Genomic DNA, 67,505 nt, shown 5'->3' with positions numbered 1-67,505 from the left:
AGGCTTGATCTTACAAAATCTCTGGTCTGTTATGTCACTCTGCAGAGCATTTGGCAGCAGCTGAAGCTTACATGCCAGAGGATGCTTACATACCACTGATTGTTGCACTTTGGCCTCCGGATTACATGAGCATCCTTCATGCAGCTCGTCCGCTCTGCCCTCACATGCCATCAGTGAAAGTGGAGTGTAGTGGTTCGCTGTCTGCTCTGTGCTGAACTGGATAGAAACACCGGTTCTTAACGAGACATGAGGCCGTTTCATGATTGTTTGTGGATTTTTCTTGCACGGTGGCCTTTCCACACTTTATCAAGCAGAAACTTAACAGCAAAAATCTTTACATTTACTTTTTGTCGTGCCTGCTGGGTTGTATTGTCGGTCGCCTTATGTAACACAACAGAAACCCACAAACAGGAGCATCGTCTCCATGTTGATGCTCAGTGACCTTACAAAGGAAATGAGAACCTGCTGATGTCTTTTTGTAACTGACGCAAGAAAAGTCGAACATCGCTGAAATTCCATTCAGTGAGGACTGGGAGTGTTGCCAAAAATATTTTGTCAGAGAAAAACTCAAGATTAGATTTTCTTTCCAAAGAGGAGAGATTATCTGTCTGTCCTCCAGTTCTTCTTCTGCTCTGAGGTTCATCTCATTCTTTTTTTCATTCCTGACCCTCGCTTGGCAGCAGAGTGTCCTCGATAAATTCATCAACCAAAGATAACTGAACGACAGTTTATAGGTTGGAAAACATGCAGAACATTTCTTCCAGGCAGTGAGCGTCAGACGGAGCTTCTTCATAACGTGATGATTACAGGCTGTTTGTGTATCTTTTATTTTATTAAGACACACGAGGAAGAAAAATCAGTTTTCAGGTTTACTCCCAACTGTTTCTTCTTTAAATAGCAGAAAAATCTGAAATCTTGGCTTCCGTTTGTTCCCTCCTTACTGGTGATGGATTGATGGTGTTCGTATACTGTACATGAGTGTGTGAAAGACAATGGAGGCAGGGGGGTAAACACAGAGAGGGCAGGGGGGGATTTAATCATCTCCCAAACCTCTAATAACTCCCCTCGGTGGGCTGTGGTGCTGCCTCCACAGCAGAATGAATAATGGAAGGGTTTGTATGTGTGTGCATGTGTGTGCATGTGTGTGTGTCTGCAACCCACTGCATAATAATCATAATTGACCAATTAGATGGCGGAGAGAAGCGTAAACACCTGGGCTCAACCAGAAAGGTGAGACATTGCAGAATAATCAGACGGAAACGAGGCGAGGATCCAGTCGACAGTGTTTTCCTTTCTGTCAGGTCATCAGTAATGTCACAGCTTCCCCGACTATCACACAGTTTAAATGAGAAAAGTGACATTTTGCTGTTTGTGAAATAACAGGGTTCACTCTGTAATGCGAGGAAGCGAGCGAGGTTTTCGATTGGCTCAGTATAATTTAAAAACATGACATTTTTAACAGCTCTGTTTTTTTGGTGGATTAGTTTTACATTGAACCGGTTAAATTAACTTTAACCTCAACGACAGAGGAGGTCACACTTCAACATGTCAGAGGCAACTGCTCAGAGTTCTTATAGAGACAAGCTGTTGCTTTAACATTCACCGTGAGCTTTTTCTTGAATCCATCAGTCCGTCAGGACTAAGTATGGTGGGATTTTTTTTTATTCTAGTGCAGATATAATATAATATACAGTATGTTATTTGATAAATATAAACATGATTTTCAGACTTCTCCACTGATCAAAGGGAGCCAGAGTTCTCTCCTCTGTTGGCTGTAAAGTTGTCTCAACACAAGAAGGCATAAAAAAAACTTTCCCTGAATAATTTACTCTCCAAAAAAAATTTTTTTTTAAATCAGGATCTCGCTGATCAAAGAAAATATAAACAAATCTGACCAAACATTTGATGCCAGCTTTCAGTACTTGTCAGTGCCATGAATGTATTTTGGTCGTCACTGATAAAGTACTGAGATTAGATACAAGACCAGTTCCCATACGTGTGTTTGTGTGAAAGCTGGGGCCCCTGACTGATTCAGAACCAGCTCTCCTTTTGTTCTTATTACCATAGACTGATAAATGGGACCTATAAAACCTCAGAATGAAACATTTCAGCTTCCACAGACTCATCTGTGCCTCTGTTCGAGTCAGGTCACGTCTTTGAATTCACTTTAAATGCAATCTCACCTCCAGAGTTTGCTTTGCGTTTAGTCTGAACATATGTTAAGAAATGGAAGCTGGAATACTTTTAGCGTGGATGAATAAATGATGGCGGACTGCGGCAAAAAACCTCGCATCAAGCTGCAGCTCAGTTCAGGAGCTCAGTGCTTTGAAGAACGTGGAGCTGCACCTTTACCTGAGCCTCCAGCACCTCCTCACCTGAGACGTTCAAGCGTCACGGCCGCAGTTACGATGCATGTGTAATCACAGTTTATTTAGCAGTGATTAAAGCTGAATACCTCACGTTTGTTAATGTAAGAATTTGTTGCCATAATCAAATATTTTGTAGTAATAAGATCATTGACTCCACCCACACAAGCATTGATGCCGGAGATCAGATGAGGAAGTCTTGTAGTTGTACAGTATCTTTGCAGCACTAAAGAAAAGTTATTTTTAGCCAATTATTTTATGACTTTTACTATATACACCTCAGAAAAAGAAAAAAAAAACGAGGTCCGGACCTCAGTGGTGGGTACGGCCATGTTTACCGCTGAGCAGTTCCACTGGAGCAGTTAATGATGAAGTGTCTCGCCTCGGAGGCACCAGCGCAGGAATAGTCAGTGACAGAGAGGACACTGTTTGTGATTCAATTTCCCTCCCTGGTTTCAGCTGGTCAGGGATTTAAATTAGTGACCTTCCAGCCTCTCAGTCCTAACTGACAGCCTCTAAGCCCTGTGCTGACACCACCATTGTCAGAGTGCGCTTTGATCCCACCGGACCAAGAATACATTCATGAATAAAGCAAAACCTGCCTTCCAATACCAAAACGTCCGTGGCACTTCTGCCTGAGTGTTTTTATTAATAGACTGGAGCAGGTACGGCACGGTCGTTCTTTACCCTGGGTCCCTCCTGTGCAGACAGGAGCCTCAACTGTGTGGTGGGACATTTTATTCCTTAGTCCTATTTTCTCTGTCATATCCTGCAAAGAAATACGTGCAGCTTCTGAATTTTTTATGCTACTCCTTGTTCTTGGACATCTTAGTGTAGTGTTATCATGTCAGGTATTTGTGAGTGGTTAGCTCTGTCACTTCACAGAGTCCTTGTTCGAACCCACCAGCTATCTGGGGCTGCTCTGTCAAGTCTTTGCGTGTTCTCTTGTGTGGGTGTCCCCCCTTAGACCAAAGACATGAAGGACTCGACTCATGTCTTCTAAGTAAGTTGAAGTACATACTCAGGCACCCAGTCTGTACTGTTTAGATTTCTTCTTCTTCTTTCACTTTCTGGCAGACTCAAACTCCATTGCTGCTACAACACATTTGGTCTTTGCACAAGTCGCCTGACACTGACTGTATTATCCTCTCTGTTGGGATTTGGCTTCAGAGTCCTGCCCCTTTGTAATAATAATATGTAAAACAGGATGTAACAGTCAGCTATTCTGAGATTTTGTGTGTGTAAAGAGGTTTTGGTTTGGTATAAAGCCAAACAGTAACGTTGTACAGGTGCTTTTATATGTGAAATTGTGTTTGTAAAATTTTGGTACTGTGCTTTTCAATCCTCAAAGCAAAGTATGTAAAGTCTTAGCAGACTGAATGTTTTGTTTTTGGAACAGTGTCTAAAGGAATGAAATGTTTATACTACGGCCGAAGACAATGAGGAAAAAGTGTCATCAGTAGTCCAGACCAAGACAAGTCAAACAGACTCGAGACTGAAACTGTATTTAGGTACGTACAACACTGCGCTGCTGGACTCTTACACTGTGTACTGCTCAGTGCTGTGGAACTAAACAGTGAGGCTGATGTCTGGCTGACAACCATCCATCACACAGTGACCCACTCTGAAATGCAAACATGTCACGCAGATGTGAAGGCCCGCTTCATAACTGTGGCCTGGAAAAAGGGTTATGTAAACAGTTCTGGGTCACGCTGTGCGGGTTCAAGACACTGGTTATTTAATGGGCCTTTGACAGAAGCCATAGATGACCGAGAGCCTGAGGCGCTTCCTCCTGTGATTCCTCACATCTACAGATAGTGTTTGATGCAGGATGTAAAGACGTCAGAAGATCGTTTCTGACGGGGGAGCGCAGTCATGCAATGAGTAGAACTGCCACAGTAAAGTAAAGCTCCCTAATAATGACAAACAGATCTTAAAATGTGATCATGGCTTTGGAATTGTGCTCATCCACAGAGAGCTGCTTGAGCCTGTCTGCTTTTTCTGCACCATCTGTCCTCACATTAAACGTTCCTACTGCACTCACGGCTGGAAACTGCTGAGTACAATTACTAAAGCTGCAGCAGACCAGTCGAGGGTTTAGCACCTTGCTCAAGGGCAAATTAACATCAGCGCTGAAGGAGTAAAGAGCGTTTCATCATTTTCTATTCCCTGTTCGATTTCTCTGGCAGGACTCAGAGTGACGACCCTCCGGTCACCCAGCTTTTCCGCTGCCCCCATCCAGTTTTATTTCTCCCACACAGGAAGTGAAGCGCTTTTTCATTACAAACTCACAGCTACATATTCCTGCCGTACTGTGCAAGCTCAAAATGCCACAGTTCAGTGTGCCTGGCCTTCGATGGCCCGGGGCGACGGTAGCTGTGTTTGATCTGTAAAGGCCACATTTGAACCTCCTGCTGTCGGCTTTAAGCAGAGTCATTCCACGATGCTGCTTTTGAAGAGCTGACCACAGCTGCTGCCCTGCCAGAGGATCAGCCCGAGCTGTATGAGATGCTTGGTATGCATAAGATTCAGCCTGGTTCAGGGATGAGGATGGAAATATTGATCAGGGAAAGGTGTTTCCCGCTGGTCGTTTCGCTAAATTAACATTTTTAACTTCTAATGTAAAAGAAACTGACCGTACAAAGGGTAAATCTGTCAAAACCAAATGTGGTTTAATAAAATCTGAATTTCTTTAAATCTAAAATATGCAAATATGTGAATTAAGAGGCAGTGCAGCAACAGTCTGTGTTTTTAAATAATCTAACAGCAGTTTAATAATAATAATATGTGCCAGGACTTTATTTGTATATTTCCCTCACTCAGATGGTGAGAAAATACATGCAATATACAATAACTCCATTATAGTCTCCAAGTGAAGGTTTTCTTACATGTAGCTGAAATAGTGAGCAGTGTATGGAGATATAAACAGAGTAAGGGTAGACTGTTTAGTTTGAAACCGTTAAGACATTTTTGTATATTTTTGTGTAAGAAAATCAGCGTTCTTATTCTTATTCTCATAAACTTTGGACAAATCTTCATTTTCTTTGTTTCGCAGCCTGCGTCCACTGACCCCGAAAAACCTCATATTCTGCATCACCCTGCGCCGACTGTCGGTTTGGTTCTCAGCACAAAGTGAAACACACCGTTGTCTGTTTCATCCTCTATCTATCCGGGTGATGTTGACTGAGCATGTTTGCTCTTCTCTGCAACAGCCTGTTTCACATTCACAGCGGAGGTGTTCAGTCTTCTGTCAGCTCCACAGGACAAATGTGCCACTGAGGGAAAAATTCAGGTTTATGACAGAAAACATGAAGATGTGCATCAAGAAGCTAGAAAAAAAAAGTGTCACAAACAAGGATGTACTGGCTTCCAAACGAGAAACATCTGCAAAAGGCAAAGGTGATGTCTTCAAATGTCCTTTTTTTGTCCAATAGTTGCTTTGCACCATCTTGAGCCACTGTTTCCAGCCAGAAACAGACAGCCACGGCTTTCCGTTTGATCGAACACGTTTGTCCTTCGGTCTTTAATTCTGAAGAACTGACACCAAATGTTACATTTACATGTTTTAGATTGTCAGAACATTTTCTATCAATGTGCAGTTCAGCTGCAGGGACATGTTTTAACGTGATCCCATGTCATCTTCCTTTTTTTCCATCTGTGACAAAAATACCTTTCCAGAGTGAATCAAGCAATGCAAGATACACTGCAGTTGCTATTTTAGTACAATGTTGATTTTACAGTACGTTTCTAAATATGCAAACACTGAAAGAAAAGTAAACACACTGGATCTTCCCAACCAGTGTTTGAACTGCCACTTCCTGGTTACTTTCACAGTCTGATTACTTCTAAGAGCTGTTGGCTTTCTTTGAGGATGACATTGAGGAGGCTGGAAAACTGGGGCACGGCGGCGTGTGACTCCCTTACAGAACAAAAGCTGAACTCTTCGTTATGGAGGCGAAGCAGGGACGAGCTTTCTAGCAGAGGAACCCAGTCACAGTGAGGTACAAGGGAGCTAATTTACACACATTGCCACAGGCATGAGAGAGGGTATGAGGGAGATGGAGAACGGAGGAAGATGAGGCTAATTATTCTCCCCGCAGAGAAGCAGAAACTTCCCCTGGCTCTCTGCAGGGGAGCTTGTCAGGAAACGATTCCCCGGTGAGCGAAGAGGAGACGCTAAGACGATGAGGAGACAGGAGAAATATGACAAACACAGCAGAAACTAGAATACAGGTTCTCAATCAGCGGCTTGTCACCGCATCTTCCGAGACTATTCTCCAGTACAAGTGGCACATGCCACCATGTTGGAGAAAGGATCCAGTTCTTGTACATGTGGTGTGTAGACTGTCGACTAGTTGTCCTGTCTCTGTCTCATTGATCTTTTTCATTGTGCCGGGTCCAAACAGGTTTGTGCCCTCAGGTCTTAGTTCATGAAGCAACAGAAACATCCTCACCTTGTGGGTGAGGGTGTTTAATTGTGGGTCTGGAGGAAGTTCAGCCTTTGTTGGCAGCACTCGGACCAACCACAGGCCAGGGTCAGCATCTGGAATCACACCGGTGTGTTTGACCGTGTTCTGACACGATCTTCATCTAGGCTGTTTTGAGGCGAGCTGGATTTAGACGCCAGTCTTCTAAATGTCAGGTAACATTGAAGCATTGTCTTAGCATATCCACTATGGCACATTTAAATAATGTCTAACCATTAAACTCTGATTCCAAAACAAAAGAATCCACTCGTACGTGACAGAAGAAGATGGTGGAAGTTTATTTTCCAAATAAAGACGCTTCATATGGAGCTTTGATAATGAATGGGAAGCCCCGAGGTTCTCAGCGACGATGATGCATCATCATGTCTGAGCAGCGCTGCCGCCTGCAACACCGAGCAGATTAAAAGAGCCGGGAAGAACGGCAGCGTAATTGATGTGCACGTCAGTCCCTCTCAGACACTGAAGGAGCTTCTTTTTGTTCCCTTTCATGAGAAGTTTGTTCTCTTTGAGACAAGTTCGGACAAACTTTCCCCACAAGGACACGAGTATCGACTCGGTTGTCTTGGATGTGATGATCAGCCTGGAAGTTCACTGAGGCAAATGGGGTGAACCCCTCAGTTTCCTTTACTAACTACACTCTGCTTCTCTCATTTCTTTACATTAAAATCTTGTCCAACACACAGTTCTTTATGCGCAGAGACAGATTGTGGTCTCCGAGTGTGGACTAATCCACAAGGATCATCCTCTCTGTTTTTTCTTTAAAGTGCTCCAGCTGACGATTATATAACTTAAAAGGGATTAACCTACTGCAGAGAACATCTCCTCATATTCCCAGCGACCTTTTCTACGCTGTCTTACATCACAATCACACTTGATGTGTTGAACACATTGTTCTTTGGTGGAAGTTTGTTTAGTTTAGTTATTTAGAAATTAATTTAGAAATTAGGGTTTTGTAAGCGTGGAGTAGTCCCAGGAAGTGGGAGCTTACAGGAGGATATGGAATATGTAGCCGAAATATGAGAAGAGCAAGATTTTTCTCAGAGGGAAAAAGTAAATACTGTTACATGTATTTGTGGATGAAGAATTCCTTTACTTCATGGAATTACTCATTTAAATAATCTCTTCAGCTCTTATTCTTTCCTCAGTAAAACAAAATGCTTTTTGACATCTCAAAACATGTTTGTCTCCTCGAGCCTTGGGAAATTATGCAAATAGTTTTTAACTCGTCCTTTATGCTTTTCTGTTTGTGTTGTTTTTTTAAAGAGGTTGTCAGAGTCTTTTGTTGGTTGGAAGCAGCAGTGCGTCTGTGGTGAGTCTGTTTTAAAATGAAACCTATACAGCAGTGTTGGCAGGCTGAATGTGTGCCAGTGCGCAGAGCTGATGGGATGAAGCCAATAATCTCAAGCCATGTTTGATGAGGTGTGTGTTTTTGTTGTGAGCAAGAAAAACGCTAAACTGGCAAATTTCAGTTTCACTAGCGTGAAAAAAAAAATCTTCACTACAAAGCAGAAAAAAACAGAAGAACAAACAGAGTTTGTTTGTGCACAAAGCGCAAATTACTTGAGGTGGTAAATGCAGGCGTGTGTGTTGTGTGTGCTGACTTTTTGTGTTTTTTTTTTTCTCTGTGCAGGATTTAGTGTTTGTATGCATGTTTAGTCATCATGTGTCGTGTCACTACACTGAGTAGTAAATCATCTCAGTTCTACTTAAAGCAGCACATCTGTTCCTCGATCTGCCGCCTGTCAAATACTCGATGCTGACGCTCTCACTTCAGCCCGGCATCGATGAACCCATCCATCCTGATTTTTGACATGATGCCTTGACAGTCCACCTTTTCACCTGAAAGTCTGTCTCAAAAGAAGCGCAGAGAGCTGTCCCACCTGTACACGATGGTTTTATGTACAATGGAAAATATCTGTGGCAGAGAATCAGGCCTATGTTTAAATTTACTCTTTAAGTGTTTAAAATTAAGCCACTAGCACAAGTACAATTAGGAAGACAATTATTCTATTTCATCATCACACTGAGGCAGCAGTTTAAAATACTGAGTCAGGATTTTACAGCTCTGAAAAGTTAGCCGCAGCCACAGCAACAATCCTTTTATTCTCCCTCCGTGTTCAACTTTTTTTTTCGGAAGTCACTGAAACAAATTGTTCTTGTAATGGATGAACTTCTTCCAGCTCATTCTACACGTGTAAAACTTTGTGAGTATGGGACCTTGCTGTTGTCAGGGTGTTAGTTATGCAGGCCAGGCTTCCTCTTCACTCCACAAGAGACCAAAGAGGCAGAACATAACATCAGTGACCCACATGGAAGAACACCTAAAGTACAGACACACACACACACACACACACCTGAACAGGGCTGAAACAGGATGCAGAGGAAGAGGAGGCAGCACATTACAGTACATTATGCTACAGTACAGTTTGTACTGCTGAAGCAGGCTATACATTCCACCTTAAAACTCCCAGCAGCCCCCAGTCTCAGTGTTGGAATGTGCCCTAGTTCTGCCTCATCTGTGAGGAATAGTACATAAGCTTAATAATTCATGGCTTATTCCATGTGGTCTACTTTCTGAACATGTTCAGGCCTCTCCAGAAACCTGCACCAGAGAAGAGAGAGAGAGAAAGAGCGCGATGCCTTCCACATGTGCACATCTGGAGTCATTGTAGCTTTACTTTGTCGCCGTATCATCAGATCTGAACAAGAAAGCGGCAACTAAATCTCCCGAAGACTCGCCCCCTCTTTACTGAGCAGCTCCAGGTTTCACACGTGGTGCTGACAGGTTCAGCTCTGACTCTCACACACCTATGTTCACCACGCTTCGGCCACAGGGGGTTTGTGTATGATCCTCATGCTTTCAGATTTATTTTTTTCATGTTGCGCTTAAGAGTCTTTCTTGGTAAAGAAACACAAAGCAAACGGAGAGTCGCCTGTTGCTGCCCTCAGAATAGATTGTAATTATACAACAGAGATTACAATGGAGCGTCTGCACTGATGGATGCTAATTGCAAGGGAAAAGCTTAACTAAGAATAGAGTGAGCTGCTTCGTATTTTTCCTCACAGGGAACGTGAAGTAATTTGTGAATGGCCGTTATGGAGCAGTAGGTTTCCCTCCTTTAATGAATGGAGCAAAGTAACCTTTACACCATGGAGCTGTTTTATAAAAGTTGAGCAACTTCAAATGTCAGTAATTTCCAGCAGGAGAAAATATTTTCTTAGCACGCATCCCCTGGATGTTGCTTTGAAAGGCGATCTGTGAAATAACACTCACTCACCCACAACCTTCAGACAATTATATTTCATAGTAAGCGTGAGAAGGACTTGTTTCATTTTCTCAAAGGAGTAATTTTCCTTCCCTCCCTCCTCCCGTACTGAAGCTGAAGTTTGCTTTCTGACCTCTGTACACCTGTGGTTGTTTTTCACACGTACAGAGATGTTTACCTGTCTCTCTGCATAAAAACACATAGGTGCTAGCTACATTAGCTAACTTCTACGTTTTCTTTCAGTCGACCTCTAACTGGGATTTGCATGGTTTTACTGGAGTCGGATGATTTTCCATCAGGCATCACTTTGGAGATTCGGCTCTGAAGCTGGGAGGTTGGTGGCCTCTGAAAGATGCAGCTGGAGAATTTCTTTGAGAGTAAAACACAGAAAGTGGGCAGATGGACGTTAGCTGGATCGATTTGTTTATCTCGTTGCTTTTTCACACTCCCACTTTTCCTCCGCATCTTTTTTTTTCTCCACTTTTCACACATTGTAGACGAGCTTTTGTCTCTTTGCCCTACTGCCTCCTAGTTTTTTTCTGTTTATTTCTTTTCTGCTCTGTCTTTCTCAGTATTTATCCACCATCTATTCAAAGGCAAAAATAAAACTGAGAGCCTGAGTCCATCTGGACCTGTTGTGGCATGCCATTTGGTACCCTGAATGGCAGCCAGCCCTGGGCTGCCATCTGTGCCATTCTTTGTCACAGAGGTACTGCTCTGGGGCATCGCCAGTGGCACACAAACCATCCATCTATCCATCCGTCCGGTCATCCGTCTTCTCATAAAAGGAAATAGCGAGAGAGTCGGAGGGAGAGAGGAGCCCTAAAAAGGACTGTTCCAACTGACTGACTCGGCCTTGCTGTTACATAAAGCCTCCAAATTATGTAATCTTGGACATCTTGTCCAGTCTTCCATTTTCTTTGTGTGGGTGGTTCCATCTCTCCGGGCTGGATTGTGGGATGAAAGGAGGTGCAGAGAGTGTGTGTATCCGTCCAGCACGGACTCGGGCGGATTAGTGGGCGCTTGTTTTTCGGACAGTCGTGTTCCTCTGCAGCTGCAGCTCACAATGGCTGCCTCAAGTCTCAGTGCGGCTCTTTACTGAAGAGCCTCGGCCACGGGCTGTCCTCCAGATCACCAAACGAGTGCCAGCGTGTGATGGAGTGGCACACTCACTCACTCGTGTGTGTGTGTGTGTGTGTGTGTGTGTGTGTGTGTGTGTGTGTGAGTGAGACAATTCATGCATGCGAGTTTGTGTGTTTGTCAGAGGGTGTGTTGGAATTGCAACCTGCTGGGCCTGAGACTCATTAGCTGTGATGCCTATACTTGCACACACACACATGCACGTGCACACACACTTGCATACACACACTGGAGACGTGACCATGCTGAGAATCCCTGCTTCTGACTGTTTACCCATTGTTTCCGTCTGTGCGTCACCAGATTAGTGATTCAAAGACATGGGAAGCTCCACCAGGGAGGCCTCACATGGATCTGACATGATATTTATCAGTCGGGTGGATACAGTGATCTGGATGTAGAGCAGGTTTTTTAACAGAAGAGAGGTTTTGTCTTTATTACTTTTCCCCCCATTTCTGAAGTATATGTGCAAAGAATGTAAAACAGCTGATCCACATCTAGCCAACAATAAATACTCACTAAATGAGGTGTAGCACTTCCACCTCCTCATGTAGTGTTTTGGGCGCCAAGAAATATAAACTGATAAACCCCCGGAGAGCCGGCAGCTTTAAAAGGCAAAGCTTAACCACGGTTACTCCATTTTTCAGGGGGTACGATGATTCACTAAATGTTAGTAAAGTTGACATTTCCTGTCTCACACTTCAAGTCCCTGTTAACTTTTTGAATATTAAACCAAAACCCTGATCTTTAGCTAACCTTAACCAGGTGCTGTGAGCGAGGAAATATTGAACTGAAAACAAATTCAGCATCTTTTCAGCTTTTATTTCACATTTAGGTTCAGGATCAGCATTTTGTGACTCAGCAGATATGTAAAGCAACAATATTTCTTAATCACGTGGAACAAGAAAATAATCCAGGCAGCATAAAAGTCATGCTGGAATCTGGGAAACAAATTCGCTAAATGTTTTCTGACAAGTTCACCAATTAAATTTTTGACACACTTCACATGTTGCTGACGTGTGTTTCTCTTAAGTCCTGGCAGCTCTGCAACATCCTTCATTCAACCCTCCCTGACTGGTAAACACCGACATCTTTTGTAAATCAGGATTTCTATCATAAATGACCCTGAATCTAATGGCACCATCATCATCATCATCATCATCATCATCATCATCATCATAATAGCTCCTTCAGGGCCACAGGTGACATAATACAACTGTTTTCACAGGCTGAGTCGTGAGAGTAAATTGAATTTGATGTGTGTTTTGATTCATGGTCATATCAGGATTAAATATTTCAGCCTGAGTATTCACCAATGTCGTATAAATACTTTAGAAGATTGCGTGTGAAATGTTCGCGGTACATGCTGTTTGCAGTTCTGTGATGTTTCATTAACTGAAACTCAAACTTTAAAAATCTTCTGATGAATAGAAATGTTGTTAGATTTTATTGATCCACTGCAGAAAAACTCTCTCTGCACTCAGAGGTCAGAGCTCAGGGTCAGACTCGTGATGGAGACTTCATGCCGTTCGTTCCATCTCAGAGAAAAATGCAGCCTTCAGAAACTGTCTGTCTGATAAACTGGACGGCTTCAGATTCATTTAACACGAAAATTGGAAAAGACATTCTTCTAATACCTGGACTGACCTTCAGTCAGCTCCGACTGAAGGTTTGGAAAATGGAACAGAAGCACTCCCATCATCTGTCATTTACCCAAAAACACACTGTCACCGACTTTCAGCTGGATCACATTCTCTTAACACTTAACTGTGCGTACCTCCACTACTCATTCTATTTTCTCTTAGAGTCACAAGGCTGCTTTCAGTCCAGCACGGCTCTTAACGCCCGGCGAACCTGCTCAAACCTATAAGGTCCTATAAGTTGGTCCTATTCTGGGTGCCTGGGTGCCGATACTGGCCCAAATCTGGCTCAAGTGCGGCTACCGAATAGTTAATTATTGGCCCATATCAGCCCAAGTACTCACCCTAAAATCTGTCTAAATCTGGTGGCCATAAATGGCCTGACATTCTGGCCCTCCAGTGCCGAAACACAGCCAAGTGTGCCAACACTAAGCCGCAACTGGCCCAATTCTGCTAACAACATTTCATTTCTTGTAATACTGGCATTGTGAGGAAGGTAAGAGTTATATCATTCTGAATGTACCCAAAATACACAACAGCCTAAAATGAGCATATCTGGTTACCAGATTCATTTTAGACTTTAGGCTGTGAATGATTTAAACTGGGCACTGGGACACTGGTCCCATTCTGGGTGCCGATGCAAACAAATGCTAACAGTTGATTATCAACCTAAAGCAGTCCACTCCCAAAACCAAACCAGAATCTAAAACAACTCTGTATGTGGGCCAGCCTGAGCCGGCTCACATTTGTTCCTCCGGTGCACGGACCCAAGAAAGTTGCCAGCTGACATGAGCCAAATATTCAGCCACAGTTGCCCTGCCTGGCAACATTTAGTTGCATGTAATGCTGGTTACTTGTAAACTGAGCTTTTCCTGAGCCTTTTCTCTGCCTTCTGTTTTCTGAGCTGCTGAATGGTTAAATAGTTAAACACAAATTTCACTTTCTTTCTTTATTTACATCAAAACCAAGTGTTAAACTATAAACCAGTGATCTGTCACCTAATTAATCAGATGCCCGTGAACACAGATTTGACATTAATCAGATTACTGCAGTGCAGGTAAACATGGTCTTGGATCTCCCCATTCTGCATGTAAACACTCTGACTGTTTCTTATTGATCCAGGGTGGGGCGTCCTCCCACCCTGCTGTCCTTGTGGAGGGAGGAGGGCACATAAAGGGAAAAGGGGGAGGCTGGAGTGGAGTTGGGTGGGGTGGTTTGTTTTGGTGGTGCCTCATTGTTTCCCTGGTTTCCTCAAGTCACTTCCCCCACTACGCAAACATATGAAATAAATAGAGAGATGGGAATATCTGACTCTCCTGACTGCGAATGAAAACTACGTTTTAATTTTTGAATCCGCTTTGGAGAATGTTTCTGTTGTTGGTGGTGGGAATGTTCTTTAATCTAGTCAAAGGCAAATGCAACAAACCGTTGGATAATCACAAAAGTATTTTTACATTTGAATAGGCATCGAAACCAAAATTATATTTTAAATAACAAAAGATAAACAGTCTTGTGTTTTCCTTTATTTGTTGCCCTCTGCTCTGACACTGTATTGTGTCATTGTGTCAAACCAATAAAGCTCTCAGTGAATTAAATTGAGCTGAAATTAGTTAAAATGACAGAAACGGGAGACAACACACACTTATGTATGTACAAACAGACACACACACACACACACCTCAGCCTACCAGCTGCTCAGGCTAATTACCAGTGTTCCCAGACCGGTGACCCCTGATCCTCCGGCAGAGCTCGTCGCTTTATGCAGTTAATGATATTATTGTTTGGCGACGCTCCTGGGGTCTTCACCGCTCCTCTTAATGCTGCTGCACCTGCTTTCTCTAACACTGATGCTGGCAGGTGAAAAAAATGAGTCTGGCAATAATTTATTGTTGGCAGAGGAATCAGGAGCTGGGCTCAATGTTTTTTTAATTCCTGTCCAGACGAGGCGGGAGGCGTCTCACTACAGGAACCTTCAAATGCTTCTCCCCTTTACAAACAAGCCGCGTTTGAAATTCATGAAATGTTGAAATGTCCCAACATGTGCCGACACGTGGATTAATCACATGTGAAAATTCTTTTCATATATAACAAATTCACATGTAACAGACATGCTGAAAATAAAGCAACGTCTGGTTTTAAGGTTAAATTAATTACTTATCGAGAGTAATGACTGAAATGCTGATCTGTCACTTCAATCCCAAGATGCAGTTCTACTGAAGATCCCAAGGTCTTTAGTAGAAACTGAAAAAAACGTTCTGTTTTCGGAGGACGGTCTCACTGGCAGAGATGCAGCCTGTTCTCCTTTAAACTATTTTGGTCTTCAGTTATTCTGCAGGAGGCATTTACGTGAAATTACAGCGTTCAGCTCCTACAGCAAAGAGAAAAGTTAAAACAACATATCTGGACCGAGTCTTCAGTCAGAATGGTCTGTTTCATTCTTCTTCCTGGTTCTTTCTGTCTGGATTACACTGCAGCTCTGTGGCATGGTTTTCTCATCCTTCACTAACAACACTCTTGAACAGAGAATTCACACTAAGCAGGTTTGGAGCAGAACTCAGAGTGTTTACTCTTTAGTTAAACAGTGTTTAGTCTCAGTCTTTAGTCACTGGGTTCAGTTTGTTCAGTCAAGTGAGAACAATGTCGTTTAAATTCAAGTGGTGCCAAATACCTGCACCAAAACCCCTGAACCGCTGGTCTCTGAGCTCCTCCATCAACACTGTCTGAGGCTGATCTGTATAAATGAGTGTGTCTGAGTGGTATGGATGCTGTTTATGACAGTGTGCAGGGACGGTCTGCGTACGTTGTGAGTCCAGACAGGGGGGTGAGGACAGCTGGACAAACACAGAGAGGCAAGCTTGGAAACAGATCTGGTTCACAGGCTGCAGACTACAGTGAAAATGGTTTGGCTCCCACAGGTTTCATTAACCATAAAAACACAAAACAGTTGCATAAGGAGATATAACACAATATTTTGAGAACATTTTAAACGTAGATATAACAGAATGGGTCTCATTCTGAGGTTGTACGTTCATACGTACATTTAAGAGAGTCTGTGTGTTTGTGTTGGCTTCTCTACTGAGAGACTGTTAACTCAGCTATCCACTCACACACAGTCTGAAACAGCTGCTCTGAGACTGCGTGTGTTACCTGTTGAAAACAATTAAAAACCACGTTTGTTGTGGGCATTAACTAATTAAACACCCCGACGGTTTCAGATAAATTTGTCATCCCTGTGTTTCCCAGCATTGTTAGAGAGAATGGAGAAGCATGGGGAGAGTAATCGGTTTTAACCCAGGGATCCTGAGAGATAAAGACTCGTTTGAACAGCAGTTTACTCTGATTACCACCAAGACACCAGAATCCTGCAGCGTTTTGGAAGAGACTGCAAACTGAGATTTAAAGGTGGCTGAACAGTGAGCAGAGTGTCGGTCATTTTATTTTAGAGATACACGCTGTCTGATACAGCTGAGCCCCGTTATCAAACAGACGACTCACCACAAAAATCCAAACAAAAGGTCAGTTTTTGGGCATTGCTCAAATTCAGCACTGGAGTTGTATCACAGAAAGGTCAGTGGTTCTTAGTGCAGGGGTTGAGACCCCCCGGGAAGCCCCTGAGAATATTCAGGGGGGGGGGCGCTAAGATTATTTATGGTGTATGTAGAGATCTGTTATCTTCTTTTTAAGTTCTGGAAGAAATGCTTTACGCTGTTAAAAACAAAACGCTCAAAGAAATGATCCAGGAAAACTGCCGCGAAGCAGAAGATGAATGTTGTTGTTAGCACTGTTTATCACTTGGTTTGTTAATGGTGGCACAGATTTCAAAGGACTGATTGCAAAAGCTGAGAGCTGTTGCTCTGGTTTTACTTAATGCTTCATGTTGCTTCATGCTTTCAGTTAACTTTTGCCCCCTTTTCTTGGTCTTTGATCTGTACGTCTGTCTGCTTCTTAAACACTCAGAGACATAGGAGCACCACTCCCACAGCCATGGAAATGGCCCAGTTTAGTTTTTTTACTGTTATATAAGCACATTCTTGGTTCAATTGGAACCAGCAGTTCATCCACGTGGTTTCGATCAGCTGTGCTTGGAATATTAGGTGTTGATTGACAGTAGTTGGGAGTTGGACGTGGGGGAGGTGGCTGCGCAGGGTGGTGGGGAGGGGGACGGGGACGGGGGCTCCTCTTGTGTGGTCGGGATCGGTTTACCAGGAGAAATGTGGACGCTTGTCCGCGCTGTGAAAACACTCTGAGCAGTGAAACGCCAGACATTCCTCGGCCACCAAAAGGGGGTCGCCGCGGTGACTTAGGTAGGACGCATTCCTCGCAGTCCCAGGGATCCAAAAGCAGGGGGGGGGGGGGGGTGGACGGTGGTACGGTCTGATGCTGGAGTCTGGAGCATCGAATTCAGGAATTCAAGACAAATGATTTCTCAGTTAACACCAGTTTAATAATCACTTAATGGCCTTTTCTTACATCTAGCATTTAAATTGCATTTGTTTGTCAGACACTTTATTTATAGGGAGCTCCATTTACATAAGTATAAAAAGTAAAAGCAGTCATAATACAGAATGGCCCCTTTATATTATCTGAATGATTTTATCAGTGTTTTTTAACATGTTTGAAGATGTAGAAAACACCCTCCATGAAAGTCTGAGTCCATCCTCAGCGTGTGTGCACTGGAGTCTTCAGGTTCAAGTTACATACTGGACCTTGGTTGTCTCTCAGGCGAGTTGTGAGTACGTACAGGTATGTGTTAAACCTCAGATTTATGGAGAGCACAGAGGAACTTTCCCCCTTCAGCTCGGACTGTCTTCAAGTGTCAGTCTCTGCACACACACCGTCCCAACAGCAATAAGCACAACACATTTTTTAATGGAGGAGACGTTAAGTAAAGTCCAGGCACCACAGTGTCGCTCTGAAATCCCATACTTGAGTAAATGAACTCATTCTCTTTCTTTCTTTCTGTAATTGTTTGTTTCTTTAGTTCCTACTTTAGCCGAGTTACTTAATGTGTAAATGTCTTTTGACCTGTACATCATTAAATTAATTCTAACCCGGTCACAGAGGATATCCAAGATGTTCCAAGATGTTCCCGTCAACTCACGGACAATCACCAAGGGTTCGTTGTGAAATTCAGGCCACAGTGTTCTTGGTTCAGGACACTTCAAATATCATTAACCACAGTGGACGTGCTTTCTCAGCCGCAGACCACCATGACAGGTCGACAGTGTGGAAACACAACAAGGGAATCATTCATTCAGCTGTTTACTCGTTCGGTGCTTCGGTCGGCCTCGTCTACACGAGACACTGTCACGCTGAACGAGCCTGTGATGTAACCAGGGAGCGCTGACTCTCGGGCTAATGGACAGACAGTGGACAGTTTCTCAGCGCACTGACCGACATTTACTGTTTATGTAAACCGTCACTGCTTCACTGCTTCAGTGCTTTCCCTGACCTAAGAATTTAATACCTAATTTGGTAAAAAAAAAAAAAAAACCTGGAGGAATGCACCTTTTTGTGTATGAGCACAAATATGTGCAACAACAAAGTGTGATTATATTTAGGAGTCTTTTAACTCTTTGTTCCACTTTTAGCTCCTCAGTTCCTGTTTGAAGTTTCAGCCCATGGAAACAAAGGAGGAAGGAATTCAAGGTGGAAACGCCTGTAGAGTTACACAGATCTGCAGATGACGGTGACTCAAATAAGACGTACAGGAAGTGTGATGTGTGACTGAAGACAATTTTAGCTTTATGTTCTGACAAACACAAAGGTGCACTGATGTCCTGTGCGTGGTTGGACTGGATCTGTGGAAATCTGTGCTCGCATGGTGTTTCTGCCAACGCCAAACCTTTACCGCACATTTCCGCAGATGGTCTCTTGCACTTCATCTCAGACTGATCTGTGTTGTTGAATATATTACTGTGGATGTGATGTTTTTCTCATATAGGCATCTGGTGCTCGTAGGAAATGTTTTGAAGCGCAGATGCTCTGCCGTAAGTTCGCTGTTGGTCAAAGTGGCCTCTGCAAATTGGTGGCTACTATAAAAATGCAAGCAAATTAGAGGGCGTCCAGGCATGGGACCAAGAGTTCTGCAATTCATTTGAGAGAGCGGAGTAAGGCTTTGGAAACAGAAGGGCTCACAACTCCACATCACAACAGCTCTGAAGCCCACTTTTATGGCTGATAAATGACCTGCAGCGGTTCTTCCATGTGTGTTTTGAAATTCTGTGGTTCGGTATCCCACCCTGCTGCAGGGGCATGTGCTCTGCAGCTGCATATCACACATACAGGGGAACCTTTTTCTGCATGGGTTGCTGTTATATCAATAGACGATGATGAGTTTATGATTACCACCCAAAAACATGAGATTCATTTATGTCGCCTCTGTCTTCTTTTTTTCACACATGTTCACTGAACTGAACACTAAAGGTCTTTTTCTCTGGTTCGTGTCTGCTGGGTTGGAAATGAGCCTTCTAAGTGGCCACCAGAAATGCCATGGTAATGAGGGATGTGTGGGTTATCAGTTAATTAGAAAAATAAGAGCACAAGAGATATTGTAGAGGCCAGAAATTCCTGATATCGCCAACTTTAAATTACATCCAGCAGGCTGACGTAAACGGGTTTCCCTACAGGGCTGCGTCTGATTTCAGTCTGTGCAACATGACATGAACGTGACATAAAGCTTGCCCGATGTGAAAAACAGCATCGTTTGGCCTTCTGTCCGCTCTAAGCTTTATGTTTTTCTTTCAAAATATGGTACGTTTCAAAAAATATTATCTTTCAAAAAGCACCACTGCAACAAAACAGAAGAAAATACAGGACGTGGTTTTATTTTCCAATTCCAGCAGCAACAAAAGTCAAAGCGATCGAGCCTACAAGGTGAAGTGTGTGTTTTAATGGCTTAGAGATGGTTGACACTTTGACTTGTGGAATGTGGACATTAGAATTTTCCTACTAAATAAGTGAAAAAAAGGAAAAACAAAACATCGTTCACTGCAGAGTTTGTCAGTTTGCAGGAACTCTTGCAACGAGGGCTTCACTTGACATCACTCTGATTCTCAGGGGGCCATAAGCTGAAAAAAAAAAAAGCACGAATTCCAGGAATTGTTGCACAGCTCCCATGTTGAGTCTTTGTTTGCATCTGGTGTGAAAGTTTGCAAACCACTGATCTAAACAACACGGCTGCTGCTGCTGGTTGTCAGGAGACATGAAAGGGGGGTGAAGATGGAGCCACGCCAGAGAGCAGCATGCAGGCAGGGATCCTGAGCCTTCACAGCGGGAGAGCTCAGTTCTGCTGCAGCCTCAGCTGACGTAACTGTCTGTACCTCATCTTACCTCGCTGTGTGCTCACTGACCTGGTTTTGTGCACCACAAATTACTCTGGGAGGAGACCTACACCCCGTCTCTCCCCTTCCAGGACAGAAAGAAGATGAGACAGTGCAGGCTCTGTACTTATTTATTTATTGTGGTCATATATTGTGAGCCTGGCCCTCTGTTTTGGGTTGTACAGACTCTTTGGCTAATTGTCCATCCCCTACAGTCCAAGAGAACACAGACTAGTAATTAGAGCTTCTCCCATACCAGAAAGATCCCAGGTTTGAACCTTGTAGCTCCACATTTTTCCTGCAAAATTAATGTGTCCATCAGGAATCTTCCTTTTACCCTTTTCCTGCTCGCACTTTGTCGGTTGCTAAGAGGTCAGCTCAGGGTCTGAAGTTGAAAAATGTGCCAAACATGTAATTCCCAGTCACGCAGTGCTGCACGCTCACTGCCTCTAAAGGAGTATTCATGAATAATAACACACCACTTACTGATGTTAGTGTAATGTAATTGGGAAAGATGCATCAAGCTCTTGACCATGACTGTCCAGGTGTGTGTTGTGTGTGATTCAGAGATTATTTGCCAGCGTGTGTGTGCGTGCGTGTGCGCCTTGGCGTATCCGTGTGAGCGAGGAGTGTCTGATGTTCCTCTGCAGGCCGGCGGGGAACAGCCTGGAGGCGTGCGTGCGTGCGTAATGAGACGAATGTCCAGTCGACTGTCTCAGCTCCCCTCTTCCTCTGTAATTACCTGTGCTGTGGTGGGCTCATCATCTGTGCATTTTAGTGTTAGTGTGCTCATAAGAAGTCAGTGCTGAGCTCTGTGCTGTGAAGAGCGACCTTCGTTTAAGCCTGCGGCTCCAGGGCCTGTAGCTGGTCCCAGCACCGAGACTTTTTCAGGCCTGTTGTGGAAAATAGTGGCAGAGTTAGGAGAGTTGATGATCAGTCCTTGTCCACATCTTGAGTTTCAAAATCATAACTGCCAGACTGACATCTGTCCCACTTCTCGCCAAAAATAGTCTCAAGATCTGTCGCCTAAAGTTAAGAACTTAGACAGAAACAGGAAGTGCTTTTTGCGTATTCATTTTTGTGTTTCCACTACAACTGAAGCTGAGCTGAGCTGTGACCAATGACCCATTACAGTGCCTTTTTTTGAACTGTGATTTTAGTGTAAATGTTCTTTGTCATTTACTAGAAATGAGACATAGAGCGAGGGAGAGGTGGAAGTTTGTTGTTCAACCAACCAGAAAAAAACTAACAATATGGAGATGTTTCAGTCATCTTTTTCTACTTTGCTTTTTTCGAACAGAATTTGGGAAATGACAGTATCAGTGACAACATCCACGATTACTAGATCCACCGCAAAACTTCCTGAGCCATTAGAAAGTCCCGCACCGGCAGCACGGACTTTGTGGGAGGCAGAAAATAAGTCCCCAGAGCCAAAACTGAAACTTGGTTCATGTGGTTGAAGTTCCTGGTTTCCTCAAAGGTCCCTGACGTTGATGGTTGGTTGGTGTGATGACCTTTCCACTCAACAGTGGAGCAGGTCTTCCGTTTTAAAAACTGGACTTTTTCACGTGCTTTTGAATTTCCCTGTCACCTCCTCCACAACATGTGCACAATATCTTGAAGTTGAAAAAAAAAAATCCTGTTGCTTTCTCTTTTCAGGCCTTATTTCCTTATTGTGAGATCACTCAGGAATATTTTTACTGACACATACTGACGGAGCAGTGAAACTTCCATGTGGTTTGGCGAGACTTTCTGTTTTGTTCTCATTTTCTGCTGCTGAGTTTAGATCATCTGTTGTTTTTTGACTCCTGGAAGAAAGGAGACTCCGTTTGGAGATAATCTGTCAAAATATATATCACTACACAGAATCTGTGTCTTTATCTTGTCTTCCAGGGCAACTTTGTAGTTTGGGACAGTATTTAGACAAGATCTGACTCTGGCTGCAGAGGCATTTTATCATTTGAAAAAATTGCATTTTGTTTATTTGTACCCAGCTGAGATTTAGAAGAAAAATGACGTGGCCACCCTTTATCAAAAGTAAAAAAAAAATACACCTCTACCAACTCCCAAACTCTTATGTTTACATGTCATTGTATTGTTAGCTTGTAAGCTAGTCACAGCATTAGAGAGTGAGCTGGGTCTGCTTCAGAATTACAAACATGCAGGAAGCCTAACTATGATCACAGAATAACAGGGTAATTATTATTAATTATTATTAAGCCACATGTCTGACTTAAAATAAATGTGATAGAACATTGTATTAGCCGGACACATCTGAGAAAGCCAGGCTGTGAGTTTCCTCCTGCTTCCAATCTTTGTGCTCACCCATGCTAAACACTATATATGAATATCTATATCTTGATATGTACACGGTATAACTGTGTGTATTAAGCACACTGAGAAGAAACTGCCTCTTCTCATCTAATTCTCTGTGAAAATGAGTGTTCTCTTAAAGAAAGGATTACACGTCATGCACTGCAACACAATGAGGAGACGCACAGAGAAGAAAATGGGCTTTAACTGTAAATGACACGTTCTCTGTTAAGATTATTCTGAAACTCATTCCAAGTCATTGTACAGAACAAAGGCTGAAAGCTCAAAATGCAAATGTGCCTGCATGAGAACAGACTGAATCTGCATTAGCAGCACCTCAGGAACAACCCCCCCCCCCCCCACCCCCCCACCCCCAGCCTGTGTTTGTGGATGAAAGCCTGAAGAGGTAAACCAGTGAAAGAGAAGGAACACCAGAGGTCTTAATGGGTTGTCTTGGGCATTCTCTAAACGTCTGTTGAGAGCATTAACACCTCACTGCCTCCTCTTCAGGAGCTGGTTCCTCTAGATTCATCCTCTTGTTATTCAAAATAGAGGTGAATTTGTGGTCTCTGGGGCTGTGCTCACACTTGGCGGTGAAATGCATCTTGGGTTATCTGAGTGGACATGTCAAATACAGGTGTGACTATACCCAAAATGCACCAGGGGAAAAAAAAAAAACAGGCTACGATTGCTTAATCCACGTTCTTGCCGGGGTCTCGTGATCGTAGCTGTAGTGTAGTACTCTGTAGCACTGTCACTTTGTTCATTCTGCCTCTTTGTTCCTCACAAAATTTAATGTCGAGGGAAAATTACATTTTTGAAAGAAATTCAATATTAGGGGAAAATTATTCCAGGTACAGGTGAGATAAAGACATATGACATGTCAGAACACTTCACCGCAGACGATTGTAAGGTAAACTTAATGTTGTTCACATTACTAAGCACAGGAATCTGCATTTAGATGTATTTGACTGGAGATTGAGCCTGGTTGCCCGAGGGCTCTGTGCTGGGATCCCACTGTGCCAACTGCTGTCTCATGTAAATGAGTTTAGGTGGCTGCATTTTTTTCATGCAGTGCTATTGTCTGTGTGAAACCAGCTGAATGGTCTTTGACATACACCTTAAACCTCGCCCTCATAACCCAGCCCCAGTGTTTTTGTACTTTCATACAGAAACTGTTCATTTCACTGTAATACACAGTGAAGTGACTGAGGATACTGTCTGAATCATGCTCCTGTCACACAGAAGTACCACACTGCTGCAGCTTTGTCAAGGGTTGTGCACAACACTGACAATATGCAGTATACAACTACTCATATGACTCTGTGTACCATATGATTATATTCTGCATATTAAAACAGGAACTCATATGTGATGTTAAACTCACAGTGGGGCCTGTGCCCAGATACAATAACATACATAAAACTTTAATGATCCCAGAGGTGAGATAGAAAATATAGGATCTGTAAAGATGTATAGGATGAATGGGAACATTGCAAATTAGGCCAATAAATAACTGAAGAATCTTCAATATATTTTCAGTGCAAAGTGTGAATGAGAATTATGAAGAAATATGTTTTACAGCATTATTTGGGTGTTTTTAATAACAGAAACGGGGGGTATAGGAAATTAGTGCAGAGTGTGATGGGCACAAAATTTTGTTATTTGCAATAACTGTCATTATACAGCTTTAATTTTTCTGTATTCATTGATTAATTATTGAATGTACGTGTTGACACGTCACGGATTGAACCCTGTCACCCGGAAGAGAGGCGTGTCGGCGTGTCGGCGGATTGTTTACATTCGCCGCGGCTCGTCGAGATGAATCCTCCGATGATCAACTCGACCAACTCCGTGTCAACAACAAAAAGTAAGACACCTGCGAGCAACCGACGCTTTGCCGTTGTTGTGTATCCGCAGAGAGTCAGAGTCAGACGGACAGTCATGTAGCTAGTTCAGCTAGCTGTTAGCGGCTAACGTTAGCCGTAGTGTTGTTACAGAGGGAAGAAATGACTCCGTGGTTTGGTTTCACTCAGTTTTAAAACCGGTGGACAGGTTGTTGTAGATGGTTTTCTTACTCGCACAATAACACCCCGAGCCGTTTGAGCTGCAGGCAGTGTTGTCAGGCCAGTATTATACTGTATGAATCGGCATTAGCTTGTTGGCTAATCCTCAACTTTTCAGGTGGTAGTGTGAGCTAACAGCCTGCTCTCCGGCTGATTAGCAAGTTAATGTTCGGTTACTGTCCCCCGCTAAAGATGGACATTAACTTAAACTTCTGAGCCTGTAATCTACCCAGTTATTTGCATGATCCATATGTCGAAGCCAATTTTGTAAGTTTGTCGGTAACTTTACATCCTTACTGTTGCAAAACATGCACGTCCAGTCATTAATGAAGGTGAAATAACCGAGGTAGCCTTTGTTTTATTGTGTAGTTAGTTGTCTTGTTAAGGGTATTGAAGGTGGAAAAACTAGCACACACTGCTCGTAAAAGTTGAAATGAACTGATTTCATTGTTGTCACTCGTGTATCATTGTGATGTAGAGAGGTGTTTCTCTATTTATATCCTTTAGACGTTATATTTAGAAAAGAACACCTCTCATTATGTCATGACACAGTTCAAAAACACCTTAAACCACAGCCCCAAAAAAGACCATGAAGTTGAATCAGCACCTCAGATTTAACAAAAAGTAAATATTAAAACCTTCCTGAGGGTCAGAGTTAGGGATGCTGCATTAAACTGCAGCTCTGTGTACCTAATATATTGGTAACTAAGTGTAGATTTGTATCAGTGGAGAAGTAACACCTGCACATCGGCTCCAACAGTTTGTCGTTGTGCTGAGCTGCGTCTCTGTCTGTGCAGGGAAACGAGAAGCTGAGCGCTCTGTTAACTGGACAGTGGAGGAAACTCAGGTGCTGCTGTGCGCCTGGAGCGACGAGCGCGTCCAGAAGAGCTTGGCAGAAAACCTCCGCAACCGCCATGTCTTCAAACACCTTTCGGCCCGCATGAGTGAAATGGGTTTCTCTCGGAGTCCACACCAGTGTCGTCTTCGGGTCAAAACACTGAAGGCTAACTACGTGAGAGCCAAACTACAGAGGAGCGTCGACAGCTCACAGCCTTGCACTTTTAAATACTTTGCGGAGATGGATGCTGTCTTGGGCCGGAGGTCAGGAGGAGGGGTAGGAGGGCCCTGTTTTGTTTCTCCTGAACGGATGGCGGAGCACCACCATGACTCTGTTGACAGGACGGGAAGTATCCCGCAAGATTTAAATTCTCATACGGAGATTAGTGGACACCAGTTTGGTTCTTTGGGGAGGACCGGAAGACAACGTTTGAGCTCTGTGGAGGGGAGAGGAGGCCGGCAGCCTTGGCAGCTCGACTCTGAAGTCAAGTTGGAGGACAGAGAAGATTCAACGGATGAGTTTGAGTTCAGTGATGCAGGATTCCCTCAGTGTCCGAGGGACAGATGCCACGAAGCTTATCTGGAATCATCCGTCCATCATGAGATGAGTGGTACGTTCTGAGCTTTTCTCATAATCTTTGCTTTGTTGTTACTTATGATAAATTATAAACTTGTGTTTTGTGTGAAGGGCAAAACATTCTTGAAAAAAGTCACTGGTTTTGTATGACCAGACATCTGGAAGCTTAAGATACTTTCTTCACATGAGGTGAAAAAAAGCAGCAAATGCTCACATTTTAGTTGCTGGAACCAGAGAATATTTTGCATGATTTAATTAACTGATTATCAGAATAGCTGCAGATTAATTTTCTGTTGTTCAACTTGTCAGTTAATTGACAAATTGTTTCAGCACCAAAGATGCTCCTGTCATTAATTATTGTCTCATACTGTGTGCTGTTTATTTTTATCCTGTGTTATAGGTACGCCAGTGGAAAACAGCTTGAGCACTCCTTCCCCACATATATTACCACCTCCCTCATCTCCTCCTCCTCCTCCTCCTCTTACCCAGTCTGCTGCCTCTCCTCTCACTGCACCACCAGACCCAAGTCCAAACACCCTTCCCACCTCTGGCCACCATCACCTTGAGTCCTCCTGCCTGGAACCCGTCCTCAAGCACCTGTTGGAGAGCTTCCAGCGGCTGGTGTCGGAGACCCGGGGCCTGCTGGTGCAGCTGGAGAGCCAACGGCAGGAGCAGGCTCACTGGCACCAGGAGCTCCTGGCCCAGTGGCTGCAGAGGGAGGAGCGCCGGCAGAGGGAGACCGCTGAGAGGGAGGAGAGGAGGGAGAAAGCTCGCATGGAGCACGAGATAAGAGTCCTGGAGCTCCTCACCAGTCTAGCCAGAGAGCACGGGTGTAAATGTGGAGTCAGCCAGACTGTACCAGAGGCACCGACTGGTCCAAGTAACACCACGAACAAAGACAGAAATTAGTTTGCACTCACACTAAAGATTTTTACAGTGTTTAACCCAAAGTGTGGAATGATAGTCAAGCTCAGGTGGAACCAGACAACCACAGCAGTGATAATGCAAAGCAGCCACATTCAGGGCAGCTTGGTTTAGGCTTTAACTCTGACTGGTTTGGAGTGAGATTAGAACTGAACCAAATACAGGAAAAGAGCCGCAGACTCCAAGAGTCTGTGAGCATAAGAAGGCGATTGTTTACTGACAGCCAGAGGTCAGTTGTGCTCTGAAAGCTTTGAACACAATGTGAAGTATAAAGGAGAATATGCTTTTCTCTCTGTTCTCCGTCACAGCACAGGTCAGGGGAGTTATTAGGTGTCAGGTGGTTGTACCAAATGTGATGGAATTGTTTCATGCACTTTCATAGAAATTAAAAAGTAGATATTTTCAACCACTTTCTGTTTTCCGCTGGAATGTTTGTCCATGTGTCCATGTAGCAGACACTCTGCTGTGACCTGGCTGCTACAGGGGCGACACAAAAGGGGAAACATCTTATTGTAAATTCCTGATGCCTGTCTTCGCTGCTCAGTGTTGAAGCTGTGTGGGGAATGTAGCACAGACATGAAGTCAGTGTTCATTTCCCTGCAGGAACATTTCAAATCCAGCAGATCAGCCTGGGTGTCGTGCTTGCATAAGAGACCTTTAACACAGTTCTGACACCCAGTCAGGCTCTTCCTCCGTGAGAGTAAACATCTCATGTCTTGAGTCACACAGCATGTTAATGGATTCGTGTGGACGTGCTGTACCTTTTCACAGCTCCATGACTTTATTGATTTGTGATATATTTTTGCCGTTAAATGTTTTAACTCTCAGTGTTATACGCTTTATCAAAAGAGCTACACAAGAATATCCCTCCTCCGTTATTGGAATTTTTATGCCTCCGTGTCCGTTTTCGTCCATCCATCCATCCCGTTCTCATGAACACGATATCTCAGGAATGCCGTGAGGGAATTTCTTCAAATATGGCACAAATGTTAACTTGGACTCAGGAATGAACTGATCAGATTTTGGCGGTCAAAGGTCAAAGGTCACTGTGACCAAAACATCACCCTGCTGTACACCCACACTTAGAATCCAGTTTATTAAACCTCCAGGCTGTAGCTGCCCCATGCTGTTTGTTACCTGAATAGACAAACTGGAAATCTTTGACTAGGCCATTCAGCACAGGCTGCCCTGCAGGGACAGAGTGTGAACGAGGTGAAATGGAAAAGCCCCACTTCCTTAAGCTTTTGAAATGCTAAAACCAGACTGTAATCAACACTGGTCAGGCTGGTATTGTGTCATACAGACATGTTTAAAACCAGATACAGGAATACTTAAAGGATATGGGCGGTGATATGCTCTGTTTTCCTGACTGTCAACAAATCCTCTGAAAAGATCAAAACCAACGATGAATTGATCCGACTAACAGGAATGATCTGTGTATCCAAAGCCTCACATATCGCTTTCCACTGTGGTAGTAAGATCCATTGTTGTCCAATTATTAAAAACCATCAGTGAGCCACACTGTTCACAATGAGTCAGTCCCCACATACACCATCCTGCTGCTCCAAATACTCACCAGAGCACCAAATGTGTATTAATCCCCCACTGAAAATAGTCCCCAACAGATGCACAATTCCCTCCTGTTTGTGTAACATCTTCTAAAAATGAAAGTGTCCATCTTTTTTTGGGAAATTACTGAGCCTTTTTTTTTTTAAATCAAGCTGCATATTTGTGAGGTGTTTTCCAAGATCTACACCGACTTGAGGCTAAAAACCCCAGACAGGGTAGAGACGGACTAATGATTAACACAATGCTGGTTGGGATTTGTTGACAGTAAGAAAAACAATGAATAAAGCCTCCCCTTTCTTCCTCTTCCATTTCTTAACATGGTTATTTTTCATGCCCGTAACCTGCTCCTCCATCACGTTCAGTGTCATTTGATGCAGTAAAGTGAGGTTAACCACAGCCTTTATAAAAGACAAGGACCCAAACTGAAACGGATTAGAATGTTTGGTTCAGAGTGTTGTTGATGCTTCCCAAATTATACTGTTTCTTAATCAGCTCTAATCTTATGTTGGCATTTTTGCCATCACTTTATTTGCCAGTATGTGAGACACAAAGTTAAATGCCTCAAATTTCCACATGAAATGAGAACTTGGCTCAGACCTGACCCTTCTTTGTAGCGTCTGCAGACAGATGTTGTGTTTGTGTCCCATGATGTCCAACATAATGACTGCGATCCTGATCGTTGTGGTCAAACTCTGTGCAGTCATTTAAGCGAGAGAAAAGCTGGATTACTGCATATACGTAAATCTGCGCTAATCCCAGATTACGTAATACCTCTGCATGTTGACAGGATTTGGGACGATTTGTTGTTATTTTACCGTGGCTTATTACTCTGCTCGGAAATGTGGAGGAAGTCAGCCAAGCACAAATGATTGTCCGGCTAAACAAACATCCAGTATGCAGTCTTTACAAACTGGATGCCACAGTTCTTTTATGTCTGAACTAACTTCACTACAGTGAAGCGTCTTAAAGGGGCAAGATGCAGGTATTTTAGACGAGCTAGCGACTGGAGTTAGCATGCTAACCAGCTAGACCTGGCACGCCCCGTCTTGTAAACATCACTTTTTACCTTAAGAGGAAGTAGTAACGGCGAGTAAGCTATAAACCTCTGGGGAAAATGGTTTTCCCCAATCCAAGCAGGTTTGGCAACAGCTGCCCTCATTTGTTTGGAGTATGAATTTGACAGTTGGCCTATTCCTTCACATTGCCCCCTGTGAAGAAAAGGAAAATAATCTAACCTGTTTGCGGGTGTTTATAGATAACAGGAACGGTAACATTTGAACAAATGAAATGAGTCTTTTGTGTTAGAATATGACATTTCCTGCAGATATAAATCATTATTTACAGTATTTTATGACCCAGGTTCTGCTCTTTCCAGGTTGTCATCCTCGATGATAATTTGTTGAGCTGCCTGGTTGAATAAAAACTTAAGTCCTACATAAAGACGACTGAACTAATAATCACACAATGGACCTTTATAGCTCCGCAGATAGAGCTCGGTGACACTGCCAAGATTAGGGTTTGCCAAAGAACATGGCATCAAAGGATTTAATACAGTTGTCATTTAAATACGATTGTGGTTTGCATGATTATTTCATTTAATCCGTACACTTTTTTTTCCTCTAAGAAATCCAGTGATTCAGTCCCATTCATGACTTTCATGTAATCTACAGAAGGCAGCTTCATTTTTAGATGTCACCCACTTAGAAACCGTTGTCACCTTGAATTATTTGGACAAACAATGGACGAATGGTCTGAAGAAGTAAATGGGATGTTTTGTTGTGTTGGGGACACAGACAGAGGCTGTGCTGTTCAGTTTCATTTTATGCCACAGCTTTCATACAACATAATTATAATTTGTCTCTGTTGGCGTTCGTGAAGCTTCAATTTACATAACCTGAAATTACAATGAGATGTGTCGACATATAAAATAGAAAAGGGTGGGGGAGGGATGGAGATGAAGGGAGGAGAGAGAAAATGGGAGACAGGAGGGGTACAAGGGGAGGGGAGGGGGGTGGAGGTGAAGAGAATAATTTGAAAACATTAATGGGTGAGTGTGAAATTGCAGCCTTGTTAGCTTAGAGCCAGTTTTGCTCTGTAGTTCATTGGTAGGTCAGATATACAGAGCAGGACAACAGTGCTGTTATTATGGTCATATGCTTGGAATGGGTTAGAGTGTGTGGCAGTGCAGGTTAGCCAGACTGTCACTGATCGAGGATCAGATAGCAGATGAAATGCTATAAAGTCTGGTGCAGTCATTCGTGGTCCCCGGGGGGTGAACCATACCATCATCGTTAATCCCCTGACTTTTCCTCCTCCATGACACGATTCATCAGGTGTGATCGTGTCACTTGCGAGAAGCTGGAAAACTCCACCCTGCTGTGCTTTTTTTTTTTTTTTTTTTTTAGCTGAGGGGAATTCTGTCCATGATGTGAAAGTGATCACTGACTGTTTGTTTGACAAATGTTGTTGACTTGCAAAGTGATTGTATGTGAAATTGTGTGTGAAAAGACATTTAGTGTTGTTTTCTCTCTCACACAGATGAACAGAGACGGCTACACACAAACTAATCAAACTAATCATTAGAATTTTTTTTTTCGGTTTGTTTTTGAATGTGCGCTCACTGATGAATCCCAATGTCAGTCAGTCTTTTATTTATATTTTTCTTTTGAAGTTAGATGCTTTTGCACTTCATCTGAAATTCTCGTAAAAAAAAGCTGAATTGAGAATCGAAACGTGGGAAGAGGAAGGGTGAGAAAAATATGGATGGAAAAAACAAGAGAAAGATAAAGAGCGAGTACAGACAGAGAAAGGGAGAGAGAAATGAAACTGAGATCGAGAGAAGAGGGGGACGGTGAGACGGGGGTGGGGGTGAGTGCGGGGGGGGGGGGGGGGGGGGGGTTCTCTCCTCTGATTGGCTGCTGCCTCTCCCTCACAATAAAGTCTTGAGGCTGACCGCGGCTCCGCAGCTCATACGCGACTGAAGGCGGCGGCGGAGCGACACAGGCGGAGCTCTCATTCATTCATGCGGCTTATGCTTCTTCTCCTCCGGACAACTCCGCTGCTGTTCCCGCTGCTCTGAAACCGGGAATACACGTTTGCGTTTCCAAGTGAATAATGCTGCGCTGAGAGACCGGAGCGGGGGGGACGGACTGCTGAGGTTTCACCGCGTCGGTTTATTCACATGTGAAAGGAGACAGCGTCTCGGCTGCTCAGAGGCTGTTTCTCGCAGTTTGGGAAAGGATACGAGGGGAACCTGCACCCGGATTACTGCTCTTTGAGGTGAGCTATGAGAGTTTATGGTGGGAATAATCTGTACTTGAAGATTTTCATTGCGTGCTCTGTTGTTTGTGGAGACCCGGTGGAGCGGATCCAAAATGCGCGCAGGTGGTGGAGAGAGCGCACTTTAGCCTGTTTGCAGCCAAAGAGGATTGATGCAGCGTTTCTAATGTGACTGACCACTCACTAAATGCTCTGTGACTCTTTACCAACTTGACTGCAAATATAAAGATCGCAGCGTGAGTTTCTAGCGTTTAAACTGAACCCTCTGTTTGCAGTGAGCGCTGGTTTTGCGCTTTTATTGACTTTGTCCACATCTTTATTCACCAGAATCAAAACAAACACGGGTAATGAGACACTAGATTGGTTGGCCTCGCTTATTTCTTTAAGTGACCCCCAAAAATGTACCCCGGTAATGGGATTTTTAAAATCAGTGTCAATGGCGGACTATTTTTAACCCCACTTGCCTCTGGCTAAGAGGATTCCCCCCCCCCCCCCCCCGTCTCTTCTCCCCCGCAAGACAGTGAGGGATCAGTGAAGTTAATCCCACATCTCTCCTGAATAACTCTGGCCTGTCCTCCTTGGCTTCCCGTGCCACTGCTCTGTATTACGAGCGTGCATTGGGTTTTCCTTAATGTGCTGACAAGTTAAATCCGTTTATTGGTGATTTGGCAGGACTCTGGTCGGCTGACAATGTGAGGGTGCCTCCTCTGGAAATACTTGAGAGAGTTATTGTTTCTGTGGATTACATGGTGGCTGCTGTACTCTGGTGCTGTGTGGTAGTGGTGGGCTTTGTTTGTACAAATACAGGCTTTGGGTGAAATGGAAAGTTTCCTATCATGAATTATGGGTCTTTGAAGCGAGACAGGAGCCTGAGATTTGGTGCAAGCAGTGATGTAGTTGTAGATAAAAAGGTGTGTCGGCTGCAGAGCTTTGGGAATTGGAACTGTACTCACAGCTGCAGCCTGACTGTTTAAACCTGTCACTTAAGCCTGAGCCAGCACTGATTTATTGGTTTGTAGGTCACAAGGTTTTGAAGCATTTATTAAATGAGGGCTGAATTTGACAGAATGATCTCACCATGACGTCTGTTTAGTCGCTGCTCACAGTCAGTAAAACATTTCGCACAGTCCTCATCAGCAGAAGGAGTTTTCTCAGTTGTCATGGATTTGAATGTGTTCAAGTTTCCATCGTTCTTTCTACTGTCTGGGCTAAAGTTGCTTGAAATGTGGCAACATATTCTGCAACTGATGTTTCGAGAGCACTTAAATGATTGTGAAGCAGGTCCAGACAACGAGCTGAAATACAGGCTTTGACATTTAGAACCCAGACGTCCAAATATCTGCTTTTCAAATGCAGATTTAGCCCAGTTTCAACACAGATGCACTGATGACTTTGGACCTGCAAATTGTTAAATCAGTACTTCCAGACAAATCTTTGAGGTCAGGAATTTCCCAGACTGGAGGCATCTTGACCGAGGTCCCAAAATGTCCACTGTCCACTGGTTCCCTTTAATTCAAAGGCAGAGACACTTGCCTCAGAGCACGAGCTGGACTTCAGCTGTTTGATGTTTTTCTCCATCAACATTCCCGGAGCAGTTCTTCATGAATCTCAGGGGGAGGAATGAGACATAGAAGCCATGAAGGTGTTGTTGTTTCTGCTGTAGCGTCCCTCTGTGCAGGATGTTTAGTGTCTGCAGGGGGGATTCGTGTGGCTGTTAAGGACTGATGACACCAGGTGACAGAATCCTATATGGAAGCTGTGATTTTTACCACTCAGTGCAACAGCTGCAAACATTAACCTGAGTCAAAACACTGTTGGTATCGCAGCACTCACCACTGGTGTAAATGTAGCCAGAAGAGGTGGAAGACCTGTGAGTGGCCGCACTTTGTGTTCTGATGTCCTGTCGTTGGATGGTTGCTGCGTTGCCTCTGCCGTGTTGCTCAGCCTATGAAAAGAGTTGCTTGGAAAGGGTCCGTGTGAAGAGAAGCTGGGAAAATGTCAGTTTCCTGTTTTACATGAGCTTATATCATTTTTGATTCAGCCTGCAGCAGTGATAGGAGTCTATAGGTGCTGTTCATCATCTCATACATCTCTTACCCAGAAACCAGCCTGACATCTTTGGGATCTTCACTGTAATTTAAAATAAAGTTCTGTGGGTTTGAACAAAGTAAAAGTGCACAGCGTGAGTTCATGCTGCCTGACCTGCTGGCAGGACAGTGGGGTTGAAGAGGTTAAGTGAGACGATGATTTATCTGTGGTGAGCCGTCTCTTTGCCGGTGTGTGCATGTTCTTGCTGCAGTCGGAGGCTGTTTTCTACTCCGGGGTTGTGATGTAAGATTTACCCTGTGAGATATTTGTTGGTACAGGTGAATTTCTAATTAAAGCTCAGCCCAGTTAAGGTTTGAGTACTTCTGACCACACACCAGCTTCAAACAACACCAGCAACCAGCCGTCTTTATTTAGACTGCTTCCACTATTCCACTGTGGCCTCTTCACCCTCGTGTGCAGCTATCTCTCACCCTCATTTCCTCAAGCCATGGATGAGTGAGATTCCTCATGCCTCTCAGTGTTTACGCAGTGGAAGGGGGGGCTGTTGATTTACTGCTGGTCCCTCAAAGTGTCTCTGTGCCAGAATCACATTCCCTCAGCGTCATAGCCTCCGTCTCTGGTCTGAATAGAGCAAAAACCAAACAGATTTCTGCTTTTTCTTCTTAGCTGTCATTTCTGCAGCTCCTGTTTCTCAGCCACATCGCCGTTACTCATTTCAGGGCTGCAGGGGATGTTTTGTCATATCACAAATCATATTGCCTCACTGCTCTGACCTGTGTATTCCTCTGTGGTTACAGGAAGATCTTAGATCTTTTCTCAGGAAAATAGCATCGGAAAGGTGCCTGACTGGCTGATTGCGTACCTCTCGTGGACCGCGGGAATGATTTCCTGTGCGTTGAGGCTTTTTTTTCTTTACAGCCTCTGAACTGCTGATGGGAGCTCATCACGAGCAGTCGTTAACACTGCGGGCAGGGGGGGAACAGCCTCCGTTGGCTGTTTGATGGCTTGTATTTTGGGCAAGCGAGAGACCAGACTCCATCATTTTCTCCCTGGGGAAGCAGCTCCACCCATACGTTTGGAGACAGAATTACCTGCAAACGCGTGTCATTGATGGCTCTGCAGCCTGGAGGTCATTTCACGTAAACGCAGGGGTTTTACTCCTAATGTGACTTTTGCCCGGGGAGGTTTGGTGCCTTTTACACTGATGCTCTTCCCTTTCCAAATTCCCCCACAGGGCAAAGGGCGTTTTTAAAAAATGTGGCAGCACATGATCAGTGTAGTTAGTTTCATATCTGAGTTGCTTGTGTCAGGTGAGTGTACTACTTCTGTCTTAATATCCCTGAGTCAGCTCTTGAGCCAGGCAATCATCTGGGACACTCACCGCCATGTGACGGTCAGCGGTCGTGTCCTTAGCCAACAACAGAAGTAGGAACAGAGTCTGAGTGAGAGTAAAAATAGACGTTTGAATATTTAAAGAGTATCACAGTCTTACACAGCTGATAGAAATTTGAATTTCCTTCTTTTAAATCCAGTTTAAGTCTGGACCAGACTTCTTTTACACACTGAGGCAGATGGTTACACACACACACACACACACACACACACACACACAACCAGTGAGGCTATAATTAAAACCATCCATCCAACCTAAGCAACCCCCCCTCTTTCCCCTAAAGTGGAGGAGGAGAGCTGTGGCATTTTGTTTATTTACCTTCAGCTGCTACCCAGCCAGCGGCCACGCTAAACCAACAGCAGTGTGCTTAGAGTTTGCTTTTGTCAGGCCCCGGGACCCGACATGTGGTCCCTCCACCCTCCGCCGCCACCGCTACTACACACGACACCTGGAAGCCAAATGTAAATCAGTGTGTCTCAGTTGTCGCTGCTTGTAAGCATCCTGCGCTTTGTTTTTAGGATTATGAAGGCTGCAGCTGGCATGTGTGGACGGGGGCAGAGGAGAGCGGACACTGTTGGCTGTAGTGCAGAGATAGTCGAGGTGGTGGTGGTGTCCACCAGTTCAAATGTTTTGGCTGTTGGACAGAGCACGATTGACCCCAAAAGTGGCGTTAATCTTTGTGAGTTAAACTTTTATTCATGTTACACTTTGAAAAATTTTGGAGGTCAGGAGGGAGAGCATCAATAAAACACCTGAAAGTACAAATAACAGGTTTAAAACACTCAATACTGACCTCCATGGGCTGCTGGGCAGAAGTGCTGCTCTATAATATAAGAGACAGAGATTAGAGAAGAGGACAAAGTGCAGCATGTGATCTCATGGTGTCCTCTATCCAAGGTATTTTTGTATTAGAGACGCAGCTTTTATCTTCAGAGAACCCCCACCTGCCCCTGGCAGCATGAGATTAATCCCAATTGTTTTCAGAGACATCAGAGCGGCACGGTGATGTCACGATGCTGAAGATTCAATACTGTGTGCTGCAGTGTTAGATTTTACAAACACACTGCTATCACCTCAGGTCATCCGCTGATTTCCAGTTTGATCCCAGTGCCCCAGCCTACCAGTGTACGTTGTTGTGGAAACACTGCTTTTTATATTGATACTGATAAAGAAATTTAAGAAATGTAAATGACGAATGCTCACGGGAACTTTCCCCTAACCCTGATCCAAAGCTTATTTTGTCTGCAGCAGTTAAAGTTTATCATGATATGATATGAACCTACATGTTTACTTGAAGCACTTAAAATGATGAAGCAAGCATCAATGTACTACCCCCCCCCCCCCCCCCCCCACCCAACCCCACCCTATTAATGTTTAAGGCGTGGGATCAGGGAGGTGGTGATTCAGATCCCGGCTGGGAAAAGTGAAACAGTCGTGTTCTCATCACTCGATCACCTGCTGCTGTTGATGTGCTCCTCAGCGGTTTGTTCAGAGCTGCTCTGGGGACAGTGGATATCTGTGGTTGTACTTGGACTCTTCTGAGTGAGGAACGTGTAACTAAATGAGTTTGTGGTAAATTACTGCGAAGAAAAGAGCACACAAGTTCAGCAGAAACCCTCAGCGGAGTAAACAAAGATCCAGTTGACTTGTATCAGGAGATCTCCCTCCGTCGGACTCGTGATCTGCCTGTCTCTCCCTCTCTGTGAGGAAGCCACATGGTGCAGCAGATGCTCGGGCCGCTGTGCTCTGACTCCTCACACTCGCCTTTCTCATGGAAATGGCCATGGTTGTCTAGCTGAATAATAGCGATGGACGTGTGTGTGTGCACGCGTGCATTATGGTGCGGCATGCGTGTGAAAGTGGAAGGCTGGGAGGTTTTCCTAGTGTGGGTGGAGCTTTAATCTGAACTTATGAATACACAGGGTTTGTTTTTGGTGTCTGTATCGAGCCTTTCGACCCTGCAGAGCAAAACAGGACTCTGTCTTGTGATTTTTAAAGGTTAGGTTCGAGACTTGGACCTTTTAAATTCAACTAAATAAAATCTCTGAATCTCCACCCCTGGTCTGATCAGCTGATGTTTATCCCTGTGGCATATGATGTGATTACTTTTTGCTTTTGTGTAAGCCTTCTCTGCAAACCACTATTATCATCCTGGGAAAGTGAAACCCTAAATTTATTTGAACTATTTGTGCCAGTGTGTGGGCAGGTGCGGTTTATACCTCCTGGCATCCCCGTATCCGTCCCTGGCAGCTTCGGCCTGAAAGGCTTCCCGACTCGGCAGGCAGCCACGGGGCAGCATATTGTCAAGGAGGTGGGGGTGTGAGGGTGCGTGGGGGCGGGGTTGTTGCACCCTGCGCTGACCCCCTTCCTCCCCCCCGTTGTGAAAAGGCCCTTTGTGTTTCCTAAATCATAAGTCTGCCTGGCAGGGGACAGGGCCAAAATGCCAGGTTCAGAGGTCAGGAGGCTGGTACACTGGCAGAGGAAAGGGTGTGTGTGTGGGGGGGGGGTTGTTGTTCTGTCTTTGTGAGGACCAGTTTGATTTACAAGCAGCAGGGTTGCACTTGCTGTTTTAAAGTCTTGCACTTATGTTCACCTAATAGGATCCCAGACTTCAGGACACACTGCTGACATCAAACAATACTTTTGTTACCTTACCCTGAGAAATGTGATCTACGACACACCTTTCCTCATCTAACAAAAAAAAAACAAAGGTTCTCAAAAATTCCTGAACACAAACAGCCACGAAAAGCTGCTCAAAAACCAAATAACGAGTTAACAGAATTATAAATCTGACCAGGCATCAGAGCTTCCTGTAACTGGCAGCCTGACCAAACACTCAACATACATCAAAAACACTACTCTGGTGTTGTGCTATCAACTCCTCGTACCTCATCTGGTGATTTACTGACAGAGCTATAATGGTTTAGAACATAAGGGTCAATGAGAAGTGGATCATGCTGCAGGAGTAGTTTGACAAGTTTCTATGGAAACCGTTTGATGTTCGCGTGGCACCTGCACCATAGCACAGGACTGCTCACGTGCTCCTCCACTTGTCATGTTCTACACAACATTATGATTTTTTATTTCTCTTCCTCTTCGACACACACACACACACACACACACACACACACACACACAGCAGTGGAAGTAAACAGGCAGCGTGATCATTCACTGTGCTTTCCGGGTACAGCACACCCTGCAGGGCCTGAGTGTCTCACAAGCTCTTACACGTTTTTGGTGTACTTTCATTTTTATGTAGAAACACACTCACAGAGTCGCCTTTATAAGCAGAGTCATTAAACACCAGCTCTTTGTGGGTCAGAAGATGTTTGAATGAATGAATTGTCCCACTGAAGATTTATACTGTTAGACCTTAAACCCTCATTTGTCTTGTTTGCTGAGAATTAATTTCTAACCCCTGGAGGTTGTTGGTTCATGTTGCTGCTGTTGTTACTGGACTGGGGATGATACACATCAGGCTGCACAGAGAAGCGTCGGCTGTGTAGTGCAAAGCACTAACACCACCGGGGTTAAGGGTTCAGTTTCCTGTAAAGCTCTGAGCAAAGCTGTAAGCTGCCTGCTCCTGTTTCCGTGCACATGACTCATAAGACTCCGTCCTTTATCCTTTTCTGTGCCTCAACCACAGTTTTTATTCCAGCTCCTTTTTTCAGCTGACCATTTGTACATCCACATAAACTAAACCCAAACTCTGAGACCTTAAAATGGAAAGCATAGAAGGAAGGGAGTAGACTGCATCCAAACCATTTCCCAAACAAATCTTTGCCGCCCGTGTTTGTGTCTCAGGGATATTTTGGGTTTGTGTGGACATCCTGCATCAGCGTCTGCGGTGAAATATCTATCGGAGAAGGAGCTGGAGTCCGGACTGACTGTTCCTGTGTTTGTCCTGTTTTCTTGTAGGACAACATGCCTCAGACACCGCCATTCACAGGGCAGCTGAACACAGGCAGCTACAACAAGAACCTGTACCAGACCAAGGAGGACGGATACTCCGGCCTCTATTATCATGACAACAACCTGGTGTCCGGGTCCCTGGAGGCCCTCATTCACCACTTGGTCCCAACTGTAGATTATTATCCAGATGTGAGTATTGTTTTTTTGTCCCCATACCTGCAATTTGTATATTCACCCCAGAGTGAATATATAGATAGCAGGTATATAAAATGGGATTTTAAAGCCAATTTTCAAACTTAAATGATCAATTTCTCGTCATAATTTTGCTTTTGTAGTAAACTTATTTCCCCTTTCTGTCCACAGAGGACGTACATCTTCACCTTCCTGCTCAGCTCTCGCCTCTTCATCCACCCATATGAGCTCATGTCCAAGGTGTGTCACCTGTGCATGGAGCAACAGCGACTCAGCGATCCCCAAGCTGACAAGGTATGCGCGACAAAAAATTAAATTCTTAGCTATTTCTAGTTCCTTTTTTAGGATTCAGTGGAATATTGTATTCCAGCAGGGCTCTGTGCCCTGAGCATACTACAAAATCTAGACATTTATACATCCTAGATTTGGTTCTCCCTACTGTTTACTCAGTCTTTGTTCATCCTGCATTTTCAGATGAGAGTCAGGAAGATCGCTCCCAAGATCCTTCAGCTCCTGACAGAGTGGACGGAGACCTTCCCGTATGACTTCAGGGACGAGAGGATGATGCGCAGCCTGAAGGAGCTGACCCACCGGCTGGCCAGTGGAGACGAGGTGGGTGTGCTCTCTCATTTCATCGTGCCGCTCCCCGTAGACCCGCAACAAAAAAAAAAGTCATTCATACTAAATGAGTTAATTAACAAAAGAGCAGTCTGCTGTTCAGTTTAGGTGTTATCACAGACAGCGGGGAGCTGTTTTGTAGACTGCACGTGCAGCAAAGCTACAGGCACAGGCAGATTTTTGCAGATAGCACTGGGGGGGGGGGGGGGGGGGGGGTGGAAGGGGTATCTCTGGCAACAAAGCAGTTTTTTAGAGGCTGGCTGAGCTGAGAGAAAAGCCCCATTGTTCACGGGCTAGGTGGCTTTTTTGCCATCTCTGGGGTGCTCCCTCCTAGGCAGCATTTGGATTGTTCCACTGCTGCAGAGCTGAATGTCACTGGCTTAGCGTGTCATTAGCCTCTGGTGTGCTGTTTGGATAACAGATTTTTTTTTAGCGGGGTACAACTGTTTTTGTCCTGTAACCCTCTGTTATCTTTGCTGCTCATACAGGCCATCCACTGTTAGACGCTTAGATATAGAAAAGCTGTTTTGATGATCAGTGACTCATGCTACGAACGCCATGAAAGGAAATGCCAACACAAGCTAAAGTAATGATGACTTTAAAATCGAAATTACCTGCGTACACCTCAAAGGAGCAGCTCAGCATTTTGGGAAAATGTGCCTACAAGCATTGCTGAAGCTCACAAACATCTTAGTCAGAGTTTCCTCCTTTAGTTCTCAGGGTGTTTTCACATCCAGTCTTCATCTTTTCTTGTTCCAATTGGTTTAGCATGGCCTTATATCAGATGTTCTTTCCCAGTGGTACCGCTACCACTTCAGTGTTCTTCGGTCTGGACAAATAATTTGGTTAGTTCCTGTGAGGGGTTCTTTCAGTGCATGTCCTGATGTTTTCACATGTGTTTTGGTGTGGTGTGCTCTGCCTGGCAGTGAGTTGCGTGTCCAAGTTAAGTGTGTGTGTTTCTGGGGGGTTGGTGTTAATGATAAGGCAGCAGGGGCTTGTTAGGACCAGACAGTGATGGAGGACACAAACATCCATCTGTCCTGATAGAGGACATCTCTCCTTCACCGCTCAAGACAAGAAAAACACAACCTACCCACCCCCAGTGTTTTTTAATGTGGGTTTCACGTGACTCATCAATGGTACAAGCAAGAGTATTGATCCTGATTTAATCTAGAAATCAATATGTAACTCACATGTCACTTGGACACATTTACACCTCCCAATATCTGTTCTGGTTTTGTAACCCCCGGACATAAAACACAACTTAACTGAACACAAGTAATACACACTTGCCCACAGACGTGGATTATGTGTTTTGATGGAAACACCTTTTGGTTTCACAGTAGCCTGGCTCCTGTTGGCATTAACACCACATATTTATATCATGGTTGAAATCGAGGAATCAGAAGTTCAGTTTTTTACTTTACTCTTTAATTTGTCTCCCATTGGTTTATTATCTAACCCACTTATTCAGAGGTGAAAGTGAAAATATAAATGCAGGAGCGTCTGTGTTAAATATAGTAGGCGAAAGCTGAGCCAGAAAGTTGATCTAACTTTCAGATTGTGTAATGGGTTTAACATTTGCTTTCAATTTCACTTCTTAATAATTCGCTTTTTAAAAATAACCTGGCCAGTTGTGCTCCGTTCCAGCTTATCACAGATTCCAGCAATAGATCTGTTGAGTGAGATGTTATCTTAACTGTCAGGAATGATGGCATCTCCAACACATCAGCCTCTCCTTCATTATCTGTTTGGGAAATGTAACTGACTAAGATGCAGCCTTGCTTGACCCGGTACGAACATAAGTTTGGACCTGTTGAAGTTTAAGGAAAGCACTGACAATCGGCAGGGGTTTGATCCGAACTGAGTTGCGTTCATGTTTCTCACAAATTGTCCAAATCATGTTTAGAAAACAAAATGGCTAACCATGAGCAAATCTGAAATTTAGAGTTTGATGCTGATTCTTCAGAGCGTCGGCCGCAGCGCTCTGGGAAAGGGTTCGAATCCAAAATAGAATCCCCGAACATCTGGTCAAAGCGGTGTCCAGACCACACTCAAAACATTCCAGGACCTTGATCTCCATACTAAGACTGTCATTATGGATGTGGTTGGATATATGGGGAAGCAGCAGCGGAGAAGAAAACAAGCACTGTGATCTTGACGTGACCTCGTTCGGTGGTACACTGCTCTTGCCATCCCTCAAAATGTGCAGTTTTTATGTTGCACCATGTTCTTTTTTTTGCTTTATTATGGGAAGTTAGGTAGATTTAAGAGATCCCACGTTGTATATCCAGTTTGGATGCCTGGTACACTCGATACAAGACAGACTTTTGGACAAACATTACCGTTTTTAATCCAGATGGCTCATTCACAGTAGCCTTTTATAACAGGTGCCGCTGCACTGCATGTTTAAAGTTGCTCCGGGAAGTTCAAGTAGGGACAGTCTGTGAATTTAAGGGAAACTCCGATAAGTTGGAGATGCCATCGTTCCCGACAGTTATGAAAACACCTGACTGAACAGACCTGAAGATGCTGTGACAAGTCAGAACAGAGTCCGACGGCCCAGGAGCTGGAAGACTCGCACAATGGGACAGGTTATTTAAAAGAGATCCTTTAGAAATGAAATTGAAAGAAAATATTCAAATGTTTACATAATAAACTTTCAGGTTCATCCTTCACTCAGTATAGTTAACACAGGTGCTCTTGCATTTTCACCTGGGTCCCTAAGGAGCTGATATTCCAACCGTTGAACTTAAACACTTGTCTTCTGTCTGGTTTGTGACAACAAGGACTTGAGACTTGACGCTCTAAAGACTTGACTATAAATAGTTTGCAGTTGGAGACCTGAGTGACTTCAAAGTGACTCATGAACACTTGACTTGGACTTGTAGCATATTAATGCTCGATGCTAGTGCACCTCAGTCGGGTGGTGGGGAGGTGTTCCTCTGCCATCGTGACATGACTGTGCTCGTAGATAAAATAATCCACCTTTTACTCTCTGTTCATTAGTGCTGCTCGGCTAACCGGCTAAAAACAGTCGGGCCTTTGCGTGGGTCAGGTGGTGCTCCACAGGAAAAAAACACCACTCGGCCAAGAAAAACAGGACCTCTAGTGATTCAATGGCATGAACCAACTACACGCTTGGTCGCGGTGACTGGTACTGAGCAGCCGTCTGCCACCTCAGGATCGCTGCCAGGGTCGATGGTGTGGGGAACAGTGTGCCCCTGCTAGGCCTCCTCATACGTAACGCCAATACTTGTGATGAGCAAATGTGACTCCCTCTGCTTGGAAATGTCAGCCATGCTGTTGTCTCCAAGATCTGTGACTATATTTATCCAACCCTGGCCTGTCCTCTGTTTGTAGTGGGGACAGAAGCTCCGGCAGATGGTTGACTTTGAAGTGGCAACTGAAGCGATTTTCACTGGTGGCTCGCTGTTGTCCAACTGTGCAGGAGTGTGGTCAAGCATCAGCTGAGTGTACACAGTGTTTACGCTGATATTACAAAGTCTGGCTGAAGGTATTTCATTTAGAGCTGCAACTGATCAACAGTCACAAAACCTAAATGTTTACAAAACAAAAGGAGCAAATACGTGTTTGAGAAGCTCAGAAAAAGCAAATGTTTTGGATGTTTACTTGGTAAATTACTGAAACAATGACTCAGTTAATGAACTGACTTTCTGACTTTTTGCTAATAATCTTTTTTGTAGTCATTTCAGGCAGCTGGCAGTGATGCTGAGTTTATTAATTTCCAATGTGTGAAATGTTCATTCTCCTTCTCCTCTGAGGTGAAACCTCATTTCTCTCTGGAGCTTCATCTTTCTCCTTTCTGTTCTGGGCTCTCACAGTCATCTGTTGCCTGAACTGCAATTTCCACCGAGCCACAATTGATTGGCTGACATGTGAATGTGTGTGTTGGTGTGCCATCACACCTATCACAGCCACATCACCAACAGATGCATCAGTCACGCCCTGGGACATGAATTTCAGAAAAGGGCGGGAGCCCTGGCTGTTTCCAGCAGAAAGATGAGAGTTTACTCATTTTTCCCAGGCGCCTACGCGCCGTACTGAGAACACCGCCTAGGCACCGGGCCTCCACGTCCATTAGAAGGCTAGCTGTGTTTCTTCCCACCCTGCTGAACTGGATTCTTGTTTGTGGAGCCCAGATTCTGGAGGCTGAATTGGCAGAGAGTCCGGGGAGGAGGGATGTGGTCGTGAGAAAAGGGGCCTCTTCACCCCAGATTTTTTGGGCAGCTCATGCCGGTGGTATGGAAAGAGTCAGTGAACAGGATCCTCCGCGCTCGTACAACAACACACACAAAATCAAACACACATGTCCTTCTTCCCTCTATAGACCTTCTTATGCAACTTCTGTGCTAAACTGTGTCAGTGAGGGAACAATTATCTAATCATGGCCTGTTCTGCATCAGGGGAAGGTTCAAAACGGGGCGACCCCTCAGCCCCTGAGGCCGGGGAGCCAAGAGTCCACCTCCTCTGCCCCTGTGGAGCTGAGAGGCCTTAATGAGCCCGGCAGAAAGACGCTCATGTAACATAGTGAGTGACCCTCCCAGTGCGTGACCAAAGGATGCTTTTCTGTGAAACAAACACGGGAGGTGTCACATTTTGAGGGTCGTTCTGTGGTTTGGGCTGCGAGCTGGCATCAGTTTACAGTCAGTACTGCTGACATGTCGTCAACATGTGTGTTGTAAATTCCATTGGGGTTGTTATCACTCCGTGCCGCAGAACAGTGGTTAGGGATTTAACCTAAAACTGCCGACAGCTGAGCTAAACAAAGTGGCTGCATGCATGCTACTGGAGATTTGGTCAAATTTACGTCACGCTCAGATGTCTCAGGTTTATCTGGGGCTCCTCAGTGATCCACTGATGGTTTGTCATATGGAAAGAACCATTTGAACTATTAAAACACTGAGTTCTAACTAACCTCTCTCCACCTCTCTCTTCCCCTTGCTCTCTCTCCGTTCCCCATCCATCCCTCAGGTTTACCGGAAGGCGGTTGGCCAGATGAGCCAGGGCCTGATCAGGAGGCTGACGGTGCTCAGCCAGTACGAGGAGGCGCTGGTCAAGATTAACGCCACAGCGGCCGAACGACTGACGGCTCTGAAGGCGAAGCCCCAGGCAGCCATCCAGAGAGATATGCTGTCCATCTGCAACGACCCCTTCACTGTCGCACAGCAGCTCACGCACATAGAACTGGTGAGAAATATTTAGATCTATGATTTTTATTTTATTTATTTATTCTTTTTTTTTTACCTATTGATTATCAGAAACCTGTATTTGAGCCAGAAGGCTAATTTTCACATCTCATCTTAAAAATCAGTTTAAATCTTTACATCACATCCATCATTGGTTGTGACATTTCAAACCAAATTAACATGTAAATGTTATCGTCCAAAGAACGACCATAAATCCTGCCAGTGACTCACAGTCACATCGGCACAGAGAGAATAAATCGATCCTGGGAGGAGAACATGTGAGAGATTGGAGAGCTGACAAGTATGATGGATTGGAAATCAGTGTGGTGGCCGAGGTGAAGTCCATAGCTCCTCCTACGTCTGACCTAACACCGCATCGATTTTAAACAGGGGTGTTTGGACACATCTTTATATCCATTACCTGCAAGTTTGTCACTGAAAAAACAAATAAGTCGCTCTGAAAAAATAGGGTTATTCAAGGGTTCGTGTAAGATTCTAAAGGAGAGAAGAATCTTAGGGTTCTACCATAGAAGAAGATCCCTGAAGTACCACTGAGCCTAAATTAACTGTAACTAAGGGGGAACCCACTATCCCTGCAGTTTGGAGAAGGTCCTGGTTTTTAAAGGGAAGGAAACCAAAGATGGATTTGTTAAATTGATTTTCCTTTTGTTCCTTTTTCAGGAGAGACTGAGTTACATCGGACCTGAAGAATTTGTCCAGGCCTTCGTCCAGAAAGACCCTCTGGACAACGATAAGGTAACGTCTGCGTGCTTTTCTAAGAATATATGAGGCGATAAGAAAGCATATGCAGTGGTTATGCAACCGTTTTTTTTTTTTTTGGCTGAAATCCCGAGTTCAGACCTGGTGTGGGTTCGAAGGGAGACGGCCTAGATTCTCCTCCAGACGAGGCTTAGGTTTACACAACACAGAGACTGGCCGCCGCACAGGTCAGAGGGAGGGCAGGTGGTTTTCTTCAGGGGCAGACTAAATATCCGCTCCCAGCACACACACACACACACACACATACACACATACACACACACACACTCAGAAACACAAACTCAGACACACCTCACCGACAGTTTCCTCAGATCATCCCAGTGTCTGGATTAGATGAGCATGCATGCACCTCATCTCCTAGCAACCACTGCTGCCAAACGTTTGTTTTGGGAAGGGTCGTGTGCGAGTTTGTGCGTGTGTGTGTGTGTGTCTGGCGTTCGGCTGCTAGGCAACAGCCCCTTTTTGGAAGCCAGGTGATGGGGGGGTCAAGGCTGCCTTTGTGCCTTGGGCTCGCCTGCCTCATCCCCCCAGTGAGTCTCTTGGAATAACTGTGTGTGTGTGTGTGTGTGTGTGTGTGTGTGTGTGTGTGTGTGTGTGTGTGTGTGTGTGTGTGTGTGTGTGTGTGTGTGTCTGTGTGTGTGTGTGTGTGTGTGTGTGTGTGTGTTTGCATGTTAAAATGTGATGTGTCCACTGGCGGGAAACACTTCATGGGGGTGAGTGGCGTAAGGCCAGAGGAATGTGGGGAATTAGATCAAGAGGAACCCACACAAAGGAGCAGCATGCATAATGTGAATAACATTGGCCACTATTGTGCTTATAGAAGCAGAGTGAGGTCGAGTGTGATTGGCTGCTTTGCCAAGAGTTTATTTTTTTTGCTCACTGATGCATTGACTGAGAGAGAGAGGAGGAAAAAAGCTAATATGAGCTTTATTTTTTTTACAGTTCAGCAACATTTTTGCTTTGCAATTAGCTTAAATGCTAATTAAAAGTCTGTTGGTGTTTTTGCAGAGTTGCTTCAGTGATCACAAGAAGGCCAGCAACCTGGAAGCTTATGTTGAATGGTTCAACAGACTCAGTTATCTGGTGGCTACAGAAATCTGCATGGTGAGTAACGAACACGAAGCCGAGCTCACTCGCCGCTCGTGGAGGCGAAGTTGACGACGGGGCTGCAGCTGCTGGTTATTTTCATTAGCGTTACATCTGTCAATACTTTTTTTTCCAGTAACTGTTTAGTTAATGAAAAGTCAGAACATGGTGAAACCCAGAGATAGTGAGTTTACAGGGATATTTTTTTTAAAAAGTGATGAAAAGCTAGAGTAAGGCCAGTGATCTGTCAGTGGTCTGCAGTTACTTCAGCCATCTTTCCTGATAATGATAATACAGTTTGTAGTAAACACGCAGCTCTATTTGTCAGCCCTGAGGACCAATGCAGTTTTTAAAATGTTTTCCATTTTGTTAACAGCCCGTGAAGAAGAAGCACCGAGCTCGAGTCATCGAGTTCTTCATCGACGTGGCGCGCGAATGCTTCAACATCGGCAACTTTAACTCCCTCATGGCCATCATCTGTGAGTCACTGTGCTTTTCCTTCCCTCTGAGACAACATCACCAAAGATTTATTCTGGGGAGAAGCAGCAGAGTTTCTAATGAACTCAAATGATTAAGTCTTTTAATATGTCATTGGTTCATAAGTAAATGTTGCATGACGATATTGAGCAGCGTTTTTGTCGTCAGTATCATTTGGACTGTGCACATGTTCCCTCTGATCTACGTGATTGCTGCACAGAGAGCTGTTTCTTACAGACATCACTAAATCTTATCAGCGTAATAAATGCAATTTGTTGTTTAGTGGGAATTTCGTGAAGCGTTGTAATCTCCCCCCTCTGGCAGTAACCTCTCGTGACTTTGTCTCAGTTCATTTCCAACTTACGTAATTTGCTTCAGCCTAATGATATCAGTGAGACGGAGCAGCAGAGGGAACGGAGCTCTCAGTAGAGTTTGGTCAGAGGCGGGAATCACGTCTTTCTGCTGTTTGTTGACATTTGGCTGCTTGTATTTGCAGAAATGTGTATATACTCGTGCAGCAGCTGCAGAGCATCATGGGTAGTGCGAAAAAAAAAACCCATGTCCTTTCCTTAAACCTCCCAGAAAAGGTGCACAGGTGTTCTTTTGTGTTCTGCACCAGTGGAGCTGCGCAGCGGCCACCAGATTAGACTGGTTTTACTCAGCAGCTTCCAGATGTGAAGTATGCTCCAAAAAAAGAGCCTGAGCAAAATTACTCAGGTTGAATAAAGAGTAGAAATAATCAAGACACTTGTAGAGACCTGAAGCAGCTCAGACAGTTTAGGGACCTCACTGGAGGCTCAGCCCACGGGCTTCAGGGATCCCAGAGATGTTTAGAGGAGAGAGGCTGTGAGGATCTGTGTGTCCAGAGAAGACAGGGGGGGAGACAGCTGGAAGAGGGGAGAGAACAGCCCCGTCCAGGCAGATGGTCAGCACTGACCAGCGACGGTGTGAGCACACGGGGGGGGGGGGGGGGGGGGATGGGATGATGAGGGGGTACGGGAGAGTAGAGGATATTGGAGTGCCAGCTGTCCTCTGGCTTTCTCCCCTGAGAGAGGGAGAAAGAGCACCACAGGCAAATCCTTCTCCACCAGCCTCGTCTCCAGGGAACCACCAGGGTTACACAGGTTGTTAGTGATGTGATTAAAGGGTTAGTTCACCCAAATTATGAAAAGCTAATTTTCTAAAATGATCTTTAGCTGTATTTAATGAAGCAGATAGTTTTTGGTTTTGTCTTTTCTTACCCAAGGACAACAGGAACTGATCAGAAGGTAGAAATGATGTTTGGATTCAGTTCAGACCCAAACAGAGGGACAGCAGTGGTCCAAAAGTAAATACAAACAATACATGTCACTGTCTCTTCTTTGCTCCTGAGGACGAGGAGACATTAACAATTTATTAATGCTCTCATAACGAGGCGTGTGTGTCCCGACAGGGCCTCTAACACAGCCAACACCTGTCCGCACACACACACTAGTGTCTTTGTGAGTTGATGGAGCTGCTTCCTACACAGGACACGTTCTGACACACACTGTCACATCACGCACTGCTGTGGTCAGACGTTCAGATTGAACTGTTTAGAGTTTTAGATTTCTTCTGTCCGTGGATCAGAATCTGAGCTCTTTTGTTTACTCGAGGGTTGTTTTGTGATGTTGTTGTGCTCTGACGGTGACCCCTCAGAGCCTGAACCTGCAACACACACACCATACACACACACACACACTCACACACTCACAGACACACACACACACACACACACACACACACACAGAGGATTACCATATGGGAAGCAGAGTGCTGGGAGGGGAAACGAGGCGTGTGTTAACTCCATTGTTCCTGCGGCCTTTTGCCTCGCTGCATAAGAAGAAACAACAGTAGAAGGAAAGAAAAAGGAAGGGGGGGGGGGGGGGCGTTATGGGATGACTGCTGTGGGAGGAAGGGTGGAGGGGGGATGTGCGTCTGTCTGGCTGAATGGGAAAATGCCATGTGTTAATGCCATCGTGTTTGGGTGTTTGCGTGAATGTGTGATATCTCTCTCATTGTCTTTTTGTGTGTGTGTGTCCGTCTCGCAGCTGGGATGAACATGAGTCCTGTGTCTCGGCTGAAGAAGACCTGGAGTAAAGTCAAGACGGCAAAGTTTGACATCTTAGAAGTAAGTTTGCATGAAGCTTAATAGTTTTTGTTTAATGCAGCACGGGTGATGTAAAAACTAAATTTGGATGCAGTTTTATTGAAATTCGAGATCTGATTAGAAAAAAATAATCTATTCGCCGCTTAAAATCTGCAGTTCTGAACATTTTTCTATCACTTGCTCTTCAGTTTTAATCGTCCATGTTCCCACACACATTAGCAGCTCTTTGATTTTGTTGAGTTTGACACTGCTGACTAACCGTGATGTGGGCGTGTGGGGGAGCTTCTTCTTTGTCAGTGAGTTGTTGGGTTAAGTGCAAAAACTGAAAGCTCTTGTGAACACGGATCTGAGTGGGAGAGCAGAGGTTTGCTGTGACTCACACAGACGGAGAAAAACAATCAGAATCGATGTGTTTTCACTGCTTTTTACAGCAGAATAACCGAGCGTGTGAAGACGTTCGTGTTCAGGCTGACACGTCTGCAACTTACTTTGCAGGAAAACAGTTCCACAGTTTTATATAATTGCATCGTCTATTGAAACCGTCTTAAACTGATGTGATGATTTCACAGAGTGAAAACATCATCTCAGTTTAACTGAGGTTTCAGTTTATCCAAAGACACAAAAAGAAAAGTGGAAAAAAAAAAAGCTTAAGCCAGAGAGTCCGGAGGACTGAAGGCAGGTGGAGGGAAAGGGGGTCCGTCAGCCTGGAAGCCCCCGGTGTTTGAGTGTAGCTGGGGTTCGGATCATACACTGCACCCACCCCCACCTCCCCCATTCCTCCCTGTAGTACCTGCATAAACCCCAGATAGTGCAGTGAACACGCTCTGTGGGCCCAGCAGGCCATCAGTCGGCCCTTTGAAAGAGGAGATCTGAGGTGGAGACGAGTCAGGCTGGGACCCTCTGTGGGATCTGAAAGCTTTCAGAGACTTGGTTCTTACGATACCCTTCATCTCTCACCGGAGTTCATCTCCGTCTCTCTCCTTCTGTGTGCCGTTCTCTCTGTCAGTCACACTCCTCTCTTTTTTTTCTTCTGTCTCACTCGTCTGATGATTTCCTTTTACCCTCCCGCTTTGTCCCTTCGAGCCTCGTTTGAGGTGAATCCCGAACTTTCTCTCCCACTGAGTCGTAATTTGCTGTGATGGCTGTGTGGAGTTAATTTGCTCCTCTGCCGCTGGTTTGTTCAAGGTCACGCAGACGATGGTATCAGCCACCTGCTAACCCACTTCACATGGCACTGACAGGCCTAAGCCATGCTGAGGGTTAGTTACCATGTAGTGGTGTGTACCACAGGGGCTGCAGTCAGTTTATGTGTATTCATTTAGATTAAACTTCTTTAAATACATTTGATTACGTTCAATATTGTTTCAAATCCCTCAGATTGATGCCAGAGTTTTAATCAGAGGTTAGCTTTGCTCAGACTGACACTGGTTTTCTGTCCATAGCACCAGATGGATCCTTCCAGCAACTTCTACAACTACCGAACAGCACTGAGAGGAGCCACGCAGAGGTCGATCACTGCCAACAGCAGCAGAGAGAAGGTGACGCCCCTGATACTCATGATACTTCTATTCTTTAATAGTTGGACCATTTTTGGTAATGCACTGTATTTTTATAGAAGAGAATATTTTCTCAGTTTAGAAAGTTTGAATATTTTCAGCTGCTTCACCTGTAGTTCAGCTCCCACCTGAATGCACTGTGCTGGGCAGAACATTGAAAGTGAAGCTTGTTAAATTAAGGTTGAAATTCTAGCGAAATCCCCACATGTGGAAAATCAGTTCAGGTTTTAGACGAATAAGCTAAAAAGTTCAACGTTTCTTTTGTAGGGACACAAAAATCCAGCAGCCAGCATTTATGTAAACCCCACGAGTTTGAACATCTGCGCTCCAGACTTCAGTGTACATTTCTTACACTTGGCTCAAGCTCACATCCAGAGCCACTTATAGTGAATAACGGGGGTTTGACGTCTTACTAAAAACCACTTGACAGCTGTTGTGACCTTTCAGTTTCAGAATAAGCGCTCTGTCCCCTCAGACCACTGAACCTAAGTGCTGGTGACGCCTTTGCAGCAGAGACATTTTGAGCTGATTACAGTTATGTAAAAAAATAAGTTGAGATGGTTATCTTCATGTTATGCAATAACAAACATGAAGGAAATATCTGATGTCGAGGCAAAGCAGGAAAAAAACAAAGTGTTGTCGCTTGCTGTGTTTGGTTATTGTCTGGGCACTGCGTTCCCATCGTGTTTACAGCATCAACGGCCTCTTGAGAGGACTCGGACGTGGGGCAGAGGTTGCATAACAGCGCGGCTCAGAGGAGGGACACAGGTCGAGTTATAAGTGGGTCAAGAGATGAGGAGGGTCTTGGTTTCCTCCTCATCAGACATGCACTGAGGGAGAAAGAAAACGTGGCCGCCTGCCAGATCACATAGTGTTCTCTGCTGCCTCTGGAGCTGCCCGCCCTGACTGAGAGTGAACCAGCGTAGAGCTCGTGGGCTGCCAGGCGTTAGTGGTTAGCCTCCCTTCACGTCATCACATGTTGAATAAGTGTGTCTTTTATGGAGACAGAGTGTACTGTCAATATGTATCTGGCTGCCTGAGGTTTGTGAGGGGATGTTTTTTTGGAGCTCAGAAATGCAAACATACCCGGACAAAAGGTCGGGGTCGTGAAACGGAAAGTTCCCAAGAAGTCTGGTATGTTCCTGCTCTTGTGACCCTCTCCTTTCGGGGAGGGGTGGGGGGGCGGGTGCTGTTTATGGCCTCCTCCAGGCATCGCCTGTGCTGTTGACTTTGTCAGAGGATCAACAAAACCAAAATTTTATGCTTCATTTCGATCAGTAAGAGACCGAGATAAAGATCAGAATAAAACAAGCCAACGAGACTAATAACATATCAGGAATAGAAATATGAATACAGAGAATAACTGAGATCAGCTGTTGTAAATATCTTTTGATATGGACAGTAAATTAATAAACACCAAAATAAAGCTTTTAATAAACACGTTCCCTGCGGTAGATCTGCTTTTTGCCACAGACCCAGACCGTGGCTCCTTTCTGGCTGCAGGCCCCGTCGTACCTCTGTGTGTCCAGCTGTGAAAACGACTTCCTTTCTGCTCCTGCTGGGCAGTTTTTTTCTTTCAAAGCAGAACGCCTATATACAGACGTGTGTGCACGCACGACAACAGCCTTCTGATCGTGCATATAAGAGATCCTGCCCCCTGCAGACCCCTCGCCATGCTTTATGTTCAGACTGTGAACACTGAGGCCCAGTTAGTTCGTCGTCAGCTACAGCCACAACATTTTTAAGGCTATTGTGGAGGCAGAGTTTCACAAGCTTTGCAATCCCAGTCAGCAGATTTAAAGAAAAAGACACCGCTGGCTGGGCAAAGCAAGAACAAAAAACATAAGGAAAGGGAGTGGGTGGTTTATTCAAGTACAACCTCTGACTCCACCTCAGGCTAAATAATACAGAGAGCAACAAAATGTGCATTGAACAAAGAGCTCAGTCTGCTGTTCTCCCTCAGGTGTTTCAACCAAAAGACGGAGGTTTTTTTAATAGGTCACTGTGCCAGGTTGCAGCATCTCTCAGTACTGAGAAACAAGTCATGTCTCGTGTTTATTTATCAGCCATAGCAACTGGTAAATACCACATTTGATCCTGATGTTTGGTTCTCGACCAGTGAAGAGGAAAAACCCCACCAGCTTAAAATTTACTGTAATTTGAATGGAGTCTGGTGCTTCTTTCCCTTCCTGCTCTCCATCAGCATCTGTGTTGGTGCCCAGATGCGCAGTGACCTGAATCATTGTAAGAGGAATGAATTACTTAAAGTGACTTTAAAGGGGAATAATTCCTCTCTGGGAAACACCCCCCTCTGCTCTGGCACCACCTCACCGTTTTTCAGTTGGAGGAATTTGTCCTGGGAAACTTTTTTTTTTTTTTCGGTTAACGAAGGTTATTTATGCACGCTGCTACATGCCTGTAACAATGGAAAGCAAGGGAGTTTTTCTTTAATGAAAATGTGGTTAGGATCAGAGCAGAAGTGGGTCTGATTTGTAAGAGATCCTCTTTGTCAGTTGTATCCTCTTCCCTCTTGAATCGATGTTTATAAAGATCACACACCGGTGTGTCGTGTGGAAAAACCCCTCACGTCTTCTCAGTGAAATTAAATCTCTTTCTCTTTCTGTTGTTTTGCAGATTGTCATCCCTTTCTTCAGCCTCCTCATCAAAGACATCTACTTCCTCAATGAGGGATGTGCCAACAGGCTGCAGAACGGACACATCAACTTTGAGGTAAACTGAATTCAAACCTCCCCAGAGGGAGTTTCCCTGGCAGCAGGTTACACCAGGTTTTCTCTTTTTTTTTTTTTTTTTTTTTTTTTCCCCACAGCTGACTTCTCATGTCAGAAAATGTCACTGTATTTACTACACCAGGCAACAGATTTGTGACATTTATTTCCACTTCCCTAAAGAGTGTTGAGAATGAAGAAGTAAGATTTGAGTGTGTAAAATTCAGCTGCATTTCCATGGAACAAACACTGACCAGTGACCAAAGACTCATGAGTATTTCCACTGGTCTTTACTCACATCGACTCTGAATCAGACTCTATTTTAAGAATTAAATCTATCCCAGGAAACTGCTGAATTCTTTTTCTGTCCATCTCTGTTACAACATTCATGTGTTTGAACACATTAGCACGTCAGAACAGCTGACAGCGCAGTGGTATTATACTTTTACCATCCGGGTGATTATTTTGGAGCATGGAGTGAATAAGTAATAGTTAAGTAAACATGTTGATTCCTTCTTAACCTTTATTTTTGGTTTCATTTCAGAAATTCTGGGAACTTGCCAAACAGGTGAGCGAATTCATGACCTGGAAGAAGGTGGAGTGTCCGTTCGAGAAGGATCGCAAGATCCTGCAGTACCTCCTGACTGCGCCGGTCTTCACTGAAGATGGTGAGTTTGTGAAGGAATGAATGATGGATGGATGGATGATGTTTGTGCAAAATCACAATCAAAACCTCATAAAGACATAGGTTGACATTTTGACTTTATTAAAGAAATCAGGTCACTTTGAATCCTGCAAAATAAAAACAGCTTATTCTGAGTCTAGATGTTGGTTCAGTAAATTACAGCAGAAACCACAGTGATGTCAACTCTGTCCCTGGATTCATTGTCCCTGGTTAAACTACAGGAGACAACATAATGACAGACTGTTTTCCTTCCAAGCCTCAAATCCACACACACCTTATCGCCTCTCTTACTCCAGCAGTGCTGATAGTTTTGGTCGTCTTAAATCCGCATCAAAGTCGTGTGTCACTGGCTCTGGCTCTTATCGCTGACTTATCAGCGATAAGAGCCCCCCCCCCCCCCCACGCTTCCCTTCATGGGTGACGGTGTTTGTTGATAGTGGACATCCTCTGTCAGCCGGTCGGTGCATTGATGAGAATCTGTGTACAAGAGGAAGCAGGTTGATTTAAATTCTTTCAAAATCTTTTAAACACGCAAGAAAATCGTAGGAATCCTCAGAAACATTTAAACTGCTTTTAAACCCCTAATTACATTTGATTCAACTGGAGCATCAGTTTATTTCTAACGTCTGTGCTTCTGTGTTGGATTTGCTTCAACAAACCTTTTTACTAGTCAATACAGAAAACACAAAGGTGAGAGGCCTCTCATGAAAAGTGAGGATGAAAAGAGAATGATTGTGCTGTTTTTACTGAAGGAAATGAAATTAAATTAAATGAAAACATAACAGACCAACTCCACAGGAGCTAAGAAAGAAATGTTGGTAAACTTTCTGTTTTCCAAAGTAATGAGTGTTTAAAACAACCGGATTAAACAGAAGAGATCAGAACAGTTTAAACTGATTTTTCACCTGTTCTTTAATTTTTATTTTTATTTTTATTTTAGAAAAGCTAACGATTCTTTCATTTTTCTCGCTGCAGCATTGTATCTGGCTTCATACGAGAGCGAAGGTCCTGAGAACAACATGGAGAAGGACAGATGGAAGTCTCTGAGGTGTGTATGACCCCCCCCACAACACACATACACACACACACACACAGACACACCCCGTCTCCCTCCTCACACACTCACCCTCAGGGGTTTTGAGTCTTTCAATCATGGCTGTCACCTCACATCCCCTCCTGCCTCCCTGACCAGGGACACTCAGAGGGATGTGGGTCACACTGTGATGCTGACCTGCACACTATTCAATAAATGCATTAAACACACACACACACTCATCATTCTTGTTGTCATACAATCGCTAGTGTAGACACACATAAAGGGCATCAGTCATTTTCACGCAATTACATCTTATGCACACACAACACAACATTAAACCCCCCCTAAAATCACACAGCACTCTGGGAGTGTGTGCGTGTGTGTGTGTGTGTGTGTGTGTGTGAGTGAGTGAGAGAGAGAAGATGGATTAGAGAAAATTGTCTTTGTTCAGTCGACTCCAACTCGTTGAAAAAGCCCCAGAGAGCTGACAGAGGGATATTTCCTCTTGCTTCAGCATCACGCTGAAGTTTAATTGACACAAACTGAGACTGTGACGTTCAGTGTCTCCGGAGACGGAACGTATGTACTCATATGGCCAAATCATAATGGTAACTTAGCCAGTTCATTGATGATCATAGATGCTAAAAAGTCTGATTAAAAAAAAAAACACAACCCAAAACATATAAAAGTGGAATGTGAAAATACATGAGACGGACATACAGCCTGTATTTTTGGACAGTGAGCACATGATTCATCCTGCAGGCTGCCAAAAACTGACCCCACACACACCCAACCACCCACAGTCAGAGGCATGAATCAGATCTGTTGGCAGAGGTCAGAGGTGAGAGGAGGGTTTGGATCCAGAGCTTTGTGAGTGTTGGGTTAAGCCCAGCCAGGGTGAATCCACTCCGCTCTGTGTGTGTGTGGGTGTGTGTGTGATATCACGTTTCCTGATCGCCTGCCAACTCCTCTCTGCGCCCCCCCAAGCTTCGCCTCCGCTGCGACACGATCTGTCACTTTATCCCAACCGAGCCGCGTCAGCAGAACGAGCTCGGAGAAACTCGGTTCGACACGGGCTGATGTGAGCAGAGAGACCGAGTCCGTCTGCTCACATCAGCCCCCAAAATCCATCACAGACAAACGGTTACCGCAACTCGCATTCTGCTTTTTAAAGTCACAGTTTTACCTGTAGAATTTCGAACAAATCTTACCTTGAAATTTTACATTTGACCAACTTTTTACTTTGAATCTTTTTACAATTTTCTCTTTTCAGTGCACAAATTTGAATAAAATCTGTGCCAATCCAAAATAAAAGTTTAATTTGTAGTTTAAGTTGGTCTTAAAACTGAGCTGCCGTGAAATTTTTTTCAAAGTTTTCAACGTGATTTGATTTAAGACGTCTTAAATCAAAGGTTTATCTCATTAGGCTAACCACTGTTCTTTTCTTCTCTCCACAGATCCACTCTGCTAAGCAGGGTTTAAACTTCTAAACTGAAGAAACCAGATTGAAGACAAACCCCTGACAAGCAAGCCGTGCCCGCTCAGCGCCGCTGTTGTCCAAACAAAGTATTCCCGTGTTGGAAGGGAAATGACAATCTGTACTTTGGCTGGCGAGGACCCTTTGTGTTCCCTCCAGCTTCAGATTTCTATTAAGCTCTGCTACTCCTTGCCCTCCTGCTCTCTGTGCTGTATATTTCAGCACAGCTGATTTTTCATCTCTTTGTATGACTTTGTAAAGTCTTTTTTTTTAAAAGAGGAAAAAAAAAGAGCCACCACAAACTGTCACAATAAAAGCCAGGGGAGATGCTTTTTCTTGTCCGAAGCATTTCGCCCTGATAAACCCTCTGTGAGCGTTGACACAGTCGTTGGGGTTGTTTGTTCCCCCGCCACTTTTAAACACTTTTTTTTTTCCACTGAAACTACAGAGTTAGCTGCTGGATGGCTAACGCAACACAAACGCGCCTCTCTCTCTCTCCCTCCCCCTCTCTCTCTCTCTCTGGTTCCACAAGCCAGCATTCTCTGTTCGGAGAAGTTGTACCTTAACCCGTAACACTTGCGCATCGTTAAGCTAGCCCTTATTTGTGGTTTTGTTTTGTCTCTTTCCTTTTGTATGACACCTGCGAATCTTTCGCCTCATGTTTTCTGAAGCTTTTATTAATTGTGATGTGTAAGAGAAAATGCACTGGCTGCATTTTGATGATGTAACAGAGTTTTGTTTTGTTTTGTTGTATAAAGTTGTGTGATTTTCTTAAGCAGGAAGCAAGATCAGCATCTTGTTGTTTTGTGTTTAACCCACTCACGGCCTCAGCGTGCTTCAAATGAATTAAGATGTCGGTAAGATTCAACCAAAGTGTTTCCCTTATGGTTAAACGGCATCTGACACCCCCTCATCTGGGGGTTTAAGATGCTGTGGGATGCTCTGACAAAGCTTTGGTTTGAGGCAGACTGAGGGCTTCAGCAGTGAGCTGAAACTGAAGGTGTGATGATGATGATGATGATGTGTGCTTCCTGTTGTTCCTGATAATCTATGTTTAAAAGGCCCTGTGCTGCCGAGGGAATAAGCTAGACTGTGGGCTGACATTCATACTTTCCCTTTTGTTCCTGTTCTACCTGCTAATGTAGAAAACGAGTGTGGTTGTGCTGCCCCCTGGTGGTTCGGTCTGAAAAGTGAATGGATTTGTGTGGTTGAGTAATGTGAACCCGACACAGGCTAAATAATATCCTTTGTTACTTTTCCCATTATCAAAAGTATAGTTTCCTCCCTGATTGTTTTATTTATAAATCTATATGTGTAGTCACATTATGTCCTCATGCCAATATTTACTATTATTTTATTGTTATTTAATTTTGTACTAGGTACATAACATGCTTAAGTAGTCCTCAGATATTGGCTTTATTATTATTATTTTTTATACAAGTTTGTATGAGACACTTATTTTTCAAGGTACTAGCTCAGAGTATGAAGTTAAATACCTTTGACTGATGTCTGCTTTGCCTTGACTGCTCCTCCCTCACCACAGAGTGCTGTTGTGTTTTATTGTGTACATACTGTTTTCTTTTCCCCTCGCTGTGCTCATCCAGTTGTATTTGGATTGTTAAAATGGAATAGAGGAACCGTTTATAAATGAGTTAGTTGTGTTTAAAAGACAAAGTTAATAAAAGAATGTATAAAATTATCAAGTGACTTTTTTTTCAGTTGTTTTTTTTGCACTTATGTTACCATTTGAAACAGTACGTGTAACCAAGCCAAGCTCAAAGGCACACTTACTCGTTTTCTGAAGCTTTCAACTGCATCTCACAGACCTCAGCAAATGGAGCAAACTCAGGCATCATTATTTAACCTATGTGAAGGAGAGAGTCAAAGAGTCAAAGGTTCAATATCATATAAACAAGTAAATAACTTAAAATAGATGTGAGATTTTTTTTTACCTCAAAATGTCATAAAAAATGTCATAGTATATAGTAAGGCGTCAAAAAATGCCAAAAAAAGTCAAAATTTTTTTTGACCTCAAAATGTCATAAAAAACGTCATAGTATAGTAAGGCGTCAAAAAATGCCAAAAAAAGTAAAAAAAAATTTTAACCTCAAAATGTCATAAAAAACGTCATAGTATAGTAAGGCGTCAAAAAATGCCAAAAAAGTCAAAAAAATTTTTGACCTCAAAATGTCATAAAAAACGTCATAGTATAGTAAGGCGTCAAAATCGGCCAAAAAAAGTCCAAATTTTTTTTGACCTCAAAATGTCATAAAAAACGTCATAGTATAGTAAGGTGTCAAAATCGGCCAAAAAAAGTCAAAAAAATTTTTGACCTCAAAATGTCATAAAAACGTCATAGTATAGTAAGGCGTCAAAATCGGCCAAAAAATGTCCAAATTTTTTTTGACCTCAAAATGTCAAAAAAACGTCATAGTATAGTAAGGCGTCAAAATCGGACAAAAAATTTCAAAAAATTTTTTTCCCTCAAAATGTCACAAAAAACGTCATAGTATAGTAAGGCGTCAAAAAAATGCCAAAAAAAGTAAAAAAAATTTTAACCTCAAAATGTCATAAAAAACGTCATAGTATAGTAAGGCGTCAAAATCGGCCAAAAAAAGTCAAAAAATTTTTTGACCTCCAAAAGTCATAAAAAACGTCATAGTATAGTAAAGCGTTTTTTTCGGGCAAAAAAAGTCAAAAATTTTTTCGACCTCAAAATGTCATAAAAAACGTCATAGTATAGTAAGGCGTCAAAAAATGCCAAAAAAAAGTCAAACATTTTTTTGACCTCAAAATGTCATAAAAAACGTCATAGTATAGTAAGGCGTCAAAATCGGCCAAAAAAAGTCAAAAAATTTTTTGACCTCAAAATGTCATAAAAAACGTCATAGTATAGTAAGGCGTCAAAATCGGCCAAAAAATTTCAAAATTTTTTTTTACCTCAAAATGTCATAAAAAACGTCATAGTATAGTAAGGCGTCAAAAAATGCCAAAAAAAAGTCAAAAATTTTTTTTACCTCAAAATGTCATAAAAAACGTCATAGTATAGTAAGGCGTCAAAATCGGCCAAAAAAAGTCCAAATTTTTTTTTACCTCAAAATGTCATAAAAAACTTCATAGTATAGTAAGGCGTTTTTTTCGCCCCAAAAAAGTCCAAATTTTTTTTGACCTCAAAATGTCATAAAAAACGTCATAGTATAGTAAGGCGTTTTTTTCGGGCAAAAAAAGTCCAAATTTTTTTCGACCTCCAAAAGTCTTAAAAAACGTCAAAGTATAGTAAGGCGTCAAAATCGGCCAAAAAAAGTCCAAATTTTTTTTGACCTCAAAATGTGATAAAAAACGTCATAGTATTATAAGGCGTCAAAATCGGCCAAAAAATGTCCAAATTTTTTTTGACCTCAAAATGTCATAAAAAACGTCATAGTATAGTAAGGCGTTTTTTTCGCCCAAAAAAAGTCAAAAATTTTTTTGTCCTCAAAATGTCATAAAAAACGTCATAGTATAGTAAGGCGTTTTTTTCGGGCAAAAAAAGTCCAAATTTTTTTTGACCTCAAAATGTGATAAAAAACGTCATAGTAGAGTAAGGCGTCACAATCGGACAAAAAAATTCAAATTTTTTTTTTACCTCAAAATGTCATAAAAAACGTCATAGTATAGTAAGGCGTCAAAATCGGCCAAAAAAAGTCAAAATTTTTTTTGACCTCAAAATGTCATAAAAAACGTCATAGTATAGTAAGGCGTCAAAATCGGCCAAAAAAAGTCAAAATTTTTTTTGACCTCAAAATATCATAAAAAACATCATAGTATAGTAAGGCGTTTTTTTCGCCCCAAAAAAGTCCAAATTTTTTTTGACCTCAAAATGTCATAAAAAACGTCATAGTATAGTAAGGCGTCAAAATCGGCCAAAAAATTTCAAAATTTTTTTTGACCTCAAAATGTCATAAAAAACGTCATAGTATAGTAAGGCGTCAAAATCGGCCAAAAAAAGTCAAAAAATTTTTTGACCTCAAAATGTCATAAAAAACGTCATAGTATAGTAAGGCGTCAAAATCGGCCAAAAAATTTCAAATTTTTTTTTTACCTCAAAATGTCATAAAAAACGTCATAGTATAGTAAGGCGTCAAAAAATGCCAAAAAAAGTCAAAAATTTTTTTTACCTCAAAATGTCATAAAAAACGTCATAGTATAGTAAGGCGTCAAAATCGGCCAAAAAATTTCAAAAATTTTTTTGACCTCAAAATGTCATAAAAAACGTCATAGTATAGTAAGGCGTTTTTTTCGCCCAAAAAAAGTCCAAATTTTTTTTGACCTCAAAATGTCATAAAAAAACGTCATAGTATAGTAAGGCGTCAAAATCGGCCAAAAAATGTCCAATTTCTTTTTTACCTCAAAATGTCATAAAAAACGTCATAGTATAGTAAGGCGTCAAAATCGGCCAAAAAATTTCAAAATTTTTTTTGACCTCAAAATGTCATAAAAAACGTCATAGTATAGTAAGGCGTTTTTTTCGGGCAAAAAAAGTCCAAATTTTTTTTGACCTCAAAATGTCATAAAAAACGTCATAGTATAGTAAGGCGTCAAAATCGGCCAAAAAATTTCAAAATTTTTTTTGACCTCAAAATGTCATAAAAAAACGTCATAGTATAGTAAGGCGTCAAAATCGGCCAAAAAATTTCAAAAATTTTTTTGACCTCAAAATGTCATAAAAAACGTCATAGTATAGTAAGGCGTTTTTTTCGCCCAAAAAAAGTCAAAATTTTTTTGACCTCAAAATGTCATAAAAACGTCATAGTATAGTAAGGCGTCAAAATCGGCCAAAAAATGTCCAAATTTTTTTTGACCTCAAAATGTCATAAAAAACGTCAAAGTATAGTAAGGCGTTTTTTTCGCCCCAAAAAAGTCCAAATTTTTTTTGACCTCAAAATGTCATAAAAAACGTCATAGTATAGTAAGGCGTCAAAATCGGCCAAAAAATTTCCAAATTTTTTTTGACCTCAAAATGTCATAAAAAACGTCATAGTATAGTAAGGCGTCAAAATCGGCCAAAAAAAGTCAAAAAATTTTTTGACCTCAAAATGTCATAAAAAACTTCATAGTATAGTAAGGCGTCAAAATCGGCCAAAAAATTTCAAAATTTTTTTTGACCTCAAAATGTCATAAAAAACGTCATAGTATAGTAAGGCGTCAAAAAATGCCAAAAAAAGTCAAAATTTTTTTTTACCTCAAAATGTCATAAAAAACGTCATAGTATAGTAAGGCGTCAAAATCGGCCAAAAAAAGTCAAAAATTTTTTTGACCTCAAAATGTCATAAAAAACGTCATAGTATAGTAAGGCGTTTTTTTCGCCCAAAAAAAGTCCAAATTTTTTTTGACCTCAAAATGTCATAAAAAACGTCATAGTATAGTAAGGCGTCAAAATCGGCCAAAAAAAGTCAAAAAATTTTTTGACCTCAAAATGTCATAAAAAACGTCATAGTATAGTAAGGCGTCAAAATCGGCCAAAAAATTTCAAAATTTTTTTTGACCTCAAAATGTCATAAAAAACGTCATAGTATAGTAAGGCGTCAAAAAATGCCAAAAAAAAGTCAAAAAATTTTTTTACCTCAAAATGTCATAAAAAACGTCATAGTATAGTAAGGCGTTTTTTTCGCCCAAAAAAAGTCCAAATTTTTTTTGACCTCAAAATGTCATAAAAAACGTCATAGTATAGTAAGGCGTTTTTTTCGCCCAAAAAAAGTCAAAATTTTTTTTGACCTCAAAATGTCATAAAAAACGTCATAGTATAGTAAGGCGTCAAAATCGGCCAAAAAAAGTCAAAAAATTTTTTGACCTCAAAATGTCATAAAAAACGTCATAGTATAGTAAGGCGTCAAAAAATGCCAAAAAAAAGTCAAAAATTTTTTTTACCTCAAAATGTCATAAAAAACGTCATAGTATAGTAAGGCGTTTTTTTCGCCCAAAAAAAGTCCAAATTTTTTTTGACCTCAAAATGTCATAAAAAACGTCATAGTATAGTAAGGCGTTTTTTTCGCCCAAAAAAAGTCCAAATTTTTTTTGACCTCAAAATGTCATAAAAAACGTCATAGTATAGTAAGGCGTCAAAATCGGCCAAAAAAAGTCAAAAAATTTTTTGACCTCAAAATGTCATAAAAAACGTCATAGTATAGTAAGGCGTCAAAATCGGCCAAAAAATTTCAAATTTTTTTTTACCTCAAAATGTCATAAAAAACGTCATAGTATAGTAAGGCGTCAAAAAATGCCAAAAAAAAGTCAAAAATTTTTTTTACCTCAAAATGTCATAAAAAACGTCATAGTATAGTAAGGCGTCAAAATCGGCCAAAAAAAGTCAAAATTTTTTTTGACCTCAAAATGTCATAAAAAACTTCATAGTATAGTAAGGCGTTTTTTTCGCCCAAAAAAAGTCCAAATTTTTTTTGACCTCAAAATGTCATAAAAAACGTCATAGTATAGTAAGGCGTCAAAATCGGCCAAAAAATTTCAAAAATTTTTTTGACCTCAAAATGTCATAAAAAACGTCATAGTATAGTAAGGCGTCAAAATCGGCCAAAAAATTTCACAATTTTTTTTGACCTCAAAATGTCATAAAAAACGTCATAGTATAGTAAGGCGTCAAAATCGGACAAAAAAATTCAAATTTTTTTTTTACCTCAAAATGTCATAAAAAACGTCATAGTATAGTAAGGCGTCAAAATCGGCCAAAAAAAGTCCAAATTTTTTTTGACCTCAAAATATCATAAAAAACATCATAGTATAGTAAGGCGTTTTTTTCGGCCAAAAAAAGTCCAAATTTTTTTGACCTCAAAATGTCATAAAAAACATCATAGTATAGTAAGGCGTTTTTTTCGGCCAAAAAAAGTCCAAATTTTTTTTGTCCTCAAAATGTCATAAAAAACGTCATAGTATAGTAAGGCGTTTTTTTCGGGCAAAAAAAGTCCAAATTTTTTTTTACCTCAAAATGTCATAAAAAACGTCATAGTATAGTAAGGCGTCAAAATCGGCCAAAAAATTTCAAAATTTTTTTTGACCTCAAAATGTCATAAAAAAACGTCATAGTATAGTAAGGCGTCAAAATCGGCCAAAAAATTTCAAAATTTTTTTTGACCTCAAAATGTCATAAAAAACGTCATAGTATAGTAAGGCGTTTTTTTCGCCCAAAAAAAGTCAAAATTTTTTTGACCTCAAAATGTCATAAAAACGTCATAGTATAGTAAGGCGTCAAAATCGGCCAAAAAATGTCCAAATTTTTTTTGACCTCAAAATGTCATAAAAAACGTCAAAGTATAGTAAGGCGTTTTTTTCGCCCCAAAAAAGTCCAAATTTTTTTTGACCTCAAAATGTCATAAAAAACGTCATAGTATAGTAAGGCGTCAAAATCGGCCAAAAAAAGTCCAAATTTTTTTTGACCTCAAAATGTGATAAAAAACGTCATAGTATTATAAGGCGTCAAAATCGGCCAAAAAATGTCCAAATTTTTTTTGACCTCAAAATGTCATAAAAAACGTCATAGTATAGTAAGGCGTTTTTTTCGCCCAAAAAAAGTCAAAAATTTTTTTGTCCTCAAAATGTCATAAAAAACGTCATAGTATAGTAAGGCGTTTTTTTCGGGCAAAAAAAGTCCAAATTTTTTTTGACCTCAAAATGTCATAAAAAACGTCATAGTAGAGTAAGGCGTCACAATCGGACAAAAAAATTCAAATTTTTTTTTTACCTCAAAATGTCATAAAAAACGTCATAGTATAGTAAGGCGTCAAAATCGGCCAAAAAAAGTCAAAATTTTTTTTGACCTCAAAATGTCATAAAAAACGTCATAGTATAGTAAGGCGTCAAAATCGGCCAAAAAAAGTCAAAATTTTTTTTGACCTCAAAATATCATAAAAAACATCATAGTATAGTAAGGCGTTTTTTTCGCCCCAAAAAAGTCCAAATTTTTTTTGACCTCAAAATGTCATAAAAAACGTCATAGTATAGTAAGGCGTCAAAATCGGCCAAAAAATTTCAAAATTTTTTTTGACCTCAAAATGTCATAAAAAACGTCATAGTATAGTAAGGCGTCAAAATCGGCCAAAAAAAGTCAAAAAATTTTTTGACCTCAAAATGTCATAAAAAACGTCATAGTATAGTAAGGCGTCAAAATCGGCCAAAAAATTTCAAATTTTTTTTTTACCTCAAAATGTCATAAAAAACGTCATAGTATAGTAAGGCGTCAAAAAATGCCAAAAAAAGTCAAAAATTTTTTTTACCTCAAAATGTCATAAAAAACGTCATAGTATAGTAAGGCGTCAAAATCGGCCAAAAAATTTCAAAATTTTTTTTGACCTCAAAATGTCATAAAAAACGTCATAGTATAGTAAGGCGTTTTTTTCGGGCAAAAAAAGTCCAAATTTTTTTTGACCTCAAAATGTCATAAAAAACGTCATAGTATAGTAAGGCGTCAAAATCGGCCAAAAAATTTCAAAATTTTTTTTGACCTCAAAATGTCATAAAAAAACGTCATAGTATAGTAAGGCGTCAAAATCGGCCAAAAAATTTCAAAAATTTTTTTGACCTCAAAATGTCATAAAAAACGTCATAGTATAGTAAGGCGTTTTTTTCGCCCAAAAAAAGTCAAAATTTTTTTGACCTCAAAATGTCATAAAAACGTCATAGTATAGTAAGGCGTCAAAATCGGCCAAAAAATGTCCAAATTTTTTTTGACCTCAAAATGTCATAAAAAACGTCAAAGTATAGTAAGGCGTTTTTTTCGCCCCAAAAAAGTCCAATTTTTTTTTGACCTCAAAATGTCATAAAAAACGTCATAGTATAGTAAGGCGTCAAAATCGGCCAAAAAATTTCAAAATTTTTTTTGACCTCAAAATGTCATAAAAAACGTCATAGTATAGTAAGGCGTCAAAATCGGCCAAAAAAAGTCAAAAAATTTTTTGACCTCAAAATGTCATAAAAAACTTCATAGTATAGTAAGGCGTCAAAATCGGCCAAAAAATTTCAAAATTTTTTTTGACCTCAAAATGTCATAAAAAACGTCATAGTATAGTAAGGCGTCAAAAAATGCCAAAAAAAGTCAAAATTTTTTTTTACCTCAAAATGTCATAAAAAACGTCATAGTATAGTAAGGCGTCAAAATCGGCCAAAAAAAGTCAAAAATTTTTTTGACCTCAAAATGTCATAAAAAACGTCATAGTATAGTAAGGCGTTTTTTTCGCCCAAAAAAAGTCCAAATTTTTTTTGACCTCAAAATGTCATAAAAAACGTCATAGTATAGTAAGGCGTCAAAATCAGCCAAAAAAAGTCAAAAAATTTTTTGACCTCAAAATGTCATAAAAAACGTCATAGTATAGTAAGGCGTCAAAAAATGCCAAAAAAAGTCAAAATTTTTTTTTACCTCAAAATGTCATAAAAAACGTCATAGTATAGTAAGGCGTCAAAATCGGCCAAAAAAAGTCAAAAATTTTTTTGACCTCAAAATGTCATAAAAAACGTCATAGTATAGTAAGGCGTTTTTTTCGCCCAAAAAAAGTCCAAATTTTTTTTGACCTCAAAATGTCATAAAAAACGTCATAGTATAGTAAGGCGTCAAAATCGGCCAAAAAAAGTCAAAAAATTTTTTGACCTCAAAATGTCATAAAAAACGTCATAGTATAGTAAGGCGTTTTTTTCGCCCAAAAAAAGTCCAAATTTTTTTTGACCTCAAAATGTCATAAAAAACGTCATAGTATAGTAAGGCGTCAAAATCGGCCAAAAAAAGTCAAAAAATTTTTTGACCTCAAAATGTCATAAAAAACGTCATAGTATAGTAAGGCGTCAAAATCGGCCAAAAAATTTCAAAATTTTTTTTGACCTCAAAATGTCATAAAAAACGTCATAGTATAGTAAGGCGTCAAAAAATGCCAAAAAAAAGTCAAAAAATTTTTTTACCTCAAAATGTCATAAAAAACGTCATAGTATAGTAAGGCGTTTTTTTCGCCCAAAAAAAGTCCAAATTTTTTTTGACCTCAAAATGTCATAAAAAACGTCATAGTATAGTAAGGCGTTTTTTTCGCCCAAAAAAAGTCAAAATTTTTTTTGACCTCAAAATGTCATAAAAAACGTCATAGTATAGTAAGGCGTCAAAATCGGCCAAAAAAAGTCAAAAAATTTTTTGACCTCAAAATGTCATAAAAAACGTCATAGTATAGTAAGGCGTCAAAATCGGCCAAAAAATTTCAAAATTTTTTTTGACCTCAAAATGTCATAAAAAACGTCATAGTATAGTAAGGCGTCAAAAAATGCCAAAAAAAGTCAAAATTTTTTTTTACCTCAAAATGTCATAAAAAACGTCATAGTATAGTAAGGCGTCAAAATCGGCCAAAAAAAGTCAAAAATTTTTTTGACCTCAAAAT

At 42.3% G+C, this 67,505-nt stretch overlaps 2 protein-coding genes across 2 annotated transcripts; both read left to right on the top strand.

Annotated features, from left to right (window-relative positions):
* Window positions 1–24,298: 24,298 nt before the first annotated feature.
* On the top strand, window positions 24,299–27,428 carry LOC121184435. Its single transcript, XM_041042085.1, has 3 exons — window positions 24,299–24,401; window positions 25,395–26,045; window positions 26,412–27,428. Exons 1-3 carry the CDS (start codon window positions 24,353–24,355, stop codon window positions 26,918–26,920), a joined length of 1,209 nt encoding a protein of 402 aa, XP_040898019.1. The 5' UTR covers window positions 24,299–24,352; the 3' UTR covers window positions 26,921–27,428.
* Window positions 27,429–31,482: 4,054 nt separating this feature from the next.
* Window positions 31,483–58,807, top strand: rasgef1ba (RasGEF domain family, member 1Ba). Its single transcript, XM_041042083.1, has 14 exons — window positions 31,483–31,783; window positions 39,144–39,326; window positions 39,501–39,623; window positions 39,804–39,941; window positions 44,943–45,158; window positions 45,839–45,913; window positions 46,946–47,041; window positions 47,400–47,502; window positions 49,570–49,649; window positions 51,071–51,166; window positions 53,819–53,914; window positions 54,455–54,578; window positions 55,571–55,643; window positions 57,089–58,807. The coding sequence occupies exons 2-14, from the start codon at window positions 39,150–39,152 to the stop codon at window positions 57,111–57,113; spliced, it is 1,422 nt and encodes a 473-aa protein (XP_040898017.1). The 5' UTR covers window positions 31,483–31,783; window positions 39,144–39,149; the 3' UTR covers window positions 57,114–58,807.
* Window positions 58,808–67,505: the final 8,698 nt, after the last annotated feature.

Source organism: Toxotes jaculatrix, chromosome 7 (genome assembly GCF_017976425.1).
Source record: "Toxotes jaculatrix isolate fToxJac2 chromosome 7, fToxJac2.pri, whole genome shotgun sequence".
Classification (NCBI taxonomy): Eukaryota; Metazoa; Chordata; class Actinopteri; family Toxotidae; genus Toxotes; species Toxotes jaculatrix.
Note: the sequence above shows the minus strand (reverse complement) of the source record. Positions and strands in the feature narration are given on the sequence as shown.

Coding starts and splice junctions, on each gene's coding strand:
- LOC121184435 (XM_041042085.1), top strand. CDS start 24,353: ATGAATCCTCCGATGATCAACTCGACCAACTCCGTGTCAACAACAAAA. Junction 24,402..25,394: donor CTCCGTGTCAACAACAAAAA/GTAAGACACCTG, acceptor CTGTCTGTGCAG/GGAAACGAGAAGCTGAGCGC. Junction 26,046..26,411: donor CGTCCATCATGAGATGAGTG/GTACGTTCTGAG, acceptor CCTGTGTTATAG/GTACGCCAGTGGAAAACAGC.
- rasgef1ba (XM_041042083.1), top strand. CDS start 39,150: ATGCCTCAGACACCGCCATTCACAGGGCAGCTGAACACAGGCAGCTAC. Junction 39,327..39,500: donor CTGTAGATTATTATCCAGAT/GTGAGTATTGTT, acceptor TTCTGTCCACAG/AGGACGTACATCTTCACCTT. Junction 53,915..54,454: donor ACGGACACATCAACTTTGAG/GTAAACTGAATT, acceptor GTTTCATTTCAG/AAATTCTGGGAACTTGCCAA.